The following is a 71,048-nucleotide window of genomic DNA, read 5'->3' on the forward strand; positions in this document are numbered from 1 at the left end:
TTTAGTAGGGATGGGAGGAATAGTAATAATCCTAGGGTGAAAAAGTTGATGTAGATACTATTTGTATACTATCAATAATATACCCAAGTGAACAATAAAAGCTAGAATACTATTAATAATATTTGACATTTTTTGCTATCAAGTTTTTAACCCTTAAATGAAAAATTGTGGGGTTAGGATGATAGTGATCCCCTAAAAATTTAAGTGGTATAAATTATATTCAACGGTACCGATCGTCAATTTGGAGGCTCTATTATAAAAAATAAATAGATGGCAACGGAGCCCATTTGCTACCATAGTATTCCAGCTTAATTTTATATATATATATATATACTCCTAAGTCGTTTTAAATGATAGGGATCTCGAATCGATGATTGGAATTGTTAAAATTGATTTAGAGTATTTGTAACGTTTAGAAACTAAATTTCATAAATTTAAAAATTTGTTATCAAGTTGATTGAAGAGTCAAAAGATAAACGGTGAAGAATGAATAATCCTGTGAAAATAAATGTTAGATTTTTTTTCAATTCATGATTGGAGTTATCAAATGTTATCTAGTATAAAAAATTTTCTATTAAAAATTCAAGCTGTTTGGATTGTTCTATACTGTTAAACAACTAAACAACTTATATAGGCCGTAAAAAACCATTGATTTTGTGATCCTTCGATTACTACGTAAATAATTTTTAAAATTCACGAAATTTAGTTTTTAGACACTTTAAATATTCTAGATCCATTTGAAATTCCTATCATCTAAAACGACTTAGGAGGACGATGGCCTCCGTCCTCCTAAAAGGATAGTAACTAGATTCTCTCTCTCTCTATATATAGTGAGAGAGAGTCCGGCTGCTATACTATCAGTAGCAAGGAGGTCTCCGTGCTATCAAATTATTTTTGATGATACAGCTTCCAAATCGAGAATCAGTTTCGTTAGACGTGATCTACATTATTGAAATATTTAGAAATCAAATTTCATATTTTTTTTCACCATTATTTGACTAGTGATCAAAAGGTCTCAAAATTAACAATTTTAATGACCGATGTGGTGCTTTTGTGAATTTAATAATGTAAAATAATTCAAATCTAATGAAATTTTTATAGAAATTTTTTTTCACTATTTAGAGTAAGGTCAGTATATCTGATCTTAAATTCAAGTCTTTTATCATCTTTTTTATGAGACTGTTATTTTTAGCTGTTCATTTTTATACTATTCGTTTGATAAGTAAATGATGTCGAAAAATTATGAAATTTATTTTTCTAATACTTTCAATAGTGTAGATCAAGTATAACGGTGCCAATCGTCAATTTGGAAGTTATATCATCAAAAATAACTTAGTAGCATGGAGGCCTCCGTGCTAACGATAATATACTAATCGAACTCTATATATATGTGTGCGTGTGTGTGTAGTTATTTAGAGGAATAAAAAAAGATGTTTGAACATTGCTTTTCCACTGTATATCATATGTATTAATTTAGCATTTGAAATGATATTTTAGAGTCTAACATTTTTATGGATGATAAAATTGAAGAAGTGGATTAAGTAATAACAACATAAAGAGAGAGAGAAATTTTCTACAAAAATTTCATTATTGTGTGAAGTAAGATATAAAATGTGATATATTTAAGAAAGATTATTATCTGTATTTTACTCCAAACAAAATAAGGAAATTTAAAGGATTTAAGCATGAGATGCATGGAACGGCTTATCAAATTATCCCAATCTGACATTCAGATGGACGTGCTCCGTCAATGCAATTTTAACATTCAAACGGATGGCTGGCTTTCACATTACAACAAAACTTTAGAAATCGTGCCAATGAGGACTCGTTGAGATGCTCCTCATTAAACCATTTTATGTGAAAATAATATCTAAAACTAGGGCTAGGCAGGCTCCTATACTTCCGAAAGTATGGAGGCTTCTGTACTTATAAGTTGTTTTCGATGATGGGACATCTAATCCGACGATCAATTCCGATAGATATGATCTACGCTATTGGAACTATTTAGAAATCAAATTTCATAAATTTTCGACTTTATTTGCCCTGTAAAAAAGTAGCCTCAAAATGGAGGGCGGAAAATAAAAATTTTATAAAAAACAGTAATAGAAAACTCAAAATTTAAATTAGAAATATTGATCTTACTATTGATGTTAAGTAAAATTTTCTGTTAGAGCTTTATGTAATTTGGATTGTTCTTGCACCGTTTGAACTTAAAAACATGCATGCCACATCGACCGTTAAAATAGTCATTTTTAAGACCTCTTGATCACTTGGTATATAATGTCGAAAAATTATAAAATTTGGTTTCTAGATAGCTCCAATAACGTAGATTATGTCTAAGAGAGCTGATCGTCGACTCAAATGTCCTATCATAAAAAATAACTTATAAGTACGAAGGCCTACCGACTCTTCCTAGAGCAAGTGGCAAAGGGCTTCGCGGTTGGTACTTATGATCCAAGTTCGAATCCTAGTTGATTCACATTTCTAGCTAATTTTATTTCTAAATGAAATAAACGAAACAAGTAGCGTGTTATCTATTTTTCAAAAAAATAAATAAATACAAAGCCCTTCGTATTTTCGAAAACACAGAATAAGTTGGTGTCAATCTTTGTCCCACCCAAATCACATGTCTAAGATATGTCCAATTTAATGATGTCTTATCTCCTCTACTTTTCTAAAAAATTGTGCATTTATTCAAGGCACAAATTTCAAAGCTTGTGACTGATTCTAAAGTCTCACATGATCTAGAATAGAACCAACATGAAAATTGGCCCTAAAGGTTTTTTTTTTTTTTTTTCTCTTCTCTTTAAGTACCACTAATCACTTAAGTAGAGTAAGTCTTGTGTGCTATTAGAAGCACAGAGACATTTGTACCGCTAAGACGTTTTCGATAATAGAGCTTTCAAATTGACGATCGGCTCCGTTAGATTTTATTTGAAGTGTTTAGAAAATAAATTTTGTGATTTTTTTTTATATCATTTACCTAGCGATCCAAAGTATTCAAAATCAAATAAAATCCAACTAAATTTTTTTTTTTCAAGTGGGGCCCTCAAAATATGGTTTTTTGCATTATCTTAGTGGGTCAATGGACCCCACCGAGATGTATATGTATTCGCCAATGCATGCAAATACGCGTAATAATTATTTTAATTTATTTCGAATCAATATAAATTAGTACATTATATATCCAAAAATTTACAATAAAAATTATATTTTATAAATTCATATGTCATATTTTATTAAAAAATATTTGCAATATTCTATAATTTTTTTTATATACATTGAATATTTTTATATATTTTTGATTTTTGATGAACCTAAAATTTAAGTATGTGTTTTAAAATAAAAGCGTTAAAATTTAACTCACATTTAGTTTAACATTTAAAATTTAATTTTGATTCACTATAATTAAAAAATTTTAATTGTTAATTTAAATTTGATATCTAAAGTTAAATTTAATTCACGATTTAAACTCAAATTTTAGTTTTAATGTAAAATAGATCGATAGAAATGCTATTTTTTAATAAATCGATCATAACCCTTTTTTTTTATTTGAGGTATTTTTTAATAAATTCATCATAACCATTTATAGGATAAGATTTATAGATCGGTAGGAATGTTATTTTTTAATAAATTAATTATAATCATTTATTCTTATTTTGAGATTTTTTTTTTAACTAATTGATCATAACTATTCATAAAGAAATTTTTTTTTTTGATTCCGTCTATTATTGTAAAAATTTTGATATGTTGTAAAATTTTCATATGTTTTTATATATAGTATAGATATATCAATTTTTTTTGGTATGCTTACTTAAATTATACAGTTTTTAAAATATTGTGGTGGACCCTGTTGAGACAATAATTTCTCCAATGTCACATGCTACACATTAGGTAGTTTCAAAAAATAATAAATAAATAATAGGGAGGTTTTTTTTAAGATAGCCCCTCCTAATTTGGTTTTTGTACTTTCGCACTAAACAATTTAGTCCTCCAACTTTTATATATACTGGAGTACAAAATATATGTAATTTGAATTGCCAAAATATATGTTGATATTGCATCTAAGTATCTAACAATGGTTTGAAAATGTTTGCTTTGATAATACTAAAAAATTACTTCCATAATATCATATTCACATATGAAAAGTACTAAAATTTAGGAACAATTACTTATATATCCCTGAAAAATTTTCGACTGTCTTTTTTACACCTCTTAGAAGGCTAATATTAAAAAGAAAAAACTTTAAATACTACCCATGTGGTTTCGCACTTTCTCATTTTAATACCTTGTGATCTAAAGTGTATTAAGTTAGTGTCATGTGGTTTCATTTTTCTCCTTTTTATTATCATTAAACTATTTTTTTTCGTTAAATCGGTGACAAAGTTAAAACTAAAGGATATTAAAGTGAATATCGATAAATCTAGGTGGGGTATCTGAAGTTTTTTGTATATAATTTAACGAAATATTAGCGGAGAAGCTGACGAAAAAAGAAAAATGAAACTACAAGACACTAATTTGATACAATTTAAACCACATGATACTAAAATGAGAAAGTGCAAAACCACAGGGGTGGTATTTGAAGTTTACCCTATTAAAAATTCTCTTTTAACATTCCAAATTATTTCAAATATACCACTGAGTTAAATCCTGCCAGTGAACTGTTAGAAACAACTATTATCTCTCTATAAAATTACTATTTTGATTTTTCAAATATACTCTTTTACCGTCATAATTTTTTTTATTTGCCCTTAAATTAAGGGCAAGAGTAGTACTATTTTACCTTTCATAGTACAATATAGTTAAATGTAATCTTTACTATTTTACCTTCCAAGGTGTAACTATATTATGCCCTTAAACAATATTTTTAATAGTCACAATATTTGAATTTTTTAATATAATTAATGGTGGGGGAAAAGATACTTATGAAATTATGCCAAAATATATAATGAGTAAAATACAGAATATCCTCCTATAAATATTCATTTTTTTATTTTTCTTGCTCTGACTTTCAAGAACCTATATTTTATCCCCTGAAAATTTTAAAAAAATTTTAAAAAAATTACGACATTAATAGATAGGACGAAATGACCAAATTTTTCCTAAATTATTCCATAAGAAAGAATAATTTTTAATAAATTTTTGTAATGTTTAAAAATATTTTCGGTAAATTATCAGAACTTGACGGAGGAAGTTTAAATGCATTAACTTAAAAATTTTAAGAGAATAAAATATAAATTTTTAAAAATTCATAAAAAAAAGTAAAAAATTAAATATTTACAGAGAATTACTTTCTGTATTTTAGCGAATAGGCAATTGCTTATATAACTTTGAAAAGTTTCCAGACTTTTTGATTTACCCCTCTTGGAAGAATAATATTGAAAATATCTTTTTTACATTCCAACATATTTTAAATATATTCATAAAGTTAAAATCTGTTAATAAACTATTATTTATAAAATTACTATTTTACGCTTTCAAATATACCTTTCTATTATAACCAACTTTTTTTTATTTTTTCTTAAGTTAGGGCTCAAAAGGTATTTTACTTTTGATTTTTTTAAATATACTTTTCTACCATCACCAATATTTCTTATTTGCCCTTAAGTTAAGGCAAAAGAGACATTTTAATTTTTTTTAACTTTGGTAGATATTTAACTCACGTTTAACTTAAGTTAACTTAACGGATAGTAACTGTAGAAGTATTTTGGAATAAAAAAGGAACATATGAGAGGTATATTGAAAAAAAAAATAAAGATAAATAAAATATTTTCAAAATTTTAAGGGATATACAGACATTTTCCCTTTAAGGGCATGTTTGTTTTACCGAAACTGAACTTTGGATTGAAACAGAGTTCCGTGAAAACTGTTCCTTCCCCGTTGTTTGTTTCATAGTTATGAAAGTGGAGTTTTATTAGTTCTGCTGTTTGTTTGGTAGAAAGTATATGATGTAAAACTCTAATTTATGTATAAATAATAAATAATTTAATAAATAAAAATAATATAATTATATTTTTATATAATTAAAATTTAATTTAAAACAACGAAATTATTTTTTTATATATAAATTATAATAATACAATAATAAAATTATAAAGTAAAACCGACCGTCCCTAGAGCAAGTGGCAAAAGGCTTGGTCGTTGGTATCCAAGATCCAAGTTCGAATCCTAGTTGATTCACATTTCTAGCTAAGTTTATTTCTAAATGAAATAAACGAAGCGTCCCGTGAAGTCTTGCCACGTGGTGTCCACCCGCTTACCTCCCAATTAATGTGGTCAAATGGTCCAATTTCATATAAACAAATTGCTTCGTACTCTTTTTTCTCATTTTTTTGGCGCATAAGAAAGTTCATATTTTGTACCTATCTCTCAAATATATATATATATATATATATATATATATATATATATATATATATATATATATATATTTAAATATATTTAATTATGGTATTAATACTTGATTAATCAATTTTTATTATATTTTAATTGTACAAACTAAATAAAGAAAATATAAAAATGTAACTAATCAATTTTTTTCATATCTTTAAATATGCCAAATGAATAAAAAAATAATTAATACCATAATTAAATATATTTAAATATAATTATCTTTACCTAGTTTTTTTCTTTTTTTTNAGAAACAGCTATTATCTCTCTGTAAAATTACTATTTTGATCTTTCAAATATACTCTTTTACCGTCATAATTTTTTTTTATTTGCCCTTAAATTAAGGACAAGAGTAGTACTATTTTACCTTTCATAGTACAATATAGTTAAATGTAATCTTTACTATTTTACCTTCCAAGGTGTAACTATATTTTGCCCTTAGACAAATATTTTTAATAGTCACAATATTTGAATTTTTTAATATAATTAATGGTGGGGGAAAAGATACTTATGAAATTATGCCAAAATATATAATGAGTAAAATACAGAATATCCTCCTATAAATATTCATTTTTTTTTATTTTTCTCGCTCTGTCTTTCAAGAACCTTTATTTTATCCCTTTAAAATTTTAAAAAAATTTTCAAAAAATTATGACATTAATAGATGGGGTGAAATGATCAAATTTTTTCTAAATTATTCCATAAGAAAAAATAATTTTTAATAAATTTTTGTAATGTTTAAAAATATTTTCGGCATAAATTATCAGAACTTGACGGAGGAAGTTTAAATACATTAACTTAAAAATTTTAAGAGAATAACATATAAATTTTTAAAAATTCACACGATGGGCGAAGGCAATTACGCCATTTCGGGTTAACTCGAGTTTCAGCCGTAACTATTTTACGGCGAACCAAACAACGAAAGTGATCGCTTATAACGTAGGCTTAGTTTGGTACTGAGATCTATCTAACGCTATTAGATAGAATGGAGTTGAAAAAAAATATTTAGGAATATACTTCTGCGTTCTCTAATGGAACCGCAGAAAATATATCGTAACCGACTAACAACAATATGAAAAAAACAAACATAATATTTTTTCATTTCTCACCGTACGTAGCACAATCTTCCTATAATTTCAAACGAAACCTTCTCTCTCCTCTCTACTTCCACCTCACTTTCAGCCAAACAAACGCACCCTTTAAAAGCGAAATATAACTTAAACTTCCTCGTTAGAATTGCTCCTCTTTGGAGATCCGATCTCTCTGCTCAGTTGGTTTGCATCCACACCAGTCAACGCTGACCCGACAAATCCTCCCATCTCCCCACTCCTTAAAACGTGGGGGTGGAAAAAATTTATTGGGTTCATAAATTGTCACACAAGTATATGGTTTTTTTTTTTTTTTTGGCTTAAATATGTAACCCTAATTTACTGCTTCCTTGATACGAAATATTATATTCTGTATATTGCAAAAATATATAACAAAAAAAAAGAGAAGAGTGTATTGTTATATAATTTTACTCCAATTCTGGTTTGTCGTCTGAGTATTAAATGACCCGCAATACTAAATAAGCTCTAAATTTAATGAATCTAATTTGACTGTAATAAGAATATTTTTAATAACATTTAGTTTGGCTAAATTATACTTTTGGTTCTCAAACTATAAGAAAGTTGATATTTTGGTCACCAAATTTTAATTCGCTGTAATTTATGACTTACAAGTTTTAGAATTAGTATCAAGTTCCACAACTCAATTAAGTTGACTGCATAGTAATTTGTCGCTAATATGGCAATATTGTTATTGATGATATATCGATAACTAAAATATCAGGATATTGTCACATCGGCAACACGTCGATTTTCGGTCGATTATATTAGACTATGAAAGTTAATGAGAATAATCTGAAAAGGTGAGTCAGAAATTACAATAAATTAAAATTTAAAATCAGAAACAACTATTGATTTGAAAGTTAGGGCCCCATTGGGAATTGTTGTTATTTTTTATTATTTTTTTAACCCTACTTTTATATAATTTGCGACTTCGGCCAAGCAATATATAACAATTTTTTTAAAAAAAATAAATTATGAATAAAATAATTATTTTTATTTTTTATTATCAAATAAATATTTTAGATTAAAAAATACAAAAAATTTACCATCCAGTCCCACATCTTTTTACATAAAAATATCATTTAAAAAATTTAAAAGAACATGCATATAATTATCTTCTTCTTCTTTTTTTTTGAAAGAGAGAGAGAGGTAGCATACTACTCACTTCATTTATTTTTTTTCAAAATAAATTTAGCTGGAAATGTGAATCAACTAAAATTTAAATTGAAATTTCAGATACCAACTATCAAATATTTTACCACTTGCGCCAGGGATAGTTTCTATAAAATTCGAACTCGCGCATTTATTGACCATGATGATTATTGTCTCATANTTTTTTTTTTTTTTTTTTTGGCTTAAATATGTAACCCTAATTTATTGCTTCCTCGATACGGAATATTATATTCTGTATATTACAAAAATATTTAACAAAAAAAGAGAAGAGTGTATTGTTGTATATTTTTACTCCAATTCTATTTTGTCGTCTGAATATTAAATGATCCGCAATACTAAATAAGTTCTAAATTTAATGAATCTAATTTGACTGTAATAAGAATATTTTTAATAACATTTAGTTTGGCTGAATTATACTTTTGGTTCTTGAACTATAAGAAAATTGATATTTTGGTCATAAAACTTTAATTCGCTGTAATTTATGACTTAGAAATTTTAGGATTGACATCAAGTTCCACAACTCAATTAAGTTGACTGCATAGTAATTTGTCACTAATATGGCAATATTGTTATTGATGATATATCGATAACTAAAGAATCACGATATTGTCACATCGGCAACACGCCGGTTTTCTGTCGATTATATTAGACTATGGGATTTAATGAGAATAATTTGAAAAGGCGAGTCAGAAATTACAACAAATTAAAATTTAAAATCAGAAACAGCTATTGATTTGGAAGTTAGGGCTCCATTGGGAATTGTTGTTATTATATTTTTTTTTTAACCCTACTTTTATATAATTTGCTACTTCGGCCAAGCAATATATAACAATTTTTTAAAAAAAATAAATTATGAATAAAAGAATTATTTTTATTTTTTATTATAAATAAATATTTTAGATTAAAAAATACAAAAAATTTACCATCCAGTCCCACATCTTTTTACATAAAAATATCATTTAAAAAATTTAAAAGAACATGCATATAATTATCTTCTTCTTCTTTTTTTTTGAAAGAGAGAGAAGTAGCATACTACTCACTTCATTTATTTTTATTCGAAATAAATTTAGCTAGAAATGTGAATCAACTAAAATTTAAATTGAAATTTCAGATACCAACTATCAAATTTTTTACCACTTGCGCCAGGGATAGTTTCTATAAAATTCGAACTTGTGCATTTATTGACCATGATGATTATTGTCTCAAAATGCTAAGTACCCTCTAAGTAAGGTAAACTTATGCTTCGTTTGGGAGTGCGGAGGAATTGCGTTACGTGCGGTGAGAAAGTATGTTGGAAAATACCCTGTTTGTTTCCGTACGTAATATTGCATTCCGCATATCGCGATGAGTCGGTTACGGTATATTTTCTGCGGTCCCACCGGAGAACGCATAAGCATATCTCTATATCCTTTTTCTTAACTCCATTTTATCTAATAGCGTTAGATAGACCTTAATACCAAACTAAGCCTTGTGTTCTTGTACTTCAAATGTAAACATTTTAGTTTTGGTAAACAGCTTTCCAAAAATGCTAATTTTCTTAAGAGCCAAACGGGCGAAAAATTGAAAGTAGTTTTTCATAGCGATAATTTTTTTTTTTACACTATTCAAAAATCTAAAAAGTCTAAAAATATGAAACAACTGAGCTTCAAACTTAAGCCTTAATGGTCAGTATTGTAGTACAATGTCATTATCACATATAATTAAGAAGTGATCAATTATTGGATTAGTAAATAAAAAGGATGCAATATCTCTACTAAAAAAAAGCCAAAAAGAAAAAAAAAAAAAAATAGAAAGACAAAAGACAAGATTACCATTTAAAATTCAGGGATTCTCTTCTTTTCTGCACTCCTCCCCACCTGCTCTACTGTTCACACACTTTCTGCTACTACTTTGACTCTCTCTGCTCTACTGCCACTTCCCCAATTCCAACTCCACAACCACCCACCTTTCTAAGTACTTAACTCTGGGGCAAAATGTATGGATAGTCCCTGTGTTCTCAGCAATTTGGTTCCTGTATTTCTCTTTCTTTTTTTTTCCCTTTTTTTTTTTTCGAGAGAGATAGGTATAACGCTACCCGCTTCGTTTATTTCGTTAAGAAATAAACTTAGCTGAAAATATGAATCAACTAGGATTCGAACTTGGGACCTCTGGTACCAACCACCAAGCCCTTCGCCACTTATATTTCTCATTCCAACATTTATTAATAGTTATAGTACCCACCTGCCGCCTATCTCGTTGAGGGTTCGAACTCTTTAAAATTTAAAAATCATAATTTTAAATTTTAATTTTAAAATTATAAATTTTAAAATCTAAAAATTTAAATTCTATTTTAAAATAAAACTTTCTCTCTCTCTCTACCCAAGTAGGTGGGAGCAAGCTTGTTCCCACCCGGAGTGGGAACTATTGTTTCCATCCTTAACAGGTTATTTCTGGAATAACTTGTTAAGGTGGGAACTATAGTTCCCACCTCAACAAAATAGTGTTTGGCTACAAGATGGGGTATGAAGCCCTTATACCCCATCTTGTACCCAATCCAAACGGGGCGACGCCTGCTAGCATTAACCAAAAGATTAAAAAAAAAAAATTTAATTGCGTACAGTTTTTTATAAACATTTCAAATAGCAGATATATTCCTATAAAGTTTAACTTTTTATTTTATTCCTGCAAAAGTCCTAATATTTTCAAATATATTCTTGCTATTAGAATTCGTTAGAAAAATATAGTTAACTATAAATAAAATACTCAACACTAATTAGGCTTCGTTTGGGATTGCAGGAAGATTGCGTTACGTGCGGTGAGAAAGCACGATGGAAAAATATACTGTTTGTTTCCGTACGCAATATTGCATTCCGCATATTATGATAAATCGGTTATGATGTATTTTCTACGGTCCTACCAGAGAACGCAGAAACATATCTCTATATACTTTTTTCCTAACTTCATTTTATCTAACAGCGTCAGATAAACTTTAATACCAAACTAAGTCTTAGTGAATGAGTTAAATTAACCTTTTTACTCATCTTATATTATTGAGTAAAGTACTTTTTTGAAAAAATATTTTTATATAATTCTAACAGTTTGAGATTTTGGAGAGATATGTTTATAAGGGCAAAAATATTATTTCTCTTATTCACTGTTAAAAAATAAATAATATTCTAACGTCAAAAATGCAAAGATGAATATCACTGCACTTTTGCAGGAATAAAAATGAAAAATTAAACTTTGCAAAGATATATTTGTTATTCGGTTATTTACATTAACCCTTAAAAAATATATATATCATTTCAGCCAGAAAACTATTTTCTGTATATTTTAGTTGTTGGCCAGAAGAAAAAAAAAGGAAAAAGAAAAAGAAAAAAAAAAGAAGGTGTATGAACCAAGTTACAACATTGGGGTAGAAGAGGGACTGGCCACACATTTGACCCTCCTTTCTTTAAGACCCCCATGCTTCCACCCATCACTCCCTCCTCCACCATTTTCCTCCCTCTCTCTCTCTCTCCATCCTCACCACCACCACCACCACCACCACCACCACCAAAACCAAACACTAACAATTAATCACTCCCACCTCCTCCTAATCCACTGTAACCACCATTTTTTTCTTTCCCCTCTCTCTTCTTTATTTCCATCATTTATCATCCTCAAAACCACCACCTCCCCCACCCAACAACAAAACAGAGAGAGAGAGATAGAAAATGAATGGGTACTCAAAGATGAGAGTGAACAGCAGCAGCAGCAGCAGCAGCAGCAGCAAGAGCAGCAGCTACACAACAAAGGCAAGGTCTATAGACTTTTCAGACCCTACCACCCATCCCCAGGAGAACCCAAATCCCACACCAAAAGATGACAAAAATGTTGTTGTTGTTGTTGGTGGTGGTGGTGGTGGTGGTGGTGGGGAGAGGTTTGGGGCAGCACTGAGGAGGAACTTCTCCTCAGGTTCACAGAGGTTCAGGGCCAGTGACTGCAGGAGCTCCTCCTCCTCCTCCACCTTTGGTGCTGTGGTGAGAAGGGCTTTTTCCATGAGAAAAGCTGCTTCTGTTGCAGAAGGGTATTGGAGAATAGATGGCAGTGGAGAGGATGGGGATGGGGAGTTAATGGATCAGGAAGAAGAAGAAGAAGAAGGAGGAGAGGGTGAGCAGCAGGTGCAGATGAGATCTCAGAGCAGGAGGCAGAAGAAGAAGAAGAAGAACAAAGGGAGCATCTTCAGGGCCTGTAAGAGGCTCTTTGGCCTCTGATAATATTCACTTTCTTTGTTTTGGGTGGCTTCTGAATACTCCTGAGTTCCTTGGTTTTCCTTCATGTAAGATTTCTCTCTTCTCATATGATATGACATGATCTCTTGATAATGATGAAATGGAGGAATCTGAGCCACTTCTGTCACATGGCATTCAAGTTTTTGACCCATTTCTTCTTCTTCTTCTTCTTCTTATTATTATTATTGCAACCTCTATATTTCTGAGAATTGATGGGGCAGTGCATACATGAAGGTCCTGTTGAGATCTTATTAGTTTATGTTTCTGAGAATTAATGGGGCAGGACACAGTGAGTGCATACATGAATGTCTTGTTGTGATCTTATTAGTTTATAATGGAAGAATTAATATTATCTCCATTTGGAATGCTTCTTTTTTTTTTTTGTTTGTTTGTTTGTTTCTTTTGATTTCTCTCCTTTGAAGAAGTTTTGGTGGAGGAAAAAAAAATGTCTACTTTTACACTTTTTTCTCCTTTTTGTAGCTTCTTACTATTAATCAGGTATATAATAACAATTAATTGGACCACATGATCTTGTCCTTTTTCTTTTTACTTTCTTGGTTTTTTTTTCCTTGTTGTCTCATTGATCTTAAAACTCTTGTTTAAGGGGATTTTTTAGAACTCTTTGGTTTTATGAAAATTTTGACAATATTTTTTTAATCAAAAATAGGTCTAGTAATGTAATGTGTTGATCTGGAGAGAGGATATCAACAAGTTCGGATTTACATTATATGCAAAACAAATCATTAATATTTCGCATCATTCATACTAATTATGATATTTAGGTAGATGTTTAAATATCAAAATTGTTCCAAAACTACAAATTATTAATGCATTAATGGTTGACCTCCTCCTTGGTCACCTCACCATATCTTTCCCTTCTTACATTGGTGGTGATATTGACTAAATAATATTTACTATTAAACATAGCAGGTTAATAACATATTGAATAGGGATAATTGTATACGGCTCTCTGCATAGGTATCAAATAGTAAAATATTCCTACAAAACTTAAATTATCAGATTTATTCGTTCAAAAATCCTACCATATGCAAAAATATATTTTCGTTACCAAAATTAAAATAACCATGTGTACCAAAATTAAAATAACCATGTGAGTTAAAAAAACTACCCACAATAAACTAAGGGGTAAAATCATCTTTTTACCCCCATATATATATATATATATATATGAGCAGGGCTGCTGTGCTCTCAGGAGCCTGAGTCGTTTTCGATGATGGAGTTTTCGAATCAACGATCGGCTCCGTTAGACTTGATCTAGCGCATTTGAAGTTTCTAGAAAATAATTTTTGCGATTTTTCGATATCATTTACCTAGTGATCGAAAGGATTCAAAATCCATAATTTTTAATGGTTGATATTTGCCGTTTTCAAGTTTAACGATGTAGAAGTATTCAAATCAGATGAAATTTTGATAGAAAATTCTTTATACTATCTACAACAAGATCTATATTTCTGATCGAAAATTTTAGTGCTCTATCACCACTTTTTATAGGATTTTTATTTTCAGCCATTAAAAATTATTGATTTTGAATCCTTTCGATTGCTAAGTAAATGATATCGAAAAATCGCAAAAATTATTTTCTAGAAACTTCAAATACGCTAGATCAAGTTTAACGGAGCCGATCGTTGATTTGAAAACTCCATCATTGAAAACGGCTCAGGAGCACGGAGTCCTCCGTGCTCTGAGAGCACAGCAGCCCTACTCTATATATATATTATATAGAGTTGAGCTAGAATACTCTCGAGAGTAAACAGCGAGTTTACTCCGAGTTGTTTTCGATGATTAGAGCTTCCAAATTGACGATCGGCTCCGTTAAATATGATCTAAACCATTTAAACTACCTAGAAATCAAATTTCACGCACTTTCGATATTGTTTTATATCCATCTAGTAAATAGAAAAATGAATCGCTGAAAATGAATATTCTTTAAAAATGATGATAGGAGTCTTGTAATCAAGATCAAGAGTATAGATCTTGTTTTAAATAGTTTAAGAATTTTCTAACAAAAATTCAATTGATTTGGATATCTTACACGTTAACGAGAAAACGTCTCTTATCCACCATTAAAATTACAAATTTTGAAATCCTTGATCATTAGGCAATGATGTCGAAAAGATTTGAATTTGATTTCTAAACACTTCAATGGTATAAATCATGTTCAACGGAGCCGATCGTCAATTTGGAAGCTCTATCATCGAAAACAACTCGAGAGTAAGAAGGCCATCGTTTCTCTCGAGGAGTATTTAGCTAAGCTATATTATTATATAATATAATATAGATATTATATATATATATATATGTATATATATATATATATATAATTGAGATATAATACTTTTAGAAGCACCAATCCCCTTGGTGTTTCTAGGTTTCTAGCTCTCGGATCTATTCCTTGATTACTAATAGTCTTTGGATTAAATACTATTCCACCTACCACCACCTATCATCATCATCCCAACCTTATATCTCTTCATCCAATGGCTAAAAACTCAAAAGCACCACCCTCTTGGTGCTTTTGAGAGTATTCTAGCTCAACTCTCTCTCTCTCTCTATATATATATAGAGTCCGGCTACTATACTCCTATGAGTACGATCGCCCTCGTACTCATAAGTCGTTTTCGATGATAGAGCTTCCGAATCGACGATCCACACCGTTAAACGTTATTTAGAGCATTTAAAACGTTTAGAAATCAAATTTTATAATTTTTCAACATCATTTATCTTACGATCAAAAAGTTACAAAATTGATAATTTTTAACGGTCGGTATGAGATATTTGCTAGTTTAACGGTGTAAAAGAATCGAAATTAGTTGAATTTTTATAGAAAATTATATTCACTATATAGATAAAGATCAATAACTCCGTTCTTAAATTGAAGGATTCGATCATTCATTTTTAAGACGTCGTTCGATTTTGACCGTTTATTTTATATCCGCTTGATGAACTTTATTATGATTTCAAAAAATTACGAAATTTATTTTCCAGAAGTTCCAAATACTCTAGATCATATTTAACGAAGTGGATCATCAATTCNAGTTTATCATATTATTTTTTTAGACATAATTACATATGACTCCCTACTAATATATCAAATAGCAAATATATTTCTATAAAATTTAAGTTATCAGATTTATCCCTTCAAAATTCTTTCTGTTTGCAAATATGTTTTTTCGTTAGCAAAATTTAGATAATCACGAGTTAAAAAAATTAACCACAATTAGCTAAGGAATAAAATGACCTTTCTACCCCTTATATATATAATTTGTATTCTCATATTGAGTCTCGTCATCTTTCTCATCCTCTCCTCTTTATTCATGCTAAGGCGAGACCTGCAGCGACGGTAAAAATAAAGTACGCCGCACATGCCGTAGCGAAGGCAAGGAAAGAGAAAGAAAGATAGCTTATTACATGAATAAATTTGTAAGAGCAAAATAGTTATTTTATACATCCATTATTAAAAAAAATTAATAGAGACAAACGAACAGGAATTTTTGGAAGCACACTTGCAAATTAGATAATTTTTTAAGAAATAAAACTGATCATTTAAATTTTATAAGAATTTATTTATTATTTGATATTTTAACATAGATCTGTATAAAATTAACTCTATTAAATATGTTTATGTTCCGCTAAAGTATTTGAGGCCAATAGTTTAAAATTGATGTGACATGTGATGTGTGGCTAAAAGTCAATATTGATGTGTACTGAGCTCTTCGACATTGACTTGTGGGTGAGTGATCGATCATAAACAACTGTTATTCATACATCCTATCTGGGACTAGATTGCTAACCATTACATCTTCAGCAATTACTCAAAATATATTATCTAATGTGACACTATTGAGTTGACAGCCTAACAACTTGGGACTTCTCTTTCAACTTCAACTGTAACAAAGTTGTATTCAAAAAAAAAAAAACTTTAAATGTCACTCCTGCGATTTCACGCTTTTTTATTTTAGTATCCTGTGATTCAAAATATATCCATTTAGTGCCATGTGATTTTATTTTTATTTTTTTATTATCGATTTTACTAATTTTTTTCGTTAAATCAATGACAGAGTTAAAACTAAAGAGTACTGAAGTGAATATTCAATAAATCTAGACGGGGTATATGAAGTTTTTTTGTATATAATTTAACGAAATATATTAACAAAAAAGTTGATGAAAAAATAAAAATGAAACCACAGGATACTAACTAGATACACTTTAAACCACAGGATACTAAAGTGAGAAAATGCGAAACCACAGGATGGTATTTGAAGTTTACCCTAAAAGAAATGTTTATTGTGATTTAAAGTAAAGGCATATGTTTGGATGCTCTATAATTTTGGCATTGAAATATTTATACTACTTTTATTAAAAAAAAAGAGTTAATTGCATACAGATTCTTGTAAATATACATCTCTATAAAATTCAACTTTCATATGATGTTCCTGTAAAAGTCCTAATGTTTTCAAATATATCCTTGCTATTAAAATCCGTTAGAAAAATTTAGTTGACTATAGATTAAATACTTAACCCTGATTAGTTAATAAGGTGAATTGACCTTTTTATCTCTCTTCAATTAACAATTGGAGCTTTTGGAGAAACATATTTGTGATGGCAAAAAGATTATTTTACTTATAAAATAAATAGTGTTTTAATGATAACAAACCAGAGGCGTATATTTGAAAATATTAAGACTTTTGTAAGGACAACATATGAAAGTTGAATTTTGTAAGAATATATATGCAAATCACTATATTTGTAGAGACCTGTATAAAATTAATCCTAAAAAATATAGTATTCATATTCAGAAAAGAGTATTTGGATGCCCTTTCTGGGTATCAAAAAACCAATAAAAATATCTTAAGATATTGTAAATTATTATAAGGTATTCATACAAGTTGTAATGCTACGCCCGTTCCATGAAGTAGATTGATTCAGAATTTGGACGACAAAAACTATGTCGTCAAAGAGGATTACTCAAATCAGGACAAAGTGGGCTCTACGTACCGTCCAAAGAAACCAAACGTTTCGGTTCAAATTCTAATTTCATCTACTTCTGAGAGCGGGCATAGCATTATTTGTGTGATTAATTCAACCCGTATTAGTTTTATGAACTTCTATTTCCTACATTCAATATGCACACCCATAATACCTCCCCCATTAAATGAACAAAAGCAACAAGCTCCAATAGAAGGAATTCAAATTTCAAGAGGAAGCTTAATTACAACATAATTTTGTGTAGATGGGGATTAAAATCTTTTTGGGTAAAATGTACAGAGAGCCCCTAAACTTTAGCTCTATTGCAAATAAGTATTTAAACTTTTAATTTTGGTTGTTACTTCTTCTAAACTTTATCAAATAGTTCAAAAGACCCCCCTTCTTAAGTGAACTCACTAATTATACTACTATTTTGATCGGATGTCATTCATTTAATCCTATAAGACTTAAAATATAAATAAATCCTTTTTTTTTTTTTCCTTCCAGTTTTGATAATTAAGTTTGATGATCGAAGAAAATGGTTGAACCAAACATTTATTTTTGTTGCTTTATTTTTCGATGTTAGGATACAAAATAATAATAATAACAATAATAATAATATTTCTTTGTGTTTTGCAGCTTTATAAAGCTGTACGACACAAATGACAAAACTGATTATGTAATCGAAAAGAGGGGTTTATTAAACTATTTGATAAAGTTTAAGGGATCTAATTACCAAAATTGAAAGTTCAAGTGCCTGTTTACAAAAAAGCTAAAGTTCAGGGTATCTTCACACATTTTTCTCTTTTTTTTTTATGAGTATAATATACAACTGATATATCATAAACTTCTAAGTTAACCCATCCTGTATTCATGAGATTTTCTAATGTTTGACTCAAACCTCTTTGTTCTCTACACTCATTGCCGGGTCTCCAACTTAATTTCAAAGTGTTTTTTCCCCTCAATATATTATCTTTTTCACTTCCTTTGGTTTCCAAAAAGTGCTGCCAAGATAAAAGCTTCAAATGATTTAGAAAGAATACACGCGCGCGAAAATGTAACAAGCATTTATAAGGTATAATAAGCTCTTATCAAGAATAAAAGAGTAAAAGACAAAGGAAGCTGTTTACCGCCAATTGTGATCAAATTCCTGCTGCTTCGAGGAGATAAAAAGTGTCGCAGGAGAGCGCCGAAATAAAATGGCAACTGCAGAAACATCAGTAGTTAAAACATGATACAGAAAGTGCATCAAAAGGAACAATCGAACTAATGCAATTTACATTGAAAAAACAACACGGGGATCTTCGACATGTGGTGACTCCAACTATCAAAAGTTTTTGCAAAAAGATACGAAAAACCACCCCTCCATTTCCGTGTATCTTTTCTTTTTAGCTTTTGGAAACGAGGGTTCGATGCATTTGTCCCATGAATAAGAGTATAAGACAAACTAATATAAAAGGGAAAATATTTACCGACCGTAGTGATCAGATTCCGATGGCATCAAGAAGCTCAGAGTGTTGAGACACAGACACCAAAGTGTTGGCGACTATGGCACCACTAGCTGCGACTGCGGGCACTCCAATTCCTGGAAAGGTCGAGTCTCCACAACAAAACAATTGTGGGATAGGTGTCGCATGGCCGGGGAATGTGCCTTGTCCTGCTTTGATGGCCGGACCATATGTTCCTCTATTCCTTCTAAGAAACCTCTTATGGGTTAGTGGTGTTCCGACTAATTTCACTTCGCATTTCTCGCGATCAAATCCACGGCCCACTGCACGTTCGACCGCTCTCCACATTACCTTGCATGAAAGGAAGCAAACATTTTTATTATGTTTCAAATTCAATCTGCCTATCATTGCTTGGTGTCTTTTGGCATTAGTTCCAGTACAGCTGCTCTTCTGTACTCCAGAAAGTAGAAGATTCCAGAAACCGGGCATTTAACTACGTACCAAAAAGTTTAAATATTTGTCGTGGTAGGACCCAAAAATGAGTTTTCCGGCTGAAAAGACGAAAGCTCTAATCTGATGTTTAAGCTTCTGCTTTTGCTACAATGCAAATTTATTTATAAGGTTGTCTTTTAAAAAAAAAAAAAAAATCTACTCAAAAGCACTTTTGCAGAAGCTCCAAAGGGCCAAACACGCCTTAGCTCCTAATTATGAGAAGGTGAACCTAAATAAAGCAGTTAACTAGAATAAAGCATTGGCAATTAATATAAAGAGCGGAAATCAAATGTACTCATGTCATCTTGATGTTTTACACAAGTTTTAAATATTTATTTTTTATATATTTTTTTGTTGATTATAACAAATCTATGTTATCGATGTTTCCTGGAGTTCCAAACTTCTATTTTCCATACTTACCGTGATATAATAAAGCTCTTTTAGTAGAACACAATATCCATTATATTGTTGAAAGCATTAGAAAGTAGCATAATATAGGATCAATATGCATACCTCAGAACGCTCTTCTTTAAGCCTCCGATACTCCGCACCTTTACGATCCAGTCCTTCCCACAAGCCAAAAGGTTCTGTTCCTGGAGTATAAGCATGCAACACATGTTTCCCAGGGGGCGCCAAACCCTTACCAAGAACACTCGGTATGGATATCGAAACGACATTTTGCTCGGCATCGACACCCTTGCTCCAATCATTAACTACGATGTGATGGATTCCCAGGTCTTCTCGAATGTTCTGTCAATTGGAAGCTATTCAGTTGACATCGCTTTGGACGAAAGAAATCAAACGAACGTACAAAGTATTTAGTTGTTTCTTTCTCCTTTAGTTGGATTCTAACCTGTTCCTTTTACTTTTGGAAATTCTCGGGGCACTAAATATCTTTCATTGGATCTACCACTAAATAGATAATTCACAATAAACGAGACGGATAATACTTCGACCAAAAGGATAAATAATACTTCATGCGAATGTCAATTTACTGTAACTATCTTTACTGGATAAGCTAGAGAGCAAAAACTATATAAGATGGAAAAGGATGTTAATCGTGCTATAAGGAAAAATATGTTAATGTGTTCTTCACACATAGGATGCAAAGATGCAGTTAATTCATTTGGAAGAGTTTGATGAATTAAATGCATTATAATGTTCTCGCCAGAAAATAAGGTGTTCTACTGTGATTTGGCTTGCGTGACAATATTAAATCAATGTGGTCTTACCGCTGCGTCAAAACCCAAGTGGAGATGCATGAATGATTCGCATTGTGGAGTTGCATTAACTCTATCTTGGTAAGATTTGGGGACAAAATCCAAAGGTAACAGATTCAATGTATCCCACATCGATGCATTACTAACCACAGCCTTTTTGGCACGTATGAACTGCAAAGAAAGCAAATTAACAATCACGTCAGTAGCAGTAGCAATTTCAATTTTCACAAATAGAGACACCAAAAGGTCTAATGAAGGCTCTACACATTCAATAATAGAAACCTACGCGTACAAAAATTCTAATAAATCGACGGATTGTATGTACACTTTGATTAATGAACAGGGTGGGTGCAAATTGTGATACATTCAGGGGATTTATCTGCACTTCAGCCCTTTTAAAATAGCTGATTACCTGTCCACTACTTAACTTCACACCAACGGCTCGACCATTTTCTACAACGATATTTTCCACGTGAGTGCGCAGTGCGAGTCTTCCTCCGAATTTTTGAAGACCTCGCACAAGAGCGTCTACTATTGCTCCAGTTCCGCCAAGAGGATACTCAAGCATACACCCAGGTTTATACCATTCTGCAAACATATAAACCTGAGATTGCGCCAAAACCAAAAGAGAAAACACAAGGCTTTAGCTCTATAAATGTTAAAACTACCATAAATAATTCTCGACAGCTACTAGCTAGACTAAAGTTTTTTAAGCTTCAAAACGTAGATTGGTTAATCAAGCACTGAAAAAGCTATTTTCTCGAATAAACACCTATTAATAGAAAATCTATTACATGTATAGCCCTGTACAATCTGAATTTCCATCTGTACCCCTCGAAGTGCAGTTTCTAACAAATATGACCAAGTCATCCAATTCTTTGGAGAAAGGTAGTTTTATAAGAAGAAATATTTAAAAGAGGTAAATTTTGTAAGTATCTCCAGAAAGATATAGAAGTCTAAAAAAGAGACGAAATAAACAGGGAAAGTAAATAAGGAGATGAGTTTACGAGTTCAGCTGAGAGTATGCCATCCGATTTCACCCCAGCAAGTAGAAAGCTCAATAAATCCACCCAATTACGTATGAAGGGATTTTTCAGCTCCAGTGAATCAATAATTTCCGAGAAGGGTCTCAACAACTTAGTAGCACCGAGAGCTCCCTGCGGGCCCATTTGGACAAAGGATTTCAACAGAGACGGAGCGTATCGAGCGGCCGCTGTAGAAAGAACGCCCAAATCTCCTCGAATTGAAATAGGTGGCAGAGCCATCGCAGCAGTAGACATTGGTAGAACTGCATCCTGTTGATATTCTTACTCATGTTCAATTAGAGGAAATGTAATCAATCCAATAATCTTGCAATTAGAAGTATGATCTACCATCAATTCTCAAGCAAGCAACAACATATGTAGAGATTGCCGGTTCAATCTGAAGGTTATCATCCTATTTTTATCTTTCAACTGGGACTGTAAACAATATTTGAATTCATGAAAAGCTTTCAGTGGTTTCTAGCTACATTAAAATAGTGTCAAATTTTTATGCTCAAGTGCATGGGCACTGTATTCTTTGCCTCGAATGATAAAGAGAGAGAAAGAGGGCGAGCAAGAAAAACAAATTTAAGCCAAAGGGAGCGAGCGCATATAAATTCAAGTTTCGTATCCTATGAGACGGCGTGTAGGTTAGCAACATACAATTTCACATCCTAGATTTGGCATGTGGCTAAGGAAAGAACTGAACAAAGATACCTCTATATAAGGGCTTATTTGTTATAAAATTTTCTCCAGTATTAAATAAATTTTCAAATTCACTACAGGTAAAAAAAAAAAAACTCAGAGACTTAAAATGGCACTCACGAGAAGTTTTTTCCACTCCTGCACAGCGTCAATACCGACATACATCTCAAGGTCCTGTTAGAATCAAACAATCAGTTGAATTATCAGTACTTTTCAGAAGAAAAATGAATCAAAAAATCAGTAACTATTTTAAAATCACTCAAATTAACTCTAAAAATTCTATTTGGAGATTTTTTTCCCCCTTGACCATTTTATTATATTTTAATTTTAAACACATATAGAAGCAATAACTTTATGATTTCAAACTATAAACCATATTAAAGCTTTCTCTATTGCATCTGATAGAACTCCAAGTAGATGTCATTTTGCATCTGATACAATCAGCAATTTTGCAATTCCAAACATTACTAACAATGCAGGGTTCTATTTATTATTGAATTACATAAATTTCTCTCAGCAAAGCAATCAAGTGAATGCATCAGCTAGTAAGAGCTCACCTTGAGAAACTCAGTGGGGCCGATTCTTGAGAGGAACTCACCTTCAGGTATATAAACCATCCATGAGTTGTAGGAAGCACATTCGACCGATTCGCCCAACGCATCAAGTACCTTAAATCACTGAAGCCGTTTTATCACTTATTCGTTAATGTTAATAAGGTTTAATCGTGAACAATAAAAAAAAGGAGGAGATTATAAGACAATTATAAATGTCATATAGGATGCGCTGAAAATGCAGAGAGTTGGAAAAATAAGGGGCATTTATTGGTGTCACAACAAAATGCTAAGAAAATTAGAATGCATTATAGAAACTATGTAGGGAGCACCTGAGCAAGAGGATTAGCTTGAGGACCTCTTGATTGAAACCCAGAAAACAAGGATGGGCCCGAGTCGAATTTGTAACCCTTGATATCAAAGGAATGAGCAGCACCTCCAGGTTGATCATGGCTTTCTAATACAAGAACATCTTGCTTGTATCGAGCCAAAAGCCCGGCACAACATAGCCCACCTATTCCACTTCCAATAACCACAACATCTGCTTCTAGCTTCCCTGCACATGCACAAGTATCTTATTCTGACACAAAGACATATTTACCATCACAAGACGCTTAAATGAGCTTCATAGCTCCAAAATTAGAAGCGCTAAAGCACAGCTCCTGCTGTGGACAAACAAAAAGTCTAATTTTTTACTGTGTTCACACCAAAGACATGTAGCCTCTACTGTCGATAAATAGAAAATCAAATAATAATGTGGTGGAAAGCTAAAACAAGCTTCTTAAACACCAGAAGTGCTTCTTTAGCAGTAAGTTGTTGTTTGGAGTGCTTCTCCACACAATTCTTCTCAAACAGGACTTCTGAAGAAGCTTTCGGCCCAGACGGTTCTAATCCATTAATTGTACAAAGTTACCGTCTGATAGTCGATGAAAAATTCCTACTATATTAAACCTAAAATCATAAAAAATAGTAACAAAATCAAATACTAGCACGCATTCTTGGACAGCATGATAATAACTGTAAGTATTTACTTGGCTAAAATGTGTTAGTAGTCCCTGCGCAATCCCGACATTGTGATTTGGTTTCAGTACTTTTCACTTAAACACTTGAGCACCGGAATTTTCACTTCGATTACACTTTAATTTCTAAGGGTTAAAAAAAATAAATAAATATTCTTACAAAATGAACATTTTAAGTTTGTTCACTTAGTTGAGTGATTTTATTCAATTAAATTGAGAGTTTTGTCAAATTCATCGGATTCAATCACTTTTTAGTGAATAAAGCTAGAATGGACCAATTAAAAACTAACAGCTAATAAAATCATTAAATTTAACGAAGTTTGGGGGTCTTAATCAAAAGAAAAAAATAGGCTAAATTATAATTTTGGTCCTCAAATTACAATCTACGTGACACTTTGGTCCTCAAACTTTGTTGCAATTTCTGGTTTAAAACTTTTTGAATTGTTACAATTAAGTCCCGCAATTCAATTTATATGAATAAATATTAATACGTCACTAATATGGAACCAATGTAGTAGTATTGTGATTGATGCAGTACCAATTATTAAGATACTATATCACTTCCACTGTTCCACATCAATAATACTCTAATAATTAGCCAACTAAATTAGTTTGAGGATCAAAAGTGTAATTTAGCCTAAAATAGAAGAGTGATCTATAGTTGAGGGGGCTCAATACATTTTCACCTTTATTAAGTATTTCGGTTAAAAAAAAAGGATAAACTTCAAATACCACCATGTGGTTTCACAGTCTCTCACTTTAGTATCATGTGATTTGAAGTGTATCAAGTTAGTGTCCTTCGGTTTCATTTTTATATTTTCGTCAGCTTTTTCGTTAATATTTTATTAAATTATATACAAAAAAATTCAAATACCCTACGTAGGTTTATCAAATATTCACTTTAGTACTCTTTAGTTTTAATTTTGTCATTGATTTAACAAAAAAAAATTAGTAAAACCGATAATAAAACGATAAAAATGAAACCACGGGACGCTAAATTGATACACTTTAAATCATATGGTACTAAAGTGAGAAAGTGTGAGACCACATGGATGATATTTAAAGTTTTTCCTAAAAAAAAAAAAAAAGAAACATGCAGGGAGCAAATTGAAACACAAAGTAGTAAAGGGATCGTCCGCACATTTTTCGCATCTCCTTTTTTTTTTTCTCGTACCTGGGAAAGGGTTTCTCCCTCCGGGAGTCGAGGGCCGACCGTCGGCGGGATTCGCGGGAACCGGCGGCTCCTCCTCGACCATCGAGCCACTTCGCGCCAAAACCGGTCTCCTTTCCCGCCAATTTTTGAATCCGGGGCGGAGCATCGGAGGTGGCGCGCGGAGGCCTACGAGCGAAGCCATGGATGGAGTCGACTAATTGAGGCGTAAAATTACAAAAACAAAAAATGGAGGGGGTATAAAAGCAAAATGGGAAGGAGAGGAAGCAACGGTTGGGTTTGAGTTTTTGGGTTACGCTGGGACGGAGAGAGAAAGAGGTGAGAAGGGGAAAGGTTCAGGGGGCCTACGTGGCACCTCGTAGGCCTTGTCGCAAAAAATTGTGGGCCCACTTTTTTCCTAGTAGGAGTGGGGTGGAAAAAAATCTGAAATGCACCGGTTATATTGCTGATATTATTTTTAACTAATGAAATTGTTCTTCTTAAATTGATACGTTTAATTATGGTTAATAAAAAAATATTTTTATTATATTTTTTTTTAAAATAAAGAGATATGATTGATTTGTTACTGATGATGTAGTGCAAGTATACTACAGTAGACTTTCTCGTAAGGTTGAGATTACGCTTGGGCAAATTTTTAGACTGAATCAAAGAAAAAAAAAAGTACCCATCTTTCACTCTTTTTTTTAGCGGATCAAAACAAATTCGCAACAAATTATTAATTTTTTTTATTTTTTATTCTCACTTACTGTTTCATTGGGAGCTGCTCGAGCTCCGTCAAGCTGGATCCATTTGTATCCCTATTTAGGATGTTGGGTGAACAATTTTTTTTTTTTGTTTGCTATTTTTTTTGGTGGGTTTTTTTTTCTTTTTCATTGCCTCTTTTAAAGTATTTAATTTTATACTTAGATTTCAAATAAATTTGAATTGGAAAAATAATTTTATATTGTCCACGTGGGTGCCATATTGTAAAGGATAAATAGAATATTTATCATCAACATGGTGATAATTAATTATATTCTTCTCAACATTTATCACGGTGAAATATTTTACTTGAGTATGATAATTAATTTAGTGTATTCAAATACTGTTAACTGAGCATAGTAAATAATTTATTATTTTCAAGTAAAATATTTAGTGAATTTTTCGTTGTCCAATGTGGCCTATATGTGAACAATATAAGGCCATTTTTGTATAAAAATTTTATAGGATCAATTCTATAATAAACTATGAGTAACTAGTTAAACACCCGCGCTTCGCTGCAGATAGCTTTTTTTATTTGATTATCAATTTGAATCAAATATTTTGTAATACATAAGGAACATAAAAGGAAAAGCAAGTGATTGAGAGAAGTGAAGGAAAAAGAAAAAAAAAAAAAAAGGAAAAAGTGGAGAGAGCTGCAATCAGTTGTTGGATCTCCCTATTGCGAGGTCGGTTTTTGTATGACATTACTATCAGCCATCTGCCTCTACCAAGCCGAATTTGTAAATTACATATACATTAATTTGCAAATATCAAATCAACATTCACCAAAAAAAAAAAAGAGACTTCAACTTGATTCATCAACAAAAAGCTTCCATTAGTTGCTTCTAATCAGAATTTTATGCCAATCAACAACAGCTTGGGACACCGACCGTCCCTAGAGCAAGTGGCAAAGGGCTTGGTGGTTGGTACCAGAGACCCAAGTTCGAATCCTAGTTAATTCACATTTTTAGGTAAGTTTATTTCGCAATGAAATAAACGAAGCGGGTAGCATGCTACCTATCTCTCAAAAAAAAATAATAATAATAATAGCTTGGGACAAACAATCTGCAACTAAAGAACAATAAAATAAAAACAGGTTAGTCAACATATGAGTAAAGAATAGTAAATAAAAGTTAGTTATCATAAAGAGTAGTAACCATCGAGCGCACTATATTTCGATGCTTAAGATAAAAAATTACAGAAAAAGTAGTCAATCTTTGAAAAGCTTTTTCTGTTCTTCACTTTATAATTCTAAAACAAAAGCAGACAACAAATGAAGTAATCAGCATTCGTACAAACTTGGTGCATTCAAAACGATAAACCTTCTTGCAATTTGCAATCCTTTGGAAAAGGACAGAGCCACGAAGTCAGGTTCAAAATTTTTTGATCTCCAGCGAGTAGGTCTTTGGTTACCACCATATTTCCATTTTCTTTTTAGTGTTTTCATTTCGATACCCCCAAGGCTGCAGCAACTGACATATGACCAGCCAACCTGCCATGCCATTGGGAGTGGAAGAAGAATGTATGGAGAAACTAACTATTAACTCAGGCAAATGTTGCTGTAGCGGAAGCAGGCCCGTCAGGGAGTTCTTCTCATCATCACAGCCTTATATCACAGGGCGAGGAAAAAGACTAAAACCCAAAACAAAAACAAAGGAAAGCAAAGTGGCAGTAATGAATAACCAAGATAGCCAAAAGCAAACAATGTAACAAAGAATCAAATGAAACAATACATCACAAATATCAGGGGGCGGAGGAAAAGAAAAAAAACTAAAGTCCAAAACAAAATAAAGGAAAGAAAAAGAAAAATAGCAGATAACCAAGATAGCCGACAGCAAGGTTCAGATTTGTGGATCCCCTAAAGCAAAAGTGTATGATAACTATTGTGTGTTTCTCTACAATAATATTCGTAGGCTGTAGCGATTGCCCCAGGGCCGTTCGTTATGCCATGCCATTACGAACAGATTCAGTAGAGTTGTCCATATCATCATAACCTGGCACGAAAGGGCAGCAAGAGCAACACTAAATAGGCGAGGAACTTAAAGAACTCCCCAGCATCACAAACATCCAACATAGTGCAACAAAATAATTATGCAGATGCATTCCCACAATCCGGAGCCCAAACACTAACAAAACAAAATTAAAAAGTGGCTCTTCCTAACGACAAATAAAAAAAACTGTAATAGTTAAAAAAGTGTAGAAAGCAGAATTCATGTCATGCATCTGAAATGACCAACAAATATAGAAAAAGTAGAGTGAGCAGTAAATAGCAGGTACATATGTGCTTATTAGCAACCCCTCTAGAGGAATCTGGCTTCCTTCCAGAAGATGAATTTTCTAATAATGAGCCAAAAGCTGTTGGTTTCTTCAATATTTGGACTGAAGCAACTGTTGCCTGCATCAAGGAATATTCAACTAATTTAACTTACCTTAAACTTCAAATAGAGGTCAGAGAAAGAAAAAAGCCAAAAGGCTTTTGACAATTTCATGCATTTCAGACACAAATATCATCTCATTGCTTAAATTAATAGCTAAAAGGCATCAATTATACATATTTACTTCTACATCTACAATAACAAAAAACGTTAAAAAAAAAATCAAACTTTTTTTAGGTTTCGCATCAATTTCTCAACAAAAGGGCAAAACCCACAACATCAAATCACAAAACCACATAAGAAAACACAAATATTAGGCGTTTTAGCTGCATGTAATTGACTGCGGATGGATTTCTCAACCCAAAAATTCGAAAAAAATATAACACCGGCGGGAAGAAGTGGGAGAAGAAGGAGAAGAGTAGGGTAGAGGTCAAGAGATCCGACAGGATCTATGTCAGTCAAAGTAGGGGCATAAGTAAATAAAATCTAAGCTTAACTGAGCGGGCACATGGCGAGTGGAGCTGGTAACTAACGGGTGGAACCCGATTCGCCAACTTAACCAGGCGGATCAAGGAGCCCAGATCCACTTGCAGATTGGGCCCAGATCAGCCCATTACTATTTGCTTACTTGTTTTACAGTTTAAGCCTTTATCTTTCTGTAATTACATTTCAGTACGTAATAAAGGAGGTATAAGTAAAATTGTAATGGAATTAGAGGACGGTAATGAAATAGTAATATCTTCTTCCCCAATTTTTCCTTCTCCTTCTCCTCTCCTTCTCCGCTTTCCTCTTCTTAATTCCTCATTTATCTCCCACTCTATCTCCTTCTCCAACTTCAATTCTTCATCTGAATGTTATTGATTTTACCTTGATTACCGCGGCATCATTAGTAGTAATCCCCATCATCCCTGTCGTCGTTCTCGCCTCAGCGAATCCTCATCATAGGCGGGTTGCGTCGGGTCCGGGATACTACAATTTGGTATCAAAGCGGCGAGATCCGAGGGAAGGGATAGTGAATTGCGAGCTAAATTCCGACCCAAGAGGTTGTTTAATTGGCAAAGCAAATAGCATCCGAGCTATGGAGCTCCCCTGAGGGTCGAGTTTCAACAAAGGGTGCCACTGCTCCGGCAATAGTGAGCTTAGGAGTTACCTGCCTACTCGCGAGCCACTGTGGTGAGCCGAATTGAGGTGAAAGGATACTGCTTCTGGTCCAAGTCTTTCGTCGAACACCTGGCATTCAGTCCGTGACAATAGGTGCAAAGAAGGGAAACCGTTTTAAATTTCATAGTAAGAAGCTCCTGGAAGAGGTTGATATGGCCGAGGGCACCAGACTGAGAGAGATGAGCGAGCACATCAATGCTCTGGAAGAAATGATGCAACAGTTTACAGTAGAGTACAATGACAAGGTTGAGGAAAAGTTACAGCAATTCAGTATGGATTGTAGTAAGAAGATTGGGATCCTTGCACAACAACTCGATGAGATACAACAAGACGGGTAGCAGCGGTACGAGGCTCTGCAACTTGAAGCAGCTAGGAGACATGAAGTGATGTTGCAAGAGAATGCTCGGAAGCACGAGCAGTTGCTGCGGTTATTCATTGCTTGGCCACAACCATCTAGCCCATAACCTGAAGACCACTCCACGGCGAGCAATCCCTCACTGGTGATCAAGGAAGGGAGACAACCTCTAGGTGCTCAACCCGGGGTAAGTGCAATTCGAATGCAAGGGGAGTATAAAGGGAAAGGGTTGTTGCCCAATCCCCATAGGCAATTGGAGCGAACTGAGAGCATCAAGGACGAACAACTCCATACATTCCATACCCAAAACTCGAATTTCCAATATTTAGTGGAGAGGAGCCCAGAGAGTGGAGTGGAAAATGCGAGCAATATTTCTGAATCTACCAAATTCCAGAACCGCAGTGGGTAGAAGTGACAACTATGCATTTCATAGGAAGAGCACATCGCTGGAAGGAAGGTTATCTCATAGACAAACCGAACATCCTATAGGACGAGTTTGTGGAGGTGGTCTGGAGAAGATTTGGATGATCCGTAGCTCAAAGGATGGTGAGAGAATTCAACAAGCTAACACAAATTGGCACTGTAGACAAATATCATGAAAGGTTTGAAGAATTGAGAGCTCGAATGCTATACCTCAGTCCCACGCTTAGCGAGCAACACTTTATTGAGAGTTATATCAGCGGCTTGAAGGAGGAGTCAGTACCTTTCATTGACCTTTCCCACCCAACCACACTCGAGGAAGTGTATGAAGAAGCGAGGTTAAACGAGCAAGCATTGTCTATTATTATGAGAAAGAGTAGGGTCAGTTACCGAACAGCAGGGAATATATATCAGGGAAACATTACTCAGAAGATCGCTGCCCCGGGGGTGGAGAACAAACCTAACTACCAGAAAGGAGGCAACTCATAGCCGGGAGTGAACCGACAACTGTTCGAGCAAAGGAAGGTCGCTGGATTGTGCTTTAGATGCGGAGAGAAATACTACCCCAGGCATCAGTGCACTAACCGAACCTTGCATCTCATAAATGCAAGCCTTGAGTCAGATGAGGTGTTTGATGAACAAATGATCACCGCTGAGGAAGAGGAAGAGGAATCGCCCACTGTAGGGCTGGGAGAAAAAGAAACTGGCATCTCCGTGCATGCCCTTAGCGGACAAAATCAACATGACACTATCAAGGTACAAGGTGAAGTGGGAAGTAAGGTTTACCATTCTGATCGACACCGGGAGTATACATAGTTTCATCGACTTCCAGGTAGCCAAGGAGGTCAAGGCGAGCATGACAGCAACAACACCACTTACGGTCACCGTAGCGAATAGGCTCAAGGTATTAAGCAAACTCAAATGTGCTAATTTTAAATGGACCATGCAGGGAGAACAATACCAGTTAGAATTAAGGGTGATAAGATTGGATGGCTCGAGTATTATCCTAGGAATTGATTGGTTGAAGGCGTACGGGAAAGTCACCTTTGACTATGATAACAACTCCGTTTCATTCACCAAAGAGGGAAAGTAGATGGTACTCAAAGGCATAGCAGAAGGATCGAAAACGGGGGACGCAAGTGCTGAACTGAAATTTGTAACCGTGGCCCAAAGCCGGATTGGAAGGGAGGTGTTGTGCAATAGGACACTATTACCCAGGGAAGCAAACAGAGGAGGGAGAAGTGATACCCCCTCTGGTGCGACAGGTATTAGAGCAATATAAAGATGTATTTCAGGAGCCAAGAGGACTGCCACTGAAAAGAGACCAGGATCATCAGATTCCCCTGCAGCTCGAGGCTAAACCGGTCAATGTGCGGCTCTACAGATACACACATGAGTAGAAGAATGAAATCGAGCGGCAAATCAAAGAAATGCTGCAAAACACAATCATCCAGCCTAGCACGAGTCCCTACGCATCACCGGTATTGCTAGTGAAAAAGAAGGACAATAGTTGGAGGTTTTGTGTGGATTATAGGCAACTCAACAAGGCGACCATCAAGGATAAATATCCTATTCCTTCATTGAAGATTTACTAGACGAACTAGAAGGCTCGAAGTATTTTTCTAAAATTGATCTTAGATCCGGATACCACCAGATAAGAATGCATACAAACAACATACACAAGACGGCGTTCAAGGTGCACCGCGGCCACTACAAGTTCCTGGTTATGCCTTTCGGGCTAACCAACGCACCTGCCACCTTCCAAGCCATCATGAATGAAATATTCGAGCCCTACTTGCGCAAGTTCGTGCTGGTGTTCTTCGATGATATACTTATGTATAGCAAGGGACTAGCGGAGCATGCAGATCATTTAAAGAGAGTGCTGGAGACACTACGGAAGAATCGCTTGTTTGCGAAAAGAAGTAAATGCTTCTTCAGGCAAGAACAAGTCGAGTACCTCGGGTATTTAATATCCGGCAAAGGGGTGGCCACCGATCCCTCCAAGATCGAGGCTATGAAGAATTGGCCCACCCCTGCGACAATTAAGGAGTTACGAGGGTTCCTAGGGCTCACGGGGTATTATCAACGCTTCATTAAAGGATATGGTGGTATAAGCAAACCTTTAACCGAGTTGCTAAAAAAGGACAAGTTCATATGGAATAAGGAAGCCGGGAGGGCTTTTGTGCGGCTCAAAGAGGTGATGACTACCGCGCCCGTCTTAGCGATGCCTAACTATGCCAAGTCTTTCACCATAGAGGTGGACGCTTGCGGACATGGGATCGGCGCGGTACTCACTCAAGACGGGCGACCTATAGCATATATTAGTAAGGCAATATGCCCGAGGAATATGGGGCTTTCAACATATGAAAGGAATTCTTAGCCATATTGCTCGCGGTGACAAAATGGAAACATTACCTAAGTACTAGACCCTTCATTATCAAGACGGACCATGAGAGTCTAAAGTATTTGTTAGAGCAAAAGATAAACTCGGCGATCCAACAAAAAGGGATGCTTAAATTAATTGGAATGGATTACGTCATACAATATAAGAAAGGGAGAGAAAACAAGGCGGCAGACGCACTGTTAAGGAGAAAAATGGAAGAAGGATACAACCATGCCGTGACGGCCATTATCCCTGCTTGCGTCCAAGATGTTGTAGGAAGCTATGAAGAAAATGCTCAAGTTTAGCAGATTATCAAAGAGTTGCTACTAAATCCCGTATCACAGCAGGTGCGGAGCATTAAAAATTAAAAATTAAAAATAAATAGCTACTATTAATTTCTTTCTTTACCTGTTAGAGGAGGAAAAGCGTGCGTGTAATAACTGAGATTTTTGATTTATTGATTAAACCCTTTTGTTTGACGATGTTCTTGTGTGTAATATAATTATAAGTGTACTCGTCAAATTTCAGGAGAAAACAAGTTAAAACGGAGAAGTTACGCGACCCGGAAGTCTGACTTAAGTGAATAGTAACTCCGGTTTTCCGGAGAGGCCGCGGAGTAGAGTGGACTTTCGACGCGTATCGGACTCCGAATATAGCCTTCCAATAGCTCGTTTTCAACCGCTCGACTATCCTGAACCCAATGGCACTGACGGATTTGGATTTGGAGGCACGGATTTCGAGAAAAAGGGGTTTAGTGGGTTTTTGCATATAGTTGTCTATATGTGGTTTTTGGTGGAACCTAGGAGGGATGGTTTTGTCGCAAATCGGNAATAGTAAATAAAAGTTAGTTATCGTAAAGAGTAGTAACCATCGAGCGCACCATATTCCGATGCTTAAGGTAAAATTACAGAAAAAGTAGTCAATCTTTGAAAAGCTTTTTCTCTTCTTCACTTTATAATTCTAAAACAAAAGCAGACAGCAAATGAAGTAATCAGCATTCGTACAAACTTGGTGCATTCAAAACGATAAACTTTCTTGCAATTTGCAATCATTTGGAAAATGACAGAGCCACGAAGTCAGGTTCAAATTTTTCTGATCTCCAGCGAGTAGGTCTTTGTTTACCACCATATTTCCATTTTCTTTTAGTGTTTTCATTTCGATACCCCCAAGGCTGCAGCAACTGACATATGACCAGCCAACCTGCCATGCCATTTGGAATGGAAGAAGAATGTATGGAGAAACTAACTATTAACTCAGGCAAATGTTGCTGTAGGAGAAGCAGGCCCGTCAGGGAGTTCTTCTCATCATCACAGCCTTATATCACAGGGCAAGGAAAAAGACTAAAACCCAAAACAAAAACAAAGGAAAGCAAAGTGGCAGTAATGAATAACCAGGATAGCCAAAAGCAAACAATGTAGCAAAGAATCAAATGAAACAATACATCACAAATATTAGGGGACGGAGGACAAGAAAAAAAACTAAAGTCCAAAACAAAATAAAGGAAAGAAAAAGAAAAATAGCAAATAACCAAGATAGCCGACAGCAAGGTTCAGATTTGTGGATCCCCTAAAGCAAAAGGGTATGATAACTATTGTGCGTATCTCTACAATAATATTCGTAGGCTATAGCGATTGCCCCAGGGCCGTTCGTTATGCCATGCCATTATGAACAGATTCAGTAAAATTGTCCATATCATCATAACCTCGCACGAAAGGGCAGCAAGAGCAACACTAAATAGGCGAGGAACTTAAAGAATTCCCCAGCATCACAAACATCCAACATAGTGAAACAAAATAATTATGCAGATGCATTCCCACAAACCGGAGCCCAAACAGTAACAAAACAAAATTAAGAACTTGTGGCTTTTCCTAACGGCAAATAAAAAAAACTGTAATAGTTAAAAAAGTGTATAAAGCAGAATTCATGTCATGCATCTGAAATGACCAACAAATATAAAAAAGGTAGAGTGAGCAGTAAATAGCAGGCACATATGTGCTTATTAGCAATCCCTCTAAAGGAATCTGGCTTCCTTCCAGAAGATGAATTTCCTAATAATGAGCCAAAGCTGTTGGTTTCTTCAATATTTGGACTGAAGCAACCGTTGCCTGCATTAAGAAATATTCAACTAATTTAACTTACCTTAAACTTCAAATAGAGGTCAGAGAAAGAAAAAAGCTAAAAGGCTTTTGACAATTTCATGCATTTCAGACACAAATATCATCTCATTGCTTAAATTAATAGCTAAAAGGCATCAATTATACATATTTACTTCTACATCTACAATAACAAAAAACGTTAAAAAAAAAAAATCTAACTTTTTTTAGGTTTCTCATCAATTTCTCAACAAAAGGGCAAAACCCACAACATCAAATCACAAAACCACATAAGAAAACACAAATATTAGGCGTTTTCGCTGCATGTAATTGACTGCAGATGGATTTCTCAACCAAAAAATTCGAAAAAAATGTAATGCCGGCGGGAAGAAGTGGGAAAAGAAGGAGAAGAGTAGGGTAGAGGTCAAGAGATCTGACAGGATCTATGTCAGTCAAAGTGGGGGCATAAGTAAATAAAATCTAAGTTAAACGGAGCGGGCACATGACGAGTGGAGCGGGTAACTAACCGGTGGAACCCAATTCGCCAACTTAACTAGGCGGATCAAGGAGCCCAGATCCACTTGCAGATTGGGCCCAGATCAGTCCATTACTATTTGCTTACTTGTTTTACAGTTTAAACCTTTATCTTTCTGTAATTACATTTCAGTACGTAATAGGGGAGGTATAAGTAGAATTGTAATGGAATTAGAGGACGGCAATGAAATAGTAATATCTTCTTTCCCAATTTCTCCTTCTCATTCTCCTCTCCTTCTCCTCTTTCCCCTTCTCAATTCCTCATCTATCTCCCACTTTATCTCCTTCTCCAACTTCAATTCTTCATCTGAATGTTATTGATTTTACCTTGATTGCCGCGGCATCATTAGTAGTAATCCCCATCATTCCCGTCGCCGTTCTCGCCTCAACGAATCCTCATCATAGGCGGGTTGCATCAGGTCCAGGATACTACAATTTGGTATCAAAGCGGCGAGATCCGAGGGAAGGGACAGTGAATTGCGAGCTAAATTCCGACCCAAGTGGTTGTTGAATTGGCAAAGCAAATAGCATCCGAGCTATGGAGCTCCCCTGAGGGTCGAGTTTCAACAAAGGGTGCCACTGTTCCGGCAATAGTGAGCTTAGAAGTTACCTGCCCACTCGCGAGCCACTGTGGTAAGCCGAATTGGGGTGAAAGGATACTGCTTCTGGTCCAAGTCTTTCGTCGAACACCTGGCATTCAGTCCGTGACAATAGGTGCAAAGAAGGGAAACCGTTTTAAATTTCATAGTAAGAAGCTCCTGGAAGAGGTTGATATGGCCGAGGGAACAAGACTGAGAGAGATGAGCGAGCACATCAATGCTCTGGAAGAAATGAGGCAACAGTTTACAGTAGAGTACAATAACAAGGTTGAGGAAGAGTTACAGCAATTCAGTATGGATTGTAGTAAGAAGATTGGGATCCTTGCACAACAACTCGATGAGATACAACAAGACGAGCAGCAACGGTACGAGGCTCTGCAACTTGAAGCAGCTAGGAGATATGAAGCGATGTTGCAAGAGAATGCTCGGAGGCACGAGCAGTTGCTGCGGTTATTCATTGCTCAAGCACAACCATCTAGCCCACAACCTGAAGACCACTCCACGGCGAGCAATCCCTTACTGGTGAGCAAGGAAGGGAGACAACCTCTGGGTGCTCAACCCGGGGTAAGTGCAATTCGAATGCCAGGGGAGGATAAAGGGAAAGGGTTGCTGCCCAGTCCCCATAGGCAATTGGAGCGAACTGAGGAGCATCAAGGACGAACAACTCCATACATTTCATACTCAAAACTCGAATTTCCAATATTTAGTGGAGAGGAGCCCAGAGAATGGAGTAGAAAATGCGAGAAATATTTCTGAATCTACCAAATTCCAGAACCGCAGTGGGTAGAAGTGGCAACTACGCATTTCATAGGAAGAGCACGTCGCTGGAAGGAAGGTTATCTCGTAGACAAACCGAACATCCTGTGGGACGAGTTTGTGGAGGCGGTCTGGAGAAGATTTGGAGGATCAGTAGCTCAAAGGATGGTGAGAGAATTCAACAAGCTAACACAAACTGGCACTGTAGACAAATATCATGAAAGGATTGAAGAATTGAGAGCTCGAATGCTATACCTCAATCCCAGGCTTAGCGAGCAACACTTTATTGAGAGTTATATCAGCGGCTTGAAGGAGGAGCCAGTGCCTTTCATTGACCTTTCCCACCTAACCACACTCGAGGAAGTGTATGAACAAGCGAGGTTAAACGAACAAGCATTGTCTATTATTATGAGAAAGAGTAGGGTCAATTACCGAACAGCATGGAATATATATCAGGGAAACATTACTCAGAAGATCGCTGCCCCGGGGGTGGAGAACAAACCTAACTACCAGAAAAGAGGCAACTCACAGCCGGGAATGGACCGACAACTGTTCGAGCAAAGGAAGGCCGCTAGATTGTGCTTTAGATGCGGAGAGAAATACTACCCCGGGCATCAGTGCACTAACCGAACCTTGATTCTCATAAATGCAAGCCTTGAGCCAGATGAGGTGTTCGATGAACAAATGATCACCGCTGAGGAGAGGAAGAGGAATCGCCCACTGTAGGGCTGGGAGAAAAAGAAACTGGCATCTCCGTGCATGCCCTTAGCGGACAAAATTAGCATGACACTATCAAGGTACAAGGTGAAGTGGGAAGTAAGGTAGTTACCATTCTGATCGACACCGGGAGTATACATAGTTTCATCGACTTCCAGGTGGCCAAGGAGGTCAAGGTGAGCATGACAGCAGCAACACCACTTACGGTCACCGTGGCGAATAGGCACAAGGTATTAAGCAAACTCAAATATGCTAATTTTAAATGGACCATGCAAGGAGAACAATACCAGTCAGAATTAAGGGTGACAAGATTGGATGGCTCGAGTATTATCCTAGGAATTGATTGGTTGAAGGCGTACGTGAAAGTCACCTTTGACTATGATAACAACTCCATTTCATTCACCAAAGAGGGGAAGTAGATGGTACTCAAAGGCATAGCAGAAGGATCAAAAATGGGGGACGCAAGTGCTGAACTGAAATTTGTAACCGTGGCCCAATGGTATAGAGCCGGATTGGAAGGGAGGTGTTGTGCAATAGGACACTATTACCCAGGGAAGTAAACAGAGGAGGAAGAAGTGATACCCCCTCTGGTGCGACAGGTGTTAGAGCAATATGAAGATGTATTTCAGGAGCCAAGAAGACTGCCACCGAAAAAAGACTAGGATCATCAGATTCCCTTGCAGCTCGAGGCTAAACCGGTCAACTTGCGACCCTACAGATACATACATGAGTAGAAGAATGAAATCGAACCGCAAATCAAAGAAATGCTGCGAAACACAATCATCCAGCCTAGCACGAGTCCCTACGCATCACCGGTATTGCTTTTGAAAAAGAAGGACAATAGTTGGAGGTTTTGTGTGGATTATAGACAACTCAACAAGGCGACCATCAAGGATAAATATCCTATTCCCTCATTGATGATTTACTAGACGAACTAGAAGGCTCGAAGTATTTTTCTAAATTTATCTTAGATCCGGATACCACCAGATAAGAATGCATATAAACAACATACACAAGACGGCGTTCAAGGCGCACCGCGGCCACTACGAATTCCTGGTTATGCCTTTCGGGCTAACCAACGCACCTGCCACATTCCAAGCCATCATGAATGAAATATTCGAGCCCTACTTGCACAAGTTCATGCTGGTGTTCTTCAATGATATACTTGTGTATAGCAAGGGATTAGCGGAGCATGCAGATCATTTAAAGAGAGTGCTGGAGGCACTACAGAAGAACCGCTTGTTTGCGAAAAGAAGTAAATGCCTCTTAAGGCAAGAACAAGTCGAGTACCTCGGGTATTTAATATTCGGCAAAGGGGTGGCCACCGATCCCTCCATGATCGAGACTATGAAGAATTGGCCCACCACTGCGACAATTAAGGAGTTACTAAGGTTCCTAGGGCTCACGGGGTATTATCAACGCTTCATTAAAGGATATGGTGGTATAAGCAAACCTTTAACCGAGTTGCTAAAAAAGGACAAGTTCATTTGGAATAAGGAAGTCGGGAGGGCTTTTGTGCGGCTCAAAGAGGTGATGACTACCGCGCTCGTCTTAGCGATGCTTAACTATGCCAAGTCTTTCACCATAGAGGTGGACGCTTGCGGACATGGGATCGGCGCGGTGCTCACTCAAGACGAGCGACGTATAGCATATATTAGTAAGGCAATATGCCCGAGGAATCTGGGGCTTTCAATATATGAAAAAAAATTCTTAGCCATATTGCTCGCGGTGACAAAATGGAAGCATTACCTAAGTACTAGAACCTTCATTATCAAGACGGTCCACGAGAGTCTAAAGTATTTGTTAGAGTAAAAGATAACATTGACGATCCAACAAAAAGGGATGCTTAAATTAATGGGAATGGATTACGTCATACAATATAAGAAAGGAAGAGAAAACAAGGCAGCAGACGCACTGTCAAGGAGAAAAATGGAAGAAGGACACAACCATGCCATGACGGCCATTATCCCTGCTTGCGTCCAAGATGTTGCAGGAAGCTATGAAGGAAATGCTCAAGTTTAGCAGATTATCAAAGAGTTGCTACTAAATCCCGGATCACAGCAAGGTGCGAAGCCTTAAAAATTAAAAATTAAAAATAAATAGCTAGTATTAATTTCTTTCTTTACCTATTAGAGGAGAAAAAGCGTGCATTGTAATAACTAGGAATTTTTTTTGATTTTTGATTTAGATAAACCTTTTGTTTGACCGATGTTCTGTGTAGTATTATAATTATAGTGTACTCGCAAATTTCAGGAGAAAACAAGTCTAAAACGGAGAAGTTACGGCGACCCGAGAGTCTGACTAATGAATAGTAACTTCGGTTTTCCGGAGAGCCGCGGAGTATATGACTTCAGACCGTATACGGACTCCGAATATAGCCTTCCAATAGCTCTTTCAAACGCTGACTATCTGACCCAATGGCACTGTGACCGGATTTTGGATTGGAGCACGGATTTCGAGAAAAGGGTTTTAGTGTTTTTGCATATAGTTGTTATATGTGGTTTTGGTGGAACGATAGGAGGGATGTTTTGTTCGAAATCCGGAATCTTTCGGTGGCGAAAACGAGGTGCTTAGATTCGATGCCTCTGTCGTGCTGTATCGCGCTGGTGCTATGATTCCGATGGAAATCTTCGAACCGACGAGATCTCGGGGAATCGCGAAAGTCCGCGAAGGGGCTGATTTGAATAATCGGATTATCGCGAAAAGGCACTATATTATGCGTCAATGTCAGTATTCGAACTAGAGGACTATCTGCACTTGTGCGAGTCTGCTCTGGTGAGAGCTGGGATTTAAGGTCGACTCCTTTCGGAGTGGGGTGGGGGTTTCCGCAAGTTTCCATACTAATATAGGTGGATCATAAGGGTTTGGGACCTAACCCTAACCTAGAACCGCCAGCGCCTGTCATCCCAGCACCTCCCTGCCCGCCGCCGGTGCTCGTCGTTCGCGGCCGCCGAAACAGCCTTAGTCCAGGTTTGCCTTCTCTCTTGGACCACCTCACCACCGGCTTAAAATTTGGTGCTTGGTGAGCGCTTGTTATCCAAGCAACCACTTTCCTGGTCGAGACCTTCCTCAGGCCGCCCTCTCCCGCCGCCCCGCACGCCCGAGCTCGCGAGCCTGCCGGAAGAGGCTGCAGCCAGGCCGGGTCTGGCCCAGACCTCCGAGCCAGGCCCGACTCAGGTTTGGCGGCCTTGGGACCGCACTTCCCTGCGGCCCAAAGCCCCCTGTCGCACCCCGCTGGCGATCTCCCTGCAACCCGGCGCGTTGCGTCCCCGCCGGCCCCGCGATGCTGCGCTCGGCCTCGCGGCTGCAGCCAAGGCTCCCGCCGCCGCTCAGGTCCTGTAGGGCCGACCTTGAGCCGGCGCCACTCCCAAGACGCCGCCATTACCCCCCTGAGGTGGCACCACCTCCTCCTCCGTCTCCGCCACCGGACATCGCCCCGGCCGACCTCCCCCGATCGCCGCCGTCGCTGCCGCAAGCTCCAACCCGAGAGGAAGTCACGGCCCGTTCTCCGCCGCCGCGCCACGGCTGCTGCCGCCGCCGCAGACACCTCCTCCCGGACCTCCCTCGACCTGCTGCTCCCATCCCCGCGGCGAGTGCCCGCCGTCCGATCGCCGCGGCCATCCTAGCTCCACAGCTCCGTGAGTTAGTTACTTTTGGTCCAGCACTCGCTGTTTTGCGTTCACGGTCACTGTCCGTGATTCCGATTGACTCCCTGGCACCTCGGAGGTGAGCACGGTGATCGTGGCTCGTGCTGAACACGGTGATCGTGGGCTCGTGTTGAAACACGATGCTCACCTCCATTAGTAGACGGTGCCTGGTTAAGTGAGAAAAGGATTTTTTCACAGTATGCGCACTGATTCGCTGAGGTTCCGCGTCGCTCGTAGCGCGCGTGGTTCCTGCGGACAGTGCTCCGAAAGGTGAGCACAGCCCAGGCAGCTGAAACCTTGCAGCAAGTGGCAATGGTAACCTCCACGATCCCTGGTTTGCTGGTACACCCGTTAAAGCCATGAAATCACATAAAATAATGTGATTTCATGAGCCATTAGGGATCCGTTTGCGTTTCGCTTCGTCGTGGCTGCTGTTGGCAGCAGGTAAAGGCTTAAGATAACCTCTGGACTGTCGTCCAAGGCCCAAGCCTTTGCGAAAATCTATCGGTCATTTCCGACATTTTTCGGCGAAATCCGCCGATAGAACGCGCGTTCGACTCGGAATTCATCCGACGGTGCCTCGTGGTTGACTGTAGCGTCGCTGAGCTTGTGCTGGTCACCCGTCGTCCGAGGTTCAGAACGACGGGTAGCGATCGGTGGATGTTCCGGTACGTTTTTTTCGGGACTTCCGGCTGGTTCGGAAGTTGGCGTTTGAAAACCGATTTCAGTGGGGTTATGATTTGGGATTTGTGTGAGAATGGTCGGTTATTGTGTTCGTGGTTAGACTCTAACTCGGTGGACCCTTCGTAGGTCCGCGTCGCTTCGTCTACCCCTTAGCGAGACCATTTCAGCTTTATACAGGTGGGTACTTCGATCCGAATCGGTACAGCGTGCACTGTGTGGGGCCCTCGGTGATGTCTTCATTTACCGCTATCTTTTACATCGTCTATTCATATTGTTTACTCATTACATATTGAGCCCTTGCACCATACTGCTTTTATTTACTCTGCCCGTTGTCCTATGCGTAGTATCTGTAGGGGTAGAGTAGATGCATTAGTATATACTAACCATGTGACTGATTGTCGTTTCCTGTTGCATCGTGACCTATTTGGTCGTTCACACTACTTACTGTACTTTGACTATTCGGTCGATTCACTTTGTACTGATGACCTATACGGTCGTGTCGGCTGGTTGCCGACGGTTGTCATATGAGCATATCAGCATCGATCGTCACCACTCGTTCGCATTTCACGAACCCACAGCGGTCTGATCCACCGCAGGGGGTGTTCTTTCCGGAAAAGTGTTGGGTTGCCCACACCGTGAGCTCAGAGGTTACGGCTGGTATATGCAGGTTGAGTGATTGTGGCATTAGCCTGAGGTCCTCCGGACCAACAAGGCAGTTTAGATTGGTATCCTTGGACTATCCACCAGTTGATGCATACATACAGTAGCAGTAGTTCATTACTTGTACATCAGTTCCTTACTTGTACTTTCTGTTCTTATATCAAGTAGCTACTGTAGTTGTTTACCTTTACTGTTTCTTAGGCCTCCTTTCGCTGGTGCGTACCCTCGGCCCATCGTCGCTTGCGACCCACTGGAGGGGAGACATGTTAACATGTTCTCAACCCCCCCGCCCCATTACAGTGAACGTCGCAGGTCCGAGGGGACGGCATGAGGAGCGAGTCTACGCAGCGTTAGAGCTCCGCCGTCTGTATCTTTTTTCCTTTGCTGAATAAATAGTAAACTTTCATTACGGTTCAGTTTCATTCGGTACTTGAATATTCAGTTTTCTGCTGGGTTTTCGTGATAAAAAGAGATTTATGGCTTTTCAAGTAAATGGTTTTCTACCCTCTCGGTAGCGCTTGTTTTAAAAAAGAAAAAGTGTTTCATATTCGATACTGTTTCGATGGTTTTCTACCTCTCGTGGTGGCGTTTTAAAAGATAAAGGTTTCTGTGTGGGAAACAATTTTAAAAAAAGGAGCATTTCAATGGATTTCTGAGACTTAGCATTTCAAAACTCGTTTCCGATGTGAAACATTTCAAATGATAGTTCGGATTTATGTTTAAAAACTTGGAATACTGTCGCGTTGTAATGTTGAATGTATGAACGTCTGCATGTGCAGTTGAGATTGTGTGTTCATATGGTTGTGTTGTATTCTGGTTGTACTCTGATTGTTAGCTGTACTTGTGCGACGCGTGCAAATACAGGGGAGACTCTGTCCGTTGTGAACAGTGGATTTCCCTGTAATTGTGGCGGATCTGACAACCTCTGGGTCAGGTGTTTTTAAAAAAAAAAAAAAAAAAAAAAAAATTAGTCGTTTCGCTGTCTTCCAAACCGAAAAGGGACCCAGGCGTGACAGTGCGCGCCTCTCCGGCCATCGCAGGGTGCGGAGCAGTAGGGAAGGGGTAGCAAGGGTACAACGTCGGCGAGAGATAAGTAAAGCGAGTGCTCGACGGCGGTCGCGACCGTGGTCTGTTTAGAAAACTCATCTACCAAATACTATTGCCAACAAATAATATATCGAGAACATAGCAAAAGATTCATTTTCAAATAAAATTTTGAAACCTTAATTTCTCAATTTAGAAATAGAAAACTAAATTTTAGAAAATTTAGAACATAAAAATATCTTCAAGTTCAAAGTACAAACCAGTACTTAAGTTCTAAATAAATTTTCCTACGGCTTCAACTTGAATTTATTTCCTCTCTGTCTAATTAAAATCCTTTCATTTGGCTTTAACATCATTAGGTTGTGAAACCCTGCATGTATTTGAAAATGTACAGTAGTTCAAGTCAATCTACCATGTGTTTTTAGGAACATTAACTAAATGAGATTTCATAATAAATATAGATATTTCAATGCTTTCTTTCAAGACAAACTTTATAGGAGCTAACAAACATGCTCCTCAATGGCCGTTAGGTAATCCTTGGCTTTATCACATTCTGGAATTGATCCCCTTATGCTTTTTGATACTCTAGACTTTATGAGCATCAAACTTAAGCTGTTGGATCGCTCCTACTTTTCCTGCGCGGATTCCTGCTGTGGAGTCATTGGCCCCACTGCCTTAGGCGATTGCTCAACGCACAGAGCCAAATCTAAATCCATATAACCCAAAGTAAAAGAAATAATTTCTTTTCAATCAGAATAATTGTCCCCAGTAAGCATAGGAATACGAGAAACATCATTAAGAAATGCAGTAGAGGAAGAAGCTGCAAAAACAAAGAAAATATTGAACTTTATCGCCTACTATAAGATAATAATCTTTAGATTAGATAAATTCTACCTTCCTGTGGGCAGAGGTGCTACACGCATAGAATTCATCTACTTTAATAATAAGACTAGCAGAAAACTAATTTCTAAACAACAAGATTTCTGTACCTGTGGGCATAGGAAAACTCGCTATCTAGAAATTCAATCCACTATCTTATTCCAGTCAACATTCAGAAAATTAATTTATTTGACTGCAATAAATAGTCAAACTTTAATTCAATATCACTAATAGCTTATATATTTTTCATTATCTATAGGATGCTGTGGCTACTCCTGAGCATAATGAAAAATACAAATAACCTTATTTGACATTGAATGACTATTTAAAAATAAATTAGGAATCCATATGAATTTTCGGGTTAACTTTAAATCAATATCATCTTATAAAAATATCATAAGTGATCAAATATCATGACTATGATACTGTGGCTACTCTTAGACATAATTAATCTCGCATTAACCTTTATATGATATTGAATGACCGAAAATTTCACATTATTCCAAAACACAACGGAAAGATAAAGGTCCAAAGTAATTTTCTTTACAATTTTATGTGACTCAAAATTTAAAAAAAAAACTGTATGAAGTCTATATTCTCTACTCTTAAATTTTTATGATCACCTTATATATATTTAGAGTAATAATGCAAAAATATATCGTAAGATATTAAACTAAACATACTACTTTATATCATGAATAAACAAACAAGTAGAACAGAAATTATATATAACAAATACCAAAAGTTATACATAACTTTAATATATTGACTTCTAGATAATCGAGTCACAAAAGAAAATTATAAACCGAAATTATAAATATATATATACATATATATATTTATATCTTATCCTTATTCATTAAGAAAAATAAATAAATACCCTTTTTGATTGGACTGCTACCTCAGGCAGCCCCATGCGAGGCTGCATTGTACGGTCAACAACAATGGCCCTTTTGATTACTTTGACCGCCACCTAGGCAGCTCCATTACGGACTGCCTAGTGCGGCCCCTTGTGGGCCGCGCCTATTGCGTCCGGAAGGCGTGGTGGCGCGAGTCTGCCACGCCTCCCGATCTTCTTTTTTTTTTTAATGCTACATGCGGTCCTTGAGAGTCGCCTGACGCAACCGTGAGAGCAGCGCAATCCGGCCGAAACGCCGAACACCGATTCTTATGGTCAATAAATCTTGCCGCTAATTTTTTATTTTTTTTTAATCGCTTGATGCGGCCCGTCCGTGACGTCGTTTCTCCGAACGCCGATCTCGATTGAGGCCAGCCGACGTCACCATTAACGCAAACCAATCGGTGAATATATTTATTTATTTTTCTTTAATGAAAAGGAATCTTAAAGAAACGAAAATCAGGGAAAAGGTTTAGCTCTGATACCACATGTTAGAAACTTTATAAGAAACTAGATCGTACCTTCTGCCATGATTTCGATTTCTGTACCCGATTTGTAAGCGGCAATCCTTATTCGTGGTTCGTCCTCGTAAATAATCTGCAAGAAGACGGGACGTTTCGAGTCTAATTCCCTTATCCCCGGAGATGGAGTCGTCACAAACAATTAGATTAGGGGTAGACCGGGACTCCCGTATGTTACATATTTATATATAACTTAATGTAAGGACTTAAATAGATTGACCGTAAGGACTTAAATCACGTCCGTCCATCAAAGACGTGTCCAGATATATCCTAACCATAAGATCTAAAATATCTTTATAGATCGACTTAAATAGATTGACCGTATCTCTATGGATCGCCTTGAATATATCACGTGGGCCACAACCAACATGGTCGAGATGAGCGCGGCGGACGAGGTGAGTGTAGCGGCATCGGCGGCGGCCGAGGTGAGTGCGGCGGCGTCGGCGGCGGCCGAAGTGAGTGCGGCGGAGGAGGTGGCGGCCAAGGTGAGTGTGGAGGCGATAAGGAAAGGTAAACCCTACTTTTTGGGGTTGTGGAGAGGGTGGAGATTGGAGAGAAAGGAGACTATGAGAAAGATGGAAAAAAAAAAAAGGTGGGTTATGTGAGTGGAGAAGCAGCCCGAAAAGTGGAGTTTTATTTTTAAGAGAAAATTTTGAATTTCATTTTTATCCTATTTTTTGTGGTATAGTTAAGATAGTTATACCCTATTTTATTGGTATGTTTTTAAACCATCTATACACTATTTAGAAAAATTTTCCTACCAGTATAGTTGCTAAAAAATAATAATAATAATAATAATAATAATAATAATAATAATAAAGTAAGCATCTAAACAGCCGTAACCGGGTCGACCGCAACCCCCCTTCACGAAGGCCGTCGCCAACTTCTCCGCCCTCGACTACTTCCGCTTCTCCACCATCACCGCCGTCTCCGTCACCGGCGGTTACCTCTCAGGTTCCCCCCCTCTCCTCCTCCTCCGCACCCTTCGCATCCGCATTAGGATTAGGGTTAGGGTTAGGGTTAGGGTTTCTAATTGGGTTTTGGATTGGGGGATGGCGCAGGGATCAAGCCGAGCATCCGAGGGCCGTCCATGGTGAGTGGGGTACTGATAGGGATCATGGGCGGGTTCATGTACGCGTACCAGAACTCGGCGGGTCGGCTCACGGGCTTCTTCCCCAACGACGCCGAGGTCGCCCGCTACAGGAAGAAGTAGAGCGCCCCGTCGTCGTCGCCGCCGCCGCCGCCAACACCTGTAATTTCCTCAATTTCCTCGCGCTCTTTCGATTCGGCTTGAATAAAATGTGAACTCAGGCTTCTTTGATCCGTCGCGGGGTGTTTGTTGCTGAATTTTGTAATGGTGCTGATTTGGGGATGTTTGATCAGAGTGAGCTCTGATTTGTTTGTGACCGGCTTTTGGATTAGCATATCCTCATTTATCTCACAGTTACTTCCTCAAATCTTTCACTTTAAGTTTTGATTTCATATGTAATGCAGTAAAAAATCTTAAGATTTATAGTTTATTGTGCTTGAGGAACATAAGGGTTTAAGGTGGATGAGGCAACAGATGCAAGAGATCATATTTTGGTGATCTTTTGCGATTCATGAGTCTGTAAAATCCTTAAAATAAGTTACAAAACTGTAAAGTTGAAATAACCTACTCTTTTGGATTTGGGTAGGAAATATATATCTTATCTGCATAATGGTGTAGAAACTCATTGAGTTTGGTTGAAGTTTTCTATCTCCATGATTACGCAATTCTATTTCTACTAATTTCACTCTCTTCGCAGACAAAAAATCAAGCAGAATAAATCCTTGTTTTCAGCTTATCCCCAGAGCAGAAACCTCTGACTAGACTTTGTTTAGCATCTACTTTCTTTTGTGGTTCTTGATTTGTTGCTATTGTTTTGCTCGAGATTAGCTGAGTACAAAAGTATCTGCAGCTTCAAAAAATTGAAAAATTGTGTTCCTTTAAGCTTTGGTAATGAATGATTTGGAAGATCTTTATCAAGGAAACATTGATGTTTTGGTTCAAAGAAATTAAGATTTTTTATTGGAAATGTATTGTTAGATGGATAAGCCTTGGAATGTTTTCTATCTTAGGTATCTCAATTAGCGTATCCATTTCTATTTGACCTCTCTTTCCTCATAGAAAACTAAGGGTCCATCCTTCATACCTTTCCAGTTACATGGGAAATTAACAACTCTTTGACAATTGAAAGTATCGAGTTGTAATATTACTAGGAACAACTTTAACATTATAACTAATGCATATGATTCTGCTCTTTGAGCATTAGTTGAACGATTGGATAGAAGCAAATCACTGTGTGGTTGAAAACTTATTCACTTGAGCACAAGCAACAAAGAGGCATCTTTAGAGATAAAAGCAGTATGGTCATTTGGTCGTATATTGTTTATGATTATTGTCTGCCATAGAGTACCTTAGCGAAGGCATCTTTAGGCATTGATCAGGGTACGTTTGCTTCGTTTGTTTGGAAACTTACACAAAATAGAAAAAAAGAAGAAAAGAATTTAAGGGGGAAAGAAAAGTGGTCTTACCTCAGAGCACAAAAGAAAATAAGTGTAAATCCTACATCTCACTCATCCAATGGGTGGATTTTCTCCACTAATCACCTCCATGCGACAGGTGAAAACACCTCATCCATTAGATGGATGGGGCATAAGTTATACAACTACAAAATGGAGTGTATAGGTAGCATTATTTATAAAATATTTTGTGGAGGCTAAATGTAAAAAAAAAAAAGAAAAAAAGAAAGTATTTTGGTTGGGTAAATTACATAGAAAGTATCTAACCTTTTACCCAAGTTTTAATTTGTATCCCCAACCATCTAATTATTATACCTTTTACCCAAGTTTTAATTGTGTCGCCAACCTTCTAATTATTATAATTAGATACTTAATCTCTTCAAGTTATCTAGATTAGGCCTGGTCTTGTTGCAAACTCCGTTAAGTGGGGTAAGTTAAATGATTTCATTTTTTTTTTTTAAATTCGCGAGATCAAACCAAACTATATCACTAAATAAATCATACTGCGTCAATCAAAATAAGTCATCCTCCGTCCTCAACGTAAATGGCAAAGAACTTAATAGTTGGTACCCGAGGTACCAAATTTGAAGTCTTGTTGCATATTTTTAGTTAAGTCCATTTTTAATAAAAAATATGAACGAAGCGGATGACATGCTACCATTCTCTCCCAAAAAAAAGAAAAAAAAGTCTGCACAATTCGAGCGAGTTACATTTTTCAATATTTTTTGGATTAATTTCATACAGTTCCCTGTAAACATATCAAATTGCAAATATATTCCTACAAAGTTCAACTTTTCATATTTATCCTTACAAAAGTCCAATGATATTCATATTTATCCCTCTGGTTTGTTACCGTTAGAGTATTTACTATTTATTTTTTAAAAGAAAATAAGTGAAATGACATTTTTGCCATTACAAATATGTCTCTCCAAAAGCTTCAATTGTTAGAATTATGCAGAAATGTTCTCCCAAAAATTTTCAACAGTCATTTTCTTTCTTTCTATGATCACAAATAATATAAGAGCGGTAGAAAGGTCAATTTACCTCATTTACTAATTAGGGTTAAGTATTTTACTTATAGTTAACTATATTTTTCTAGTGGATCCTAACAGCATGGGTATACGTGAAAACGTTAGGATATTTGTAGGAATAAATATGAAAAGCTAAACTTTGTAGGAATATATCTGTTATTCGATATATTTACAGGGAGCTGTATGTAATTTATCGTTTTTTTTTACCAGTTACTACTTGATTCGGGCTGGCAGGAGCTCCACCAATCCAAATCCGTTTGCATCCCTACTTGTCCCCCAACTCGAGTCCCCCTTCCTCTGCGGCCCCCAGACCCAACCTAACCCATCGCCTTTCCATGGCCGGAGAGGAGCCGCCATTCTTTCCTCCACCGACTGGTAACAACCCTCTCGTTTTTTTTTTTATTTATCATTGGTTGTTTTAATCATATGGTTCAGTGAAATTGGAATCATTTGTTTTGTAAAGTCGAATTAGTTTCGACTTTGCTTGTATGGTATTTCTCACACAAAGCATTTCTCTTACATGACTACATCTTTGAATGGTGAAAAGCAAAATTGATTGGTAGAGATTTTGTTAATACTCTTCACCTATTGTTTTAGTTTTCGAATTTGGAGCTATCTAGTAGCTCGTTTTTTAAAATTTGAACTCTCTAGCGGCTAATTTTTTAAGATTGTCCGAAATTCTATGTGTTGGAATAAGAATGTGGTAGAAACTTACAAACTGGATAACCAACGTATTCAGAAACTGAAATCGGATTGGGTTGCTTATTTTGTTAACATTTTTAGATCGTTCTTGTCTTGAAATTGTACAGGGTGTATTCAAATAGCTTAAAAATAAAGTCGTGAAATCCTGCAGAGTTACATAATTTTCTACTTTATCATAACTTAGACCATAGATATAAACTCCATGAATTTTTTTTTAAAATTGTCGCTCCAGGGATTTATTTATTTATTTATTTATTTTGTGCTCCAACTCCTTGCTTCCTTTTCCTTTTTTCATCATCTTCTTTGTCCCGAATCCCCCTCTCTCTCTAAAACTCTCTCTATCTCTATGATAATGCGGAATCCGAACCTCTCAACAGCTTCGATGGTGGTATTGGACTTGTTTCCTCATCATCCTCATCAAGCTCCCTTTACGAGCCCTTAAGAATCTCCATGAGATCATCCTATTAACAATGTCTCTCTCTCATATTTCAGATGCTACAGTATCAGATGCTGATATGGAGAGGAAGATCCTTTTTGATTCAACGGCGAAGGTTTCCAGCATCTTCATGGATTTCATGATCAAGTAAGTCACTCACACACTACTTTTTTCTTTTCTTTTTCTTTTTATTTTCTTTTTTGTAATGCACATCTGAATCCTGCATTTCATTGTGAGAAACCAGTGATTGCATTTAGTTTTTGATGCCCATCAATGGATGCTGAATATAAAATATTGAAATCACTGTCATCTAATAGCTTAAGCATTTGGAGTAATTCGTATAGTCGTATGGTATTAGAGCAAGAGGTCCTCAGTTCGAATACCACCAAGCTCCTAGTTTCATTTAATTTTCTATCATTTAATTTAAGTTTACGTCTTAGGTCGTTCAGAAAGTCCTAAGTTCAAGGGTGTGGGGGAATGTGGAACATCAGTTATCAGAATACCGTTCTGTAACAATTTAAGCTTTTGGAGTAATTGTGATGTAGTATGGAACGAAAACAGCTAGTAGATAATCGAATTTAGGCTAACAGGGACTATGAATAAAGATGGAACCGTTAGGGTTTTAAGAAAACCACTAGTTTCTTAGATATATTGAAAAGATCATCCAAAACAACCATTATCTGATTTGCATCCCTTTTATATTAGGGTTACAAGGTGCTCTTCAAATCCAGTCCTTGATTATGACTTATTGGCTAACTTTAAACTCTAACTGTCAAAATATAATAATAAGTCGCATGCTAGTCACATGACAACTAACTAAATAAAATAAATAAAACAATCGAAAAGTAAAACATAATATTAAAGCTCCTGTATCAAATTGGTTATTTTCTTGTGGTGTCTTAGCAGCTCCTGAATTCGAATCCCACCAAGCTCTTAATTTCATTTATATGTCCTCGTTTTTAATTTTAGCACACGAATTGAGTCTATTGTAAGGTCTTAAGCTCGGACATGAGGGGAGTGTTGGATATAAAATATTAAATGCCATTTTTCTTCATTACCTTATAACTTCATATTGGACTGTGCTAGGGGAGTGCTAATGATAGACTTTAATCTACACTGTGTGGTGTTCAGCTAAGAAGTATTTGCATGCTTCATGGTCGTTTGATGGTTTGAGTAGATTTCCTTTCACGAGTATTTTCTTTATTCATGGCTCACGGAACTCATCTAAAATGTGGTGCATATTGAAATGGGTACCTAAACTTTGAAAGTTTTGATTTTACTATCTAATAGTTTTTTTTTTTGAATAAATACTCAAATTTTAAAGTATTTGCTTTTTTAATTAATATCACAGAACATTCCATAATATAAGAGATTATTCTGTTACTTGACGGTATATTCATCAAAAGACATATGGATACTGCAAGATTAGATACAGACACCTGTTTTGAAAATCTTGTAAGGTTCAGTGGTAAAATAAAAATATTTAAAGTTCAGGTACCTATTGTAAATGCGCTATCATTATGGTAAGTTCTGCTGGGAGACTATTTCTTTTCTTCATGATTGTTAACTTTCTCTCAATTGATGGTGGAGATTTCAGGTTATATCTGATGCTATTTTGTGCATCTTTACTGTATTTGCTATTTATTTCTGTGCAATTAATCATGGTTCTCATTCTTGAACCTTGAAATAATCAAGAACAAACGCTTTATAGGGTTGCAAAGTTTGAGGAGCTAGTTGATGTGGCAAAGCAGTTTCTTATGAGATTGCATCAAGAGATAGGTGATTGTCCCTTTTTACTTCTCATTGGAAAGCCATTGAACTAATAGTTGCAAAGTATTGTTCCAAAACCTAATAGATGATTGTCATTTCTCTGTTCAGCACAGGTCATGTAAAAACTTAAATACAAGGAAATGGTATTTACTGTTGTCTAGTCTCTTTAATCTTATGCTGATGTGTTCATAACCCGATAATATTTTCCTTCCTCACAGAATACTTCAGAAGGCCGAAACTTGATGGTACATCAAAGATTGTCGATGAGATAATTAGATCGAACTTCACTGAGAAAATGAAGGCATATGTGGAAGCTGGGTGCAATCACTCCTTTCAAAATATTCAAAATATCAGTCAGAGTAAGTCATTGTAGTTTCAAATAAATGACAAAATTAATTAATAGAGTACACCCTCAATAAGATCAAACTCAGAGGTTAACCTTTAAGGTGCTAAATTGTTTGGTAGCTCATTGTATGCAAAAGCTATTAAGATAAGCAAATGGGAGCTTTGGATAAGCAACGATTGATTAGTCCTAGGTGATAAGCTTGGGCTAGCCTTCTTTTGAGTCAACAAATAACCATCAAGTAATTTAGATGAGAAATTTTGTCGTCTTGTACTTTTTGCCAAGTTATTTGCCCTACTTTCCTACTTTGTAAATCTGCTGTTTTCTATCTGATACTATTCATTTATTGCCCTTTATTTAGCTTAAGGAATTTTTTATTTCTTGCACCTCCTATCCACTAACAATCTATTTTTGGACGCTGAGGATTCCCTTGCCATAAGCCTTCGTAGGTGGAATAATGAATTCCTTGCTAAAATATCTTCACTTTGTTTATTCTGCCAAATAAGGATTTCACATCTTTCTTGCTGAAAAATGTCTTTCTTGCCAAAATTTCTGTGTTTTGCTTTTGATTCACTTATATTGACGTTTCTCCCTTGATAGATAATGGTTATATCCAAGTAGTAACTTCTCTTGTTAGAATGGAATGGTAATAAGAGAAAAATATCTTTATTTTTGGTTTGAGTTGCTTTCTTATAGCTTATTTTCCTCTGTTGACATGAAAATTCTTGTTGAAGTTCAATCTTGCGAAGAAGGCCTCCGAGACCATTTAAAGAAAGGTGCCTTTCATCTCCTCTTATTTCATATGATATTTGCCATTTACTTACTATTTTATATTTCTTAGAATCAACATCATTTTAAAAGTTGATCTGAATTTCCCTATATTTAAATCTTTTAAGCGTATCGGCTAATTGATTGCATATTCAGTTAAGCACAAGAGTCGAATTGGCTTAATATTAAGAATGCGTACAATGCTATGTTGATTAGTCCTTTTAATGTGATTCTTGTCCACGGAAATAACATAGAAGTTGCATTGACTTAAGTTTTGCGTGTTCTCACTCAACAAAGAGTTTAATTTGTAGTGTCATTGTGAACGATTAGATATACATGCAAGGAATTGAAAGAGGCACTTTTTTTTAAGAGAGAGAAAGGTAGCACGCTACCCGCTTCTTTCATTTTTTTTTAGAAATGAACTCTATTAGAAATGTGAAGCAACTAGGCTTCAAATTTGGGACCTCTAGTAGCAACCTTCAAGTCCTAAGCCAACTGCGTTAGGTACGGTCGATGAATTGAAAGAGGATTTTAAGTTCTTAATCGGATAAATCACTGTTTCGTAACATTCTGCCTTGGACTTTTAAACATTTATGTAATAAGCAAGCACTGTTTATAGTCATCCTCTGGATTTATGAAGTATATACCCTGCTATCTGAATATGTATACATGAATCTTCTTACCACGAGCCATGCAAAAGAGATAATCAATGTTTGCTCTGTTTGCTTTCAAAAGTGTCAGGAACTTATGTCCAATTTGATCTTAGGATTGGAATTTTTGTGGAACAAAGGAAGAGGTAAATTGGAAAGGAAAACATAATGGTCTGTATATTGCTAAACATTGTATAATCATACTTGTGCAGAATTAGAAGAAATTACTGTAGTCATGTTTTTACACATTTAATTGGAATTAAAATCATTCTTCTTTCTTTCTTTCTTTCTTTCTTTCTTTCTTGTCTAGAATTTATTTTTCTTTGTTTTTTTCTTTTTTGGCATGTCTAGATGAGCTTTTTGGGCACTTATCTTTTTGACTGATCTCATCATTTTTAATGTAATTGAAACTGCAATATTTCATTATTTTTCTGTTTGGATGAAGCATTAATCACGTAGATCCAATCCAGTAATTCGCAGGAAACATGAAAAACTTCTGTTTCATTATGGTTGAAACTTTCTCTCTGTTTTTCTCTCTTTCTCTGGCTTGTCCGCCCTTTCTTTCACCTATTACATGGCACAGCGTCAGATTCATGCACAGAGTGCTTTTCTATTTTGTACTTAGTAGCTATATATATTCTATCAATTTCTCAGCGAAAACTCTGCTCGATGAAGTCGAATGCCTCGCCAAGGATGCATATGGTATTACACAAGCAACGAATCAAAGCACCTCTAAATTTTTTGAGAACGATGATTGCAACAGCTTGATAGATGATGTTCTTCCTACTGAGGTACGCCCAGTTAACAGCAACTTCTCTAATTAATTATTCTTTGTAACTTCGGTTGTGATAACCATCCAAATAGGTACTTGGTCTGTGCTGAAGGCGACAAAGTCACTAACTAATCATAAATAGACTTGCTATATTGTCCTAGCAGTTGCTATGAGTTAAGATAAAAGTTTTGTTATAAAAGTTTTGTTGTAAACTTCGGTAACTAATGATTAACGGTCATATATTCAAGTAACTTAAAAAAGCTTTTTATCACTTATATTTGGTTGTGTGTGTTTATTTTTTGTGTATATTATCTTCGCGTTTTGTTCTAACTTTCGTCGGGATTCAAGAGTATTACGAAGTATAATGACAAAATCACATCTTTTATACTCTTAATTGACTTCACAGAGTTGTCTGCATTGTTCTAATACTCTTTTTATTGCCTTTTTGTATTTTCTATTATAGCAGGATGAAACTCGGCCTTTACATCTTCAAGACAATTTAATTTTATATGTTACTACAATGATGGTTATCTACGGCATGTTGAAGCTTGACTATGCCATGCAGGTAAACATGGATTTATAATTCTATCCTTCAACATTTCCATTTCACCTATTTAAGAACAAAAACCCAATCGAAATTTGCAACTCTATATATATATATATATATATATATATATATATGCTGCAGGAGAAAATCGTTCAATCTCTGAATCTTAAGACATCATCATCGGAGCTTGAGAGCTATTGTCTTATGTGGGATTTGCGCCCCTATATAAACGACAGCGTTATGCATCGAGCTTGGAAGTACGTTCCGTGATGTGCCGCACTGGATTAAGAAGCTTTTGGTGTTAAGAAGAAGCCCATCGGCTGTGGCTTCTAGAATTGCTTCGCTACTCTGGAAAGCACTTCTGTGACATCCGGTCGTTGAGAAGGTTTGGAGCCTTAAAAGTTGAAATGAGTAACACTGCCACAATATCGGAGGCTCCTATTTGAAACTTTTGTTGGTAGATGAAAAAAGCTGGTCGTGTCATGCTTCTCTGAAGAGCTCTACTTCGAACAACATTTCTGTAATGTACAAGAAAGAGTAAAATGGAATTTCTCAAAAGATGGTATATATGTTTGGCTGCGCTCATTGGCTGTAAAGATGTTGCAATTTTTTCGCAAGTTGTTTTGAGTTAATATTCAGGGGAAAAGATTTCGAGTTTTTTATATTGTGAGAGTAGATCTCGGCCCTTTTGATTTTACTAAACGGGCTTTTATCAGAGGAATATAATGTGGCAAGAATAAAACATTTTATTAATCCTTTAAAATATCGGATTTGAAAAGCTACCTCCGCTATTGGTTATTTTTTTGCCAAAAAAAATTTAATCTTAAAAGATTAATATATTCTTTTGCAAATCTTATGTATTCCAAAATTTTTAATTGAGTGCAAAAGACAAATAAAGTTTCGAATTTCCTAAATTTAGTAATATTTAAATAGAATTTATATATTTAACTAGTTTGCTTTTTTATGATTAATTTAGTGTGAAATAATATATGTAATATTAATCAAAAGGGTATTGCAGTAATTTTGTTGATATAGTTGAGTAATTTCTATGTTGAATCAAACGCAAAGATAATATATTTCCGAGTATTCTAATATATGTACGAAACAAAAACATTCACACAAGACAGGAATTCAATTATGAAAATAGATTTTTTAAAAAAGTAAATTCTCAATGAAAAATTTAAATCCTGTGAACCAAATAGATCATTTTTGTCGAATTACTTTTTCTAGCAGTTATAATTATAACTATCTTAAATTTTTTTAGTTGAATGATGAAACATAGCAATTAAGGCCTACATCCTTGTGTCATTGTATCTCAATTTGCTCTACCAGAGAAAAGTTGCAGCCACTATTATCTCAACTGCTCTTTGATGTTAAAATATGCGCACGTTATTCTCACAATTTGCAAATCAAAATAATTCTTGAACTCAACTGTTAAACTTTACTGGAGCATAGAATCCATCTTGCGTGCTTTCAAAAGCACATGAATGATGCCTACTATTACTTTTTAGCTCTTGGATCTACAGTAGTATTATCACCGAAATAGGAAAACTTAGACATTCATCAAGGGTTGAGGAGTTAGAAGCAAACACTGTTCATGTGTTTCTAAAGAGTATTCACCTGCACTGCCAGAGCAAATTTGCTGATGACCTTGATTATTTATGACAAACTAAAATTGTCTGAGCAGAATTAATTGTCTTAAAATTAACAATTCTGATGCCTTTAGCTGACAAAAGAGAAAGAAGAAAAGAGACCTTGACTTTTCGATGCAATTGGGCTTATGATTGCAATAAACCACGAGCTCAAGTAAGCTTCCCTTCCTCGCTGAAAATAGAAACAATTTACTTGTCGCCCTCTTGAATCCTGCAGAGTTCAAATCCAAAAGAAAAGAAGTTAACGTAAAATTATGATGTTTTAATAAGGAAAAGCCATAGATTAAACAACATTCAATTATTAGAAAAGTAGTCTGCAAGGCCCTTCCAACAGCAGTTATCCGATACAACACATCTGTAGTCTGGAGACCCCAAAATCAGTGCCTCAGATCAGGGGTGGAGGGGTGGGGGAAGAAAGGAATCAAATTAGTCCACTGCATTATGCATATAGGTAGCGCATACAAAATACAAATGAAAAATATCCGGCGATTACATTATGAAGTTAAACGAAGATTACATTATGAAGTTAAACGAAGAGCATCGATCAGTAAAATGGAATTCTCCCTGGATTGACCGACTCTCCACACTCTAAAATCGTCGTCGAAGAAACCGTTCTCTCTCCAGCGACGTAGCGAGATCAATGGAAAAGGTCCTTGTACAAATCCGCGAGGATCGACATAGTGCCATATGAAATCACTCGCAGAAAATACTTCTCTTGGCGATCTCTCGCCTTGTTCGGCAGTATTCGCGCATTCGTCATCCCCGTCAAGATCGATAATACTTTGTGTTTTGCCGTGTTCCTTACTGCTCTGGTCTTCTTTGTGTTCGTGGATCCTAGTGACATTCTTCTCTTCGAGTTTTCCAGAATCGTGCAGCAAGCTTCCTGCCAAAAACAAATCAACAAGTACATAAAATTGAAAGAAATTCAAATAAACAAAAGTTGAAAAAACAGTATGCTGAAATACTTTGATCAGTAAGTTGTGCTTCTCCATTGGTGTTGCAAGTCCGCTCGTCTTTGTGTTCACGGACTAAGGTAGAGTGATCTTTGACGCCGTTCTGCGCGAATTCCGTAGAGTCACATCGTTGGCCTTCTGGGAAAATAAAAAAGAAAGGAAGGAGAAGAAAAGGGGTGAGATCACAGGTAGTGTAAAAACTTAGATCCCCACACAAAGAACTGTAATTAATTCAACGGATATTTATTTTTCAGAAGAGAGACCATTTCTAGAAGAGACATCAGGTGCTTTGTGCTTGAAGTACAAATTTTTGTTTCCATGTGAGAAGTTTTTTGATGCTACAAACTAGGCTTTGCAATATGTTCATAGTTCTGGAAAGGAAGAAGATAAATGAAAAGGTTAATTTGCCATTAATGGTTCAAACTACAAGTTGATTGAAACAAAACAACAAAGTTCAAACATGTGTGTGTGTGTGTGTGTGTGTGTGTGTGTGTGTGTGTGTTTGTGAGAGAGAGAGAGAGAGAGAAAGAGAGAGAGATTCTGATTTATGGATTTGTCTTAGCATATGATGATAATTGAGCAACTTGGTAAAATAAATGGCACATAAGATTCATCAACTTAGCCGTAGATAGGTGGAGAAAGGCTTAATTATCATGGTCTGGAAGGTCTCCCTAATCTCAAATACTCCCGGGCAAAATCCAACATAGCCTCACATCTCCAAAGCGTAATCCTAATACTTTTGCAGTTCAAATAAAATGTATGCTGAAGTAATAAGTAAAAGAAACAAAAAAAATAAGAAGAGAATATTTTGTGGCTACTAGAACGGTTTACTGGACAAAAGTAACTACGCAGAAACGTAACCAAACATCTTTGACTAAGGAAATTAAATGCTTGTCTAGTTCTCGAATAACTGAGGAATAATAAGCGGCAGATCAAATGGTAGAAGAAAAGAAATATATATCTAAGTCTGCTAAAAGCTCAAAAATAAAAAACAATGCAGCTTTATAAATAATAAATAGAGGGCAAACAGCCATATTAACTGACAGGATATAAAATTTTGCAAACCTTCGTGTTTTTCTGCGGCACCATTTTCTTGAAGAGAAACTCCACTCCCTGGTAAAACAGCCAACATGGCACAACAGTTTAGCCAAATGCAGTTAGTCTTCTGTCTACAATAATGACAGCAAAACTTCCATAAATGAAATTAATATCAAATTCTAATTCTACTTTTTCAGGGCAAGTTGCAATGTAACCCAACGAGAGCACATTGAATTAAGAACTCATCATAACTCACATATAATCAAAGGATCTATGATGTTTAGCCAGAATATGCTGCATATGATTTTCCAAGAACGTCAACGGAATAAATTACATCAAATTTCTGTAAAAGTAATCAGGTGCATTGCACGGAATTGTTTGTAGAAAACTTGGGTTTATAAATTCAGAAGAACAAATAAAACAAACCCCAAGAACTTAGACAAACAAGTTAAAGGGGATTTCCTGAAAGAATATGGTTTTGAACAGCTTAATATACAAAATTTCATATGATCTCAATTGTATGATCATATTTATTGAGAACCGAAGGTGCAAAACGTTTGGCGACCCTCTCACTTATAGGCCATTCTGAAATGGCCCCCTGAACTCTTAACTTTTCGGATTGACGCCCATCAACTTTTTATTTTATTTTATTTTTCAATTTGACTGATTTTTATCAACAAAATTGGGGATTTTATCAAATTCGTGAATGATTTAATCAAATTTAATGGTTTTGATCACTTTTTAACGATTAACAACTAAAAGCTAATAGAGCACATAAATTGAAAAAAATCAACTTAACTAACTAGAAAATCTCAAACCAAAAAGAAAAAAAAAATCTGAAAGTTAAACAGGGTATCAATCTAAAAAATTAAAGTTGAAGGGGCCACTTCTGAATGGCCTAAAGGGGTGGTCACCACACAGTTTTATCAAAATTGAATATAATGATAAAACGGTACGAAAATGATAAAAGAAGAGCTAACGAAACCTTTATCTTCTCCATGAGAATTTTCTACTAAGCCGGTAGTATCTTTTGTATCTTCCTCGTCCACAATGACTGGTGGAATCTCTTTAAAGAGACGTTGTCTCTCAGCTGGTGTTCTAAGTAGCTCTCTCTTATCAATGTACTCGTATAGCTTGAAATTCAATAGGGTCAAGGTTTAAAAATGCAGAAAGTAGCACTGAAGTCAGTGTTAGGTTAGTGTAGCAATTCATAAGTTCGGGAAATGGTAGATTTGAAATTACATAACATGTTGAATATGTGTATTCAATGTGAAATATGAAGGATATTCTCTGCGCCAACCCTTCTCATTTGCTCGATCTATCAGTCTATCTAACTTCAGAAGTTCTCTATCAATCCACTGGAAAAAAGAAAATTGGGAACTTAGTTAACCACCAATATAAAAAAAGCAAATTAGGAAAGGAACAAATTAATGGACTTAGATCTATTATTTAAAGAACCACAAAAAAAGGGTACTGTCATTTGAAAAAACTCTATTGGAGTGCAATTTCTTGCATAAAAGACTTCTAATACCCACCCTTCAACAAAACGATCTATTAATTACATGGTGTAGGAGAACCACAAAAAAAGGATACTGTCATTTGAAAAAACTCTATTGGAGTGCAATTTCTTGCATAAAAGACTTCTAATACCCACCCTTCAACAAAATGATCTATTAATTACATGGTGTCCTACACGCTACTATATAAATGAGTTCTTCGCCAACACACTTACATGATTAGTTATATCATCGTGTACACTTCTCACTTTTTCCTCAAACTCTGCCTGGCAAATGGAGAACGTTATAACATTAACACATGTATCTGCCACATAAGATAGATATATGATAAACTGGAAATCAGGTATTTAAGCTAGGAAAGAAAGAAATAAGCGGCTGAACCCTATTGCATAAAGAAAAGAAAACAAATTAAGGATGTAATAAAAATTGTGATTATGTATATATTGTATAACCTAAGTTCTGTAAAATTAAAAAATATAACACCACATATGTAAATTACAGAACAGAATCCTCTTTTAGTACACCACTGCAGTACTTTTAGTGCAAATACTAGATAAATGAGCAAGTAAATAGATCCAGATGGTAATTGTTTAGCTATCCGGATAATGCTTGTTTACATTATGCAAGTTTAAAAGGTACAATTATCATCCCTACCCACCACATAGTCAAACATTGAGGATAGGTCTTTTTACCTAAATACAAATAGATCCTCCTGCATTCACATTGATGCTAAAAGATATGATTGTTTTAGCAAACTTATATAAGCCACCCTTACCTCTACAGCCTAAATATTAGACAAAACAATAATGTACAAAAAAAATAAATAATAAGATCAACCATGTATAAAAAAGGTAGAGTCTAACTTAATATATGAAGGAATAACAAATGAAAAAGAGACATAAATGGCAAATTCAGATACACGCCTCTTTTACTGTGAATAGAACAAGTAATTATGTTAGAAAGGATGTTCAGTGAAAGCCTTTAATGGGCAGGTAATCAAGACACCCTCTTTAATATATCTTGTAATTTAAGAACAAATATTTTTTTCACTAGAACCAACTTACCACAGTAGACCTTCTAAAGAGACCTCTCTTGACAAGTTCACGAAGTTCTTCACATTCTTCCTGATAACAAGAATCTGACATTATTATTTTGCCACATTCGCTGTAATGTCCTACAAAGTACAAGTCTACATGCAATGGACAATAAATCTAGAACTGTACACAGAGAACTGGAACTACTTCTAAAACTACTTTTCACGAAATCCCAAGAAAGGACCTATTAGGATCTATGGCAAATATTTGTCAATTCTACAATAAATATTGATATTTCCTACACACGAATCATGAGTAGTAAAAATAGAAATAAGTTGTACCTCCTCAAAATCATCCTCTGACAGCTTAGATATCTGAACGTCCTTCCACATATTGGAGACACATAGAACAACATCTGTGCTCGAGTCACCAACCTTGTATGGCTCTAAAGCTTTCTTAATACCTGTCATGGTAATTGAGAACAGAGTAATGCTTTACATTAGCAGATCATGAAAAGATACAATTTTATAGTCTATGACAGCATATGGATGACATTGTTTACATCACGACAAACTAAAGGAAATAGTGATTCTATAATTTTCCAAACAGATTGTATCAAGCAGAAGAGTTTGGATTGGCTATCTCGTCTGATAATTGCAGAAGATGCTGCAAAAGGTTTGATATACAAGATTTAGNGGTGATTAAAACAAATAGTCCAAAAGTAAAATATGTTAAGAATCAGCATATATAGACCAGGCTTGCTAGTACTAGAAAATTGGATTAATTGCCATGCGCCAACCGGCCCACTAATATCACTTATAAGATGGAGCTACCAGCATGGCCCAAAATGAACTAGTTCAGATTCGCAAGCCCACCTACTATATCATACCTACTGACTTTGCAAGCATCTTCTGATGTGGAAATATTTGGGTGCAATAGACTTATATTAGGAGAAAGGCACCAGTATTAGCCTAAAGGAAGAAAAGTTTCTGCTATTGTAAATTCTCAAAGGAATGCATTTATCAATAGACCATTACACTCTATATGACTTTTAGGATATTATAACAACAAAAGGAGTGTTGGATACTTCCTAATAATACAATAGAGAGAAAATGTATTCTAATATGAAATGTACAGATGTATGTTTTTCCTTACCCACTACTTGCCCAAGCTGGTATGATTTTTGTGGCACGTTGTAGAAATCTTTAGGATCAGTCTTGACCCTCACGAAACAGCCCATAACTTTTTTCTCAAAGGTTTCCAGGTACCTTAGAAGATTTACAACTAAGGACTTTTTCAAGTATAATAGCTTGATATTATCTGCAACAATAGAGGCATAGCATTTATCCTTTTGCAGAACTTTATTAATGTCGTGATTCAGACCTGGATTTTGGACCTTTTTGGATCCAGGACCCAAAATCCTCTTCTTTTTTAGGACTGAGTTTTCACCTTCATCCGAACTAAATGAAAACTCTTCATCTGAATCACCATTGCTGGCGAAGTGGCTTTCCAGCAAGCTGTAGATCTTATGGAGCTTCACTTTTTTCTTTTTAAATAGAAAATGCAACTTCTCGTCACATACTGCATTCTTTTTCTTTTTATCGGGATGAGAAAGATTGTTTGCTTGGATGTATTCCTTTACAATTTCACAGCAATCCAATTGGGTTAGAGGGGTTGTGGTATCCTTACCAATAGAAGAAAGAAAACCTATCAACTCTTCTGAACCCCAACCTACATAGTTTTTCTTCTTTGACCTAGGTCGTTTTATTGAAGTTTTTGCTTTATATTTCAGCTCACCCAAATCTGCAAGCAATGACATCTTGTTGTCAAAATTATTATTTTCCAACTCATCATCTTCAGCCATAAGCTTATCTGAATCAGACCCATCCTTATAATTAAGGCCCCTTCGAAGAAGAGCATTAGCTGCTTGAAGATCAACCAATGATAGACCTTCCTTGTCTTTGATTATTTCCCAATAATCCATGAACAAAATTTTGTATGTTTCTGCTTCTTCTACCACAACATTACACTGGAAAGAAAATGCAAAAAAGAAATGGTGAAACAAAAATGTAAAAATCAGAACTAGAATACAAAAAGTAAATGTTAAGAATTTGAAATCATCATCTATGTAAACTTCTTACAGCATACAATAAATTGTAAGGATTTAAAGTTTTGAAAAGGATTTGCAATGTAGCGTACCCCATCTGAACCGACTTGAACATCCCCCTCTATTGACATTGCCAGCCTTAAACAATTACTGCAGAGGGCCCTATTCTTTTTCTTCACTTGTACAAACCCAGCTTCTCTAATGCATGTGTGACATACAGAGTTCGGACAACAAAAACATTGAACAGATGAGCTCTTTTTGCAGATAGAACACGAGTGCCAACCTGTCAATAACAGAGTCAAGTTCTTTCAATATTCTACAAATGGAAATTCTATCCAGTTATGTAACTAAAAGAAATTTTGGCAAAAGGGAAGTCCGCCTGTTATGCAGCCCACACCAGAATAGAACCTTTACTTGAAATTGGCCCATGCGCTATCAAGATCTTTTTTTTCCCTCATATAATAATTAGGAAAGAAAAAAAGATCTTATCAATTGCTGCAACTTAGATAACTCAACAGTCACAATGAACTTTAACATCGTTTAGGCTTTTGATGGTTAAAGCCTTCGTAGACAATTTATGCTTGAGAATTATCAAGTTATTATCAAAATCGAACCTAACTAAAGTATCTTACATTACTAACAAACTTGCATGATCATTTTATTATATTGTACAGACATTCTTGTATATTAATAAGTTTCAATCAGTTTCAAAGATGACCAGAAGTAAAGGATTCTACAAACTGTCATATTTATCAGTCATTTCAAAATAATATAAATTTTATAGCATAGCCTAAGGATCACACAAGGCGATCCCATTACCAAGTTCAACAAATATTAAAATGTAATTCACTCCCCAAAAATTAACTTGATCGAATTAAAGTGGATAAAATTTTGGTAGCGGTCTCAACATGTGTTGCTAGCTATAGATTCCACGTGATGTGATGCAATAGGAAGTCGTAAAATAGAATCATGCAAACATGCAGAAATATACATAAAGTTACCACAGGTCCATTGCTCATCTGTCTCAAGGAAAGTAGGATCCCTTCCAACACATTGAGGATGATAAGCTTTCAGACAATTCCTGGAAAAGAACAAAAATATCATCATTTAAAATGCAAAAGACCACAAAAATTGCCAAATACGAGTTGTGTATACTGTACAGACTATAGAACTCAAATAACCAGTAGTTTAAAAATCACCATGCATTGAAGAACGCAATCATCAAATGAAAGGATCAGAAAATGTGTGCAATTAAAGATATAGAAACAAAAACAACAGTCATGTATAATCATAGACATTCAAGAATACAAATATAAATGGAAATTATGATTCTTCCCTCAAGTTAAGCACACATTTTTATGATAACCGAATGGTCTGAAAGTATAATTCTTCCTACAAAGAGATGAGACAGATAAATTATTTACAACAATCTTCTTTATGTCGAAAATCAGCAAATAATCTACTCTATGTGCACCGGTGTCTGCTCTAACCTATTTATCTGAGTTCCTATAAATTTTGGCATAAAAGGGTACAAGCTAAAACTAAATAAAAAATAGCAAAGCATGGTGCTGCCACCTCTTCTTTCAAACTAAAGATACATAATCACTATGAAGAAGAAAGAGAAGAAAAGTCGAAACCTCATGATCTACACATAAGATGAAGAAAAATATTAACTCATAGATCAATACTAATCTTCTATTCTAATTAGGTGTGAAAGTGTAAGTTAATTACACTTTACCACGCGGTACTTCAGGATTTTTTTTTTTCTCATTTGCCACGCCTCCCCACTCCCAGCCCGCTGCCCCCCCCCCAACCCGCCATTAAGCTATCATTCTCATTTTCTCGCGGATAACACGGCTAAACTATTGTTATCTCACCAAAAACACCACAGAACTACCGTTTTCACGCCAAAAAATAGCAGCGAACTATTATTTCTCAACTGAGATACTACCAAACTATTATTTTCTCGCCAAAGATACCACCAAGCTATCATTTCAATTGGGTTTTTTACAACAAAAAAAAAAAAAAAAAAAAAAANACAAATGAAAATAACCCCCAAAATACAGTGTCTTCAATTGTTATTAAGACTAAAGAATACAACCTAGTTAAGTTTCCAAACATAAAATAAGAAGAACCACCATAAAATTTCAACACCTCAACACTAAAAGAACAACAAATAGTAATTCTAGGCAAGGGAAAATGCAATGTGAATCAAAATATTCCAAACAAACATATAACAAAATACAACATTTAACAAAATTTCGGAGCTCACTTGTAATCACAAGCACGAAGAAGCCCCCCATCCTTGCAAACAAAGCAAAAATCCTCCGCAATCTCCTCCTCCTCGTACGCATTACTCCTCCCCATATCACAAACACAGCCACAAATACCTAAACCCCACCTTTAACACACGACTACTCCAATTTCCCCTCGAATTGAAGAACCGAACAACCTATTTCCCCAAGAAGCCTCGTATACTGAGAAACCCATCGATCCACTACCGAATTTGAGCAAAACCTACTGTACGGAGCAGCAACTATAAGCGCTTCGATCGAATACCTAGTTGGCTGGATTCGGAGAGGTGCAAATCGAAGCTTCGTGGAGTGGGAGGGGAGGGAGAAGAGGAGAGAGAGAGAAAGAGAGAGAGAGAGAGGAGGGAAAAAGGAGCCAAATTTGGGAGTAAAACCCTCGTGATCTCTCTACTCCCTCGTGCGCTCGGAGGGAGACGGTACTTTTACCACGAGCCCCTTGTATGTTATATATATTACAAACGAATGTGTATGTGTCGTTTATAATGGAGAAAATGTGTGGAGACCCCCTGATCTTTAGCACGTTTGCAAAAGAGCCCCTGAACTTTCACTATTGGCAAAAGGATACTTTTTTTTTTTTTTTTTTTTTTTAAGTTTATCATATAGTTCAATAGACCCGTTCCTCCGCAACAAGTGAATTTACTAATTACAAAACCGTTTCGATCTATTAGGGATGCAAACGGATCCGGGTTGGTGAAGCTCCCGCCCCGATCCACCCCGACGGGGTAGTAAATGGAAGAAAATAAAGGCTTCAGGGCGGGAAACGGGATAAATTTTACGATCTGAGATGGATTCGGAATAGAAAACTGAAAAAAATTTTGACCCGCTCCGAATCCGCCCCGCCATGATCCGCCCCGAATCCGCCCCNTATTTATATTTTAAAAAAATATTCCTAAAAAATAATGTATTTACAAAAAAGTTTAAAATACAAATAACTTAGTACTCTCATTTCTAATGTATTTGAAACTTTTGAATTTTATTTTGAATTGTGATTGATATTTTTTATTTTTATAATTAATATTGTTAAATTATATATATAATATTATTAAAAATTATTATTTTATATTTTACAAAAAATTAATAATATTATAATTTTATAAAAAATATTAGTTGGCGGGGGCGGATTCGAAGCGCCGGCGGGAGGCGGGTTACGAGGCAGGGTGGATTATGGGATGTATTTTTTAACCCGTCACGAATTCAGGGCGGAAGGTGGGGCGGAATTTTGTTAGTCAGGGCGGGAGGCGAGGCTGGGCTCCCGCCCCCAGATCCGCCTCGTTTGCATCCTATCTGATACCATACACATAATTTTATAATATAAAAAAATATACAATAAAATATATTTCTTTTCTAGTTTTAATAATTAAGCATAACGATCATAGAATAAATTAAAACGAACTTCATTTCTTTTCGCTTATACGTTAGAATACAAAAATATTTTTTTTTAGTGTTTTGAAATTTGATAAAACTATATGCAATATATGAGACCAAAATAATTGTATAATTAATAATTTTAATTGAAGAGATTAATCTATTGAACTATTTGATAAAATTTAAGAAATGAATTGTAATCTTATAACCCCGCTTATCCTACGATCATTTTTTGTCTATTTGTCAATTACCTCATCAATCTTTTAAAAAAATTAAACTTCAAAAAGCGTTAAAAAATTTTTGCAATCCCTTTGAAGAGGGGTTGTAATATCTAGATTTAGTATTTTCCTACCGTACTCCTTTTCTATCCTCTTCCCTTCTATCTTTCCCTCTTCTCCGTCCTCCCATCCATTCTCTCGCCCTCCCCTCTCCCTCTATCTCTACTCCCTCTAACAACTATGACAACAATGATATCGGCGTCGCCGCCGTCGATGCTGCCAACGATGATAACGCCAATGTCAAACATTAAATTATTTGTATTTAATTATTTTGTTTTTAGTTATGTTTTAAAAATAAATTCAATTTGATACAATCTACTAATAAATTATGTTTTTTTTCATATTTTGATCCAAAAAGAAAAAAAGGGTTTGTTTTGATTATTATAACTTTTCTTCATTGAGTGTTTTTTTAAGAGGTAATCCAAATAGTAAAAAAAAAAAGTAATTTTTGTACATAGTATATAATTTTTCAAAATGTTAAATACGGTAGAAAATAAAATTCTATTTTCTTTTTCAATGAATGCTAAATAGGCCCTAAGTCTACAATTCAAAAGGATTGTAATATTTCTAGCCCATAACTAAATGATTTTAAGATTTAAATAATTTTTTTGACTTTAAGTTTAATATAATGATGGGTTAGGTTGTAAAATTACAACCTAAATAGGGCGGTAGACCTAGCAACACTTTTTATAATATCTAAGAAAAGCTACAATTTAGCCCAGCTTGCAAAGATACAAATGGATTCTGGTTGGCAGAGCTCTCGCCTGATCCACCCTAAATGGGGTAGACCCTAAATGGGGTAGTAAATAAATACCAATAGACAAATTCAAGGTACTAAATTCGGATAGTTTTTTATCCCAAAATAGATTTGGAGCAGAAGATGATAAAAAGTTTAATCAATCCTTAATTCGTGCTGCCATGTCCCACCCCGAATTTGTCCCAATAAATATTAATTATAAAATAATTTTTATTTTAAAAATATTATTTGATATTAAATGTTAGCTCTTTCTAAAATTAATATGATTTAGGAGATGCTTATTTTTATGATATTTTAATTATTTTTAAAATTTTATTTTTTATTAAAACAAAAATATATGTTTAATTTAAATTTAAATAAAAAATAAAAAAATATTTAATTAGGGTGGATTTGGGGCGCCTAGGGCAGATTTCTAAGTATGGTGAGTTATGAAAGATATATTTTATTTCATCATAGAGGTGAGACGGGAGGCTAGGCAGATTTGGTGTTGGCTGGGTAAGAGGCGGGGTGGGTCTTTCACCTCCAAATTCACTCTGTTTGCATTCCTAGCCCTACGTACTTACGTAGTTTAATGCATTTTATATTTACATCCTATGTTTTAAAAATGGATAATTACTTATGTACCTCTCAGAACTTCAAAAATATTTTATTTATCCCACCTTTTTTTTTCTTTCTAATATATCCCTCATATTTTCATCCGTTATTCTAAAATACTCCTGCAATTATCAGCCGTTAAGTTAACTTGGATTAAATATGAGTTAAATATCTACTAAAATTTAAAAAAAATCAAAATGCCTATTTTACTCTTAACTTAAGGGCAAATAAGAAATGTTGGTGATAATTAAAAGGTATATTTGAAAAGGCCAAAAATTAAAATACTTTTTGTACCCCTAACTTAACGGCCAATAAGAAAAGTCGTAATGGTGGAAGGGTATATTTGAATAGAAAATTAGTAATTTTATATAGATAATAGTTATTGTAACAGTTTGTTAACAGAATTTAACTCTATAGATATATTTGAAGTAGGTTGGAACGTAAAAGAATATTTTCAATATTCTTCTAAAAGGAGTAAATTAGAAAGTCCGGAATATTTCAGGTATATATAAGCAATTGCCTCATTTTAAAAAAACTATTATTTTGATGTATTGTATTTTTTTTATTTTACTGTAAAAATTATAATATAATTTGTAAATTATAAAATAAAAGTATATCACTTTTCTATTTTGTGGTTTGTAAATTGTGTCTTTTGCTAACCTCTTTAACAGCAAAACATTATAGAAAAATACAAATAAATTACATAGTAACAAGGGTCAATTTCATTTGTGCCCCTCTAAACTTCAAAAATATCATAGATGCCCCTATAAATTTGATTATATCACAATTACCTCTACAAATACTTATTATTTTTCAAATATACCTTTACCCTTACTATTCATCTCTTTATAGAATTATAAAATATTTAGATTATCATAAATATGGTCGAAATGTCCATTTTGCCCTTAACTTCTAAAATTTTTTACAAAAGTATTTTAACATGATGTATTTATTTTAAAATATTAAAATAAACAGTAAAATATATCATTTTACTGCTGTGTGGTTTATAAAATAAGATACTTTATATCATTTATCTTAAACTCGAAATGCCAAAGCACAGAAATTTGTGCTAGTTCAAATAACTTAATTCACATCATGCATATATATTTAAGTTATATTTTGAATAAATTGTTTAACCTTATTTTAATGAGTCAATTGATACTTTAAACAATTTTTTGCTAAATTTTTTTCAAAACTTTTGATTTTTTTTATTTTTTAGCTTAACTTGTCAGGATTATATATATTTTTTTAACTGACAAAAAACTTATTTCTAAATGTAGGTTATTTATAAATTTAAAAGAGTGTTTATAAAATTATAAATGATTTTATAGTCAATTAAATATTTTAAGATGGTAATGACAATAAGGGCAAAGTTGGAATTTTGTTTGTTGTTTATTCAAAATTGATAATAAATTAGTGTGAAGGTTATTTTTGAAAGTTTCTCTCTTTTAAAAGGTTATTTATGATATTTCAATTTTTATAGGGGCATTCATAATATTAGACTTATTTGGAAGGGTAGTGATGAAATTTTCCCTAGTAAACAAAGTGACATTTTTACAACATGGGTGACAAAGCCAAAATGTACTAAAATTGTATGGTATCTAATTAAAGCTTTCCTGAAAATATATTTAATTTAATAAGAAATAATTTACAATTTTTATTTATCTTGCTGTGATCATATCTATATCATTTTTTGACTATATTAAAAAAAAAATCTACGTCATAGTTTAAAATAGATATTTAAATTTTAAAAATTTTAGCTTTACAATCTAATTTAAGAAAGTAACTGGACTAGAATACTTTGAGATGTAAACTCTTCTAGTAATTCGTCATTTTCTGCTATTATTATCTGAATCGATACTCAGCACTGTA

General features: G+C 35.4%; 6 protein-coding genes across 14 annotated transcripts; 4 read left to right on the forward strand and 2 right to left on the reverse strand.

The window, feature by feature from the left end:
• On the forward strand, positions 12,368-13,184 carry LOC109723111. Its single transcript, XM_020251367.1, has one exon. The coding sequence runs from the start codon at positions 12,368-12,370 to the stop codon at positions 12,905-12,907; it is 540 nt and encodes a 179-aa protein (XP_020106956.1). The 3' UTR covers positions 12,908-13,184.
• LOC109722476 (prolycopene isomerase 2, chloroplastic) lies at positions 16,204-25,846 on the reverse strand. 3 transcript variants are annotated; one of them, XR_002219486.1, is made up of 11 exons: positions 25,543-25,846; positions 23,682-23,905; positions 23,356-23,466; positions 22,919-22,972; positions 22,079-22,366; positions 21,484-21,675; positions 21,084-21,242; positions 20,365-20,601; positions 19,388-19,710; positions 19,042-19,117; positions 16,204-16,275 (listed from the first exon to the last, which is right to left on the reverse strand). XR_002219486.1 is itself a non-coding variant. In XM_020250550.1 (10 exons), the coding sequence occupies exons 1-9, from the start codon at positions 25,721-25,723 to the stop codon at positions 19,396-19,398; spliced, it is 1,761 nt and encodes a 586-aa protein (XP_020106139.1). In that variant the 5' UTR covers positions 25,724-25,846; the 3' UTR covers positions 18,071-19,117; positions 19,388-19,395. The 3 variants fall into 3 exon arrangements, 1 of the variants encoding a protein (XP_020106139.1); XR_002219484.1 differs by lacking the exon at positions 16,204-16,275 and adding an exon at positions 18,071-18,915; XM_020250550.1 differs by lacking the exon at positions 16,204-16,275 and having other exon boundaries at positions 18,071-19,117.
• On the forward strand, positions 40,398-41,403 carry LOC109723178 (vegetative cell wall protein gp1-like). Its single transcript, XM_020251492.1, has 2 exons — positions 40,398-40,448; positions 40,747-41,403. The coding sequence occupies exons 1-2, from the start codon at positions 40,398-40,400 to the stop codon at positions 41,401-41,403; spliced, it is 708 nt and encodes a 235-aa protein (XP_020107081.1).
• Positions 46,375-49,905, forward strand: LOC109723256. Its single transcript, XM_020251608.1, has 4 exons — positions 46,375-46,431; positions 46,849-46,960; positions 47,068-47,258; positions 49,792-49,905. Exons 1-3 carry the CDS (start codon positions 46,375-46,377, stop codon positions 47,217-47,219), a joined length of 321 nt encoding a protein of 106 aa, XP_020107197.1. The 3' UTR covers positions 47,220-47,258; positions 49,792-49,905.
• Positions 49,905-56,231, forward strand: LOC109709843. Of its 3 annotated transcripts, none has more exons than XM_020232186.1 (8): positions 49,905-49,956; positions 50,776-50,866; positions 52,431-52,498; positions 52,708-52,848; positions 53,567-53,608; positions 54,905-55,041; positions 55,486-55,587; positions 55,711-56,231. In XM_020232186.1, exons 1-8 carry the CDS (start codon positions 49,917-49,919, stop codon positions 55,837-55,839), a joined length of 750 nt encoding a protein of 249 aa, XP_020087775.1. In that variant the 5' UTR covers positions 49,905-49,916; the 3' UTR covers positions 55,840-56,231. The 3 variants fall into 3 exon arrangements, with proteins under 3 accessions (XP_020087775.1, XP_020087786.1, XP_020087793.1); XM_020232197.1 differs by having other exon boundaries at positions 55,489-55,587; XM_020232204.1 differs by lacking the exon at positions 49,905-49,956 and adding an exon at positions 50,653-50,671.
• LOC109709814 (uncharacterized protein At5g08430-like) lies at positions 57,113-66,612 on the reverse strand. 5 transcript variants are annotated; one of them, XM_020232151.1, is made up of 13 exons: positions 66,143-66,612; positions 64,872-64,951; positions 63,963-64,153; positions 62,919-63,792; positions 62,105-62,226; positions 61,794-61,853; positions 60,945-60,995; positions 60,500-60,570; positions 60,198-60,346; positions 59,240-59,287; positions 58,187-58,312; positions 57,739-58,104; positions 57,113-57,432 (listed from the first exon to the last, which is right to left on the reverse strand). In XM_020232151.1, the coding sequence occupies exons 1-12, from the start codon at positions 66,235-66,237 to the stop codon at positions 57,740-57,742; spliced, it is 2,232 nt and encodes a 743-aa protein (XP_020087740.1). In that variant the 5' UTR covers positions 66,238-66,612; the 3' UTR covers positions 57,113-57,432; position 57,739. The 5 variants fall into 5 exon arrangements, 4 of the variants coding, with proteins under 4 accessions (XP_020087740.1, XP_020087755.1, XP_020087761.1 ...); XM_020232166.1 differs by lacking the exon at positions 57,113-57,432 and having other exon boundaries at positions 57,639-58,104; positions 62,919-63,083; positions 63,213-63,792; XM_020232172.1 differs by lacking the exon at positions 57,113-57,432 and having other exon boundaries at positions 57,639-58,104; positions 64,862-64,951.

The sequence above is a fragment of the Ananas comosus genome, linkage group 1 (assembly GCF_001540865.1).
Source record: "Ananas comosus cultivar F153 linkage group 1, ASM154086v1, whole genome shotgun sequence".
In the NCBI taxonomy this organism is placed as follows: Eukaryota; Viridiplantae; Streptophyta; class Magnoliopsida; order Poales; family Bromeliaceae; genus Ananas; species Ananas comosus.

What these genes read in the sequence shown, in the direction of transcription:
- LOC109723111 (XM_020251367.1), top strand. Translation starts at nt 12,368, where the DNA reads ATGAATGGGTACTCAAAGATGAGAGTGAACAGCAGCAGCAGCAGCAGC.
- LOC109722476 (XM_020250550.1), bottom strand. Translation starts at nt 25,723, where the DNA reads ATGGCTTCGCTCGTAGGCCTCCGCGCGCCACCTCCGATGCTCCGCCCC. An exon ending in GCCCCACTGAGTTTCTCAAG is followed by an intron (nt 22,973 to 23,355) that starts GTGAGCTCTTAC and finishes TGATTCTAACAG; the next exon opens with GACCTTGAGATGTATGTCGG. An exon ending in TGAAGTTAAGTAGTGGACAG is followed by an intron (nt 21,243 to 21,483) that starts GTAATCAGCTAT and finishes CTTTCTTTGCAG; the next exon opens with TTCATACGTGCCAAAAAGGC.
- LOC109723178 (XM_020251492.1), top strand. Translation starts at nt 40,398, where the DNA reads ATGTCAGTATTCGAACTAGAGGACTATCTGCACTTGTGCGAGTCTGCT. An exon ending in ACTTGTGCGAGTCTGCTCTG is followed by an intron (nt 40,449 to 40,746) that starts GTGAGAGCTGGG and finishes GACCTTCCTCAG; the next exon opens with GCCGCCCTCTCCCGCCGCCC.
- LOC109723256 (XM_020251608.1), top strand. Translation starts at nt 46,375, where the DNA reads ATGGTCGAGATGAGCGCGGCGGACGAGGTGAGTGTAGCGGCATCGGCG. An exon ending in CGGCATCGGCGGCGGCCGAG is followed by an intron (nt 46,432 to 46,848) that starts GTGAGTGCGGCG and finishes AAACAGCCGTAA; the next exon opens with CCGGGTCGACCGCAACCCCC. An exon ending in CACCGGCGGTTACCTCTCAG is followed by an intron (nt 46,961 to 47,067) that starts GTTCCCCCCCTC and finishes GGGATGGCGCAG; the next exon opens with GGATCAAGCCGAGCATCCGA.
- LOC109709843 (XM_020232186.1), top strand. Translation starts at nt 49,917, where the DNA reads ATGGCCGGAGAGGAGCCGCCATTCTTTCCTCCACCGACTG. An exon ending in ATTCTTTCCTCCACCGACTG is followed by an intron (nt 49,957 to 50,775) that starts GTAACAACCCTC and finishes CTCATATTTCAG; the next exon opens with ATGCTACAGTATCAGATGCT. An exon ending in TTCATGGATTTCATGATCAA is followed by an intron (nt 50,867 to 52,430) that starts GTAAGTCACTCA and finishes AACGCTTTATAG; the next exon opens with GGTTGCAAAGTTTGAGGAGC.
- LOC109709814 (XM_020232151.1), bottom strand. Translation starts at nt 66,237, where the DNA reads ATGGGGAGGAGTAATGCGTACGAGGAGGAGGAGATTGCGGAGGATTTT. An exon ending in CTTCGTGCTTGTGATTACAA is followed by an intron (nt 64,952 to 66,142) that starts GTGAGCTCCGAA and finishes GTTCTTTTCCAG; the next exon opens with GAATTGTCTGAAAGCTTATC. An exon ending in GAGAAGGGTTGGCGCAGAGA is followed by an intron (nt 60,347 to 60,499) that starts ATATCCTTCATA and finishes ATTGAATTTCAA; the next exon opens with GCTATACGAGTACATTGATA.